The sequence below is a fragment of the Sesamum indicum genome, linkage group LG12 (assembly GCF_026168435.1).
Source record: "Sesamum indicum cultivar Baizhima isolate 11 linkage group LG12, ASM2616843v1, whole genome shotgun sequence".
In the NCBI taxonomy this organism is placed as follows: Eukaryota; Viridiplantae; Streptophyta; class Magnoliopsida; order Lamiales; family Pedaliaceae; genus Sesamum; species Sesamum indicum.
In genome coordinates, this window is record NC_142668.1 from 7067377 (window position 1) to 7139465 (window position 72089).

Below are 72089 nucleotides of genomic sequence, written 5' to 3' on the forward strand. Positions count from 1 at the left end.
AAATTAGTGACGATGTCTATTATCTCGTATGACATATATATATATATCATATTAATAAAAATAAAATAAAATTTATTTTACTGGTTAAATAGAAACTTCTCCTAAAGTAAATTGGAACTAAGAAAAATATATAATTAATGGTAATTAAATGTAGTGTCATAGTTACGCTACATTTCATATACATGTAGTTGATGATCTAATTAATTCGACATCATATTAAGTCTGAGTATAATTTCTGATGGACGATTACAATTTGATATTAGTACAAATTATATTGGAAAAATCCACAAACCTCCCCTGTAATAATGGAAATGTTCAAAAAATCCCTTGTGAAAATTAAATTATCAATTACCTCCCCTGTGATATAAAATAATGTTCAAAAAAACCCCTCCGCACAGAATTTGGACCACACGCGGTTTGACTGCGAGTGGGCTATTAAAGTACACCTATGGTCCCAAAGTTTTCCAGAATTTCAGTAGGATTTTGTCTCTTATTCATATCTACTTGCTTATCTCTAATAATCAACCCCTAATGCTCAAAAATTTGCCCAACATGATTCCGAAATAAATTAAGACCCCATAAATTTATACCTTGTTTTGACCGCCTTGCTTTCGGGTATTCCAAGTCCTCGGTTTTACAGACTTCTTCCAACCATACTACCGCAGCAGATGGTGCGCAGGTACTTGGCTCCTTCAGTAACAAAACAGCATAACCCTATTTCGTTTCCTATCTTAGAGCGTAAAAGGACTCCAATACAAGGACTTAATAAAATTTTGGACAAACAAGTTGAACAGAAGCCTTACTTTTATTGAAGAAATATAGAAATATTACATAGATATTATTCCTCCATTGGAGGAGACAACTGTTTAGCCTCTCATGGTGTAGAGGACTTGACTCGTTGGGGAAACCCCCATAAACTGAGAAATTAAAATACTACAGAAGATTGAAAAAGACTCAGAACTCAAATGCTTTGAAGAGTAGGAGAAGTTTTTCTAATATCCCCCTTCTACTTTATTGCCTCTTTATTTATAGGCATGTGCGGACTTGAAATTCGAACTCCAAACTTATTTTCTGATGACGTCATTGCGTTCGTCTTCACCTTGTGATTTCCAGCTGTCGGTCATAATGGTTTGTCAGTATGATTTCCAGCTGGCTGCTTTTGCTGACTGTTGGCTTTTGTCATTTTCTGCTGACAGTCTTATCCTCTAGATTTTTTACATCGTTTAATTTTTACTTCTTTGGGTAAAAATTTTTCTCTTTCCATTGTCTTGGTCCGGTTCGGGTTTGTTTTTTGTGACCCGAATCTTTGTTCCGAACAGGGGCTTTTCTTGTTTCTTGCAGCAAGGGTACAAATGATTATGCCATTACCCAACATGCAACATATTGCATGTCTTCATTCTCGTGGCTTTTCGTTCGCTGGCAGCATATTTTCCTAAATTAACATCCTCTTCTTCTCGAATAAGCTTTCTGCGAACTCAGTATTTTTTTCTATCATGGAATTTAACAGGAACGATCTATTCATTTTGTTTAAGAAGATTTTGAACGGATACTTGACTTTGTCCATCTCCGTGAGATAGATCCATAAACCCCAAGCTCTTCTGGTAGAGATACTATCTTCAGTAATGGTCGATACCAAGGGAGCTTCGCCTGAGGCAGCTTTGATTTTTTTGAATGCTACCATATCTGGCCTCTACAGTTTCATGAAATGGAATGCTGGATAAGACCCCTTTCCTGCAGTTTCTGGAGCTACTGAAATGAATTTTATCTCCAAAATGTCGCCCCTCTTTAAGTGGGCGTTGTTTTTCCATGAATCAAAGACCGCCCCACTAATCCACTCTAGAAATTTTGAGATTTTCGGAAAACTCGGTGACATAGTATGAACTGAAGCAAGAGCTCCAAAATCATACCATTCTCGGACATCTTCTAGTTTACACCCCTCTAATATCCAGACTCTGTTATATTTTTCGGACGTTTCGATGATGGTCTTGCCTAGGTTTACTCCTTTGCGGGAAATCAATTTTTCACACATACGCTGGTAGTTCTGCCAAGCAGAAGAAGATATTAACTCGTTAGTATTAACCTTAGAGGTGTCTGTCATAAGCCTAAGGCTAATCTCTCCCTCCTTAACCCCGGAGGTGCTGGGTTGACTTGAGTCAGCAGGAGTTTGCACTTCCGCAAACTCTTGTTGACTCAATTGTTGTCGTTTCACTAGAGTCTAGTGATGGCCTTATCCAATCGGTACTTGCATCCGACGATACAGGTTTAGAGCCCTGTACTCTAAAGGCATGTTTTGGTCATGCTCCCTCAACTCGTAAGTCATCTCCGAAGGTGACGCCTTCTGAATTGATTCTTGTAAGTCGTTCCATAGCAAGGTGGATGCTAATAAGGAACTTTTTATTGCGACCTGGACAGTGTTTAGATCGGCTTTTTGAATTTGTCCGGCAACTTTGGCATTAACCGCTAGTTGTCCGAACTTTATGTCAAGCTCCTCAAGGTTTTCCCGAAGGTGCCTGAGTCTCAACATTATGGAGTTTGCTTCAGATGCCTCCATCTCTTGTCACGAAATCTGCAAGAATGTTTTCATGAGATTTTATAACGATAATCTTATAACAATAATATTGGCATTCAGCTTGCCATTTGATAATACGAGCTTTCTCTATTTTTTATTCTAATTTATTCTTTAAGAAAGCTTTAACATTAGTATTATCAACTCTTAAAGTAAATTCTTTAGCAAGTAAAAATAAAAGCCATTTTAAAAGTCTTCCAAACCGCAAAGAATTCTTTCTCGTTGATGTGCCAAACTTTGGCTTATTGTTCTGAGAACAACCCTCCTGTATATATACAAGGTCCTTCCCCTGTAGTTGTCTTCTCCATGAGCACTGCTGCCCATCTGTAATCATTGGCGTCTGTATAGACTACCAATTCATCCTCGTCCTGTGGTATAGCAAGCTTTAGTAGGTTACTACAAATCTGTTTCAGCTCACGAACCCTTTTTGTATGGAGTTCTTCCCATTTCCACTTTGAACTCTCCGTTTCTTTCAAGAGTGGTCGGAAATCCTTTCTATATCTTGCAAGATCCTTAATGAAGATACCTGCAAAATTAACAACTCTCAAGAAGCTCTGCAGATGCTTCTTGTCTTTGAGCACGTCTGGGAAATTGCGGATTTTCTCCACAATATGCTCCTGTAACTCAATTCCTATTTCGTCAATAAGAATTCCTAGAAATTCAATTTTATTAACAACAATAGTAGCTTTCTTTTCAGAAAGTACTAAACCTTCTCTATGGCATGAATCAGAAAATATTTCAAGATGTTTAATATGTTCTTTCATAGTTTTGGATGCAATTAGTATGTCGTCAATATGGACAAACATGAACTCAAAATAATCTTTGAAAAGATTATCCATTTTTCTTTGAAATATCTATGGTGCATTAGCTAAACCCATTGGAAGCACATTCCAGATATACTGTCCCTATGGTGTGGAGAATGCAATGAATTTATTTGATTCATTCTTCATTTTAATCTGATAAAACCTAGATTTACAATCGATTTTAGAAAACACTTTTGCTCCTTTAATGCAATCGATTAAGTGTCCTCTACAGGAATGTAATAACCATCAATTTTTAATATCTTATTAATACCTTGATAGTTAATAACCAACTTGGGTTTACCTCTCTTAATCTCACCATGGTTTCTTGCTAGAAATCCAGGGCTACTGTAGGTAGAGACTCCGGGTTCGATGAGTCCAAGACTGATGTGCTCTTTGATTATCATTTGCATATCCTTCTTATCCTCAATGTTCATCTAGATAAGTTTGTATAGTATACTCGTATTTGCATTCATCTTTTACCTTCAGAATAGCTTCGATCTTGTTCATATCCCACCAAGCCAGAGGATTTTCACTGAAGTTCCTCTAGATAAGCCTCTTGACATTCTCAAGAGAAAGTCTGCTCTCTTCGCTAATGTCTAGCGATTTCATTTCCAGTAGTGCTTCTTTAAGGTTCAGGATTTCCTCCTCGAATTCCTTATAGAAGCTATCGCTGTCTATGAGTCCCTACAGCCTGAAAGACAAAAGGACCTTACCAAATTTTCTCCTATCCTGCATTTTTGGATGAGTCAATCTGCCATCAAAATCACCACGTTTTTGCAGGCAATCGGGAGATATATGTCCTTTTGCTCCGCAAGTCCAGCAATTGCAGTCTTTGAAACTCTCATTGGCTCGGGTATGGGCCCGTCTGAAAGTTCTTCTTGTAGGGGTTCTTCCGGTGGATCTTGCATTTGTTCGTCTGGATCCTTGGGATGAAACCATTGTTGATCCTATTCTCTGTCCAGATTTGTATGTTCTGGCTTTGGACTTGGACCACCATGATCTCCATCGGGAAAAGGTTCTTCTGGAACTCCTGGGGTAGGAGTCACTATTTTGTTTCCTCCTTTTCCTCCGCTCGCTTGATTCTCCTATAATAGTCGGAAAATCATTGCTATCACAACAGAGAGGGGTTCGTTTGATTTTACCTCTCAGTCTTTTCACATTCTTCTGGATGGATGCTTGATAACACCAATCCTTCAGCTTGTCTTTAAGGAAAGACATTCTTCGCGCCACTGAATCTAGCTGTCTTTTAGGTATTTTGTATGACTGGATCAACATTTTCCTCTATAGACTGCATATCTTTGCGAAGAACATTGGAGCTGCTACTTTCATTGCTACTCCACTATGGAAGAAATACTTGTGAAACCAATAGATGTATTCATCTACTGTGCAAATACTCCTAAGTTCAAGGCTGAAAAGAGCCTGTGCATATTCTCTAGCCTTTTCTGCTCTACTTCCTTCGAAGTATCCATCTCCGATGAAGTGTATCTTGATAAGCCTTCCTAGCCGGTCCGCTATCGCACCTTTTTGAATCTCCGGCAAAGATGCTGGCTTTGGTATCTTTTGGGGTATTATCCCATCCGATCTTCACCGATCCCTCCAAGCTCAACTCCACAAGCTTTATGAAGTTTTCTTTGTCGAGCTCTAGAGTAGTTGCTACTATCTTGATCGCTGCAACCCATTCGTCTATCAATTTCTCGGTATTTCGGAAATCGATAAAATCCAGGTTCAGTATAGCGCCATATGGATGTAAGGGCTGGAGCATGGTCCTTGCCCAAGGTGTACTTTCAGGCACTCTCTTTGAATTCCTTCCTGGATTTTCTTTTAGCCTGGTTCCCACAAACGTTGGAGTGGCATTAGTGTGGAAATCAGCACTTTCTCTCATCGGTTGATCCTGTGGAGGATCATTTGAACATATACTTCCCTCCGGCGGTGGTAGTGCTGGAGTGATTTCATTTGTCTGGATATTGACTAAATTCACAATTTCAAGTTGGGAAAAGGATTCTGCCAATTGTTGTAGATCTGATAGATCCGCTCTTGTTACCTCCATTATTTTATAGATCTGATAGATACGATAATCAAATCTTTTCTGGACTTCGACTTTGGAATCTCCGTGGCCTTCCCCTTCTGGTTTAGAAGAGGTATTGTTCCAAGGGCGTCCCTAATTCGCTCCTATCTAGATCTAGATGTCACAAGGCTCTCCCTTTGGTTTTTCTTCAGATATGTAATTTCTGTCTTCAGATCTGTAAGGCCCTTGTGTAGATCGGGAAGGATCTTAAAGACTTCGTCCAACTTTTGGCTCAAGGATTCTATTTTCATAGGTATATGGAGTAACCTATGTCCATAGTCTTGAACCGTCTTTTGTATCTCCCTCAAATCTTGGGAGATCTTTGATGTATCCGCTCGAGTTCTTTCCAATCAGTCATAATTTTGGAACTGAAATTATGCAGGAATTTACCCGTTCCGCTTCTCCTGGCTGGAATTCTACCATGGACTTCTGTCGAGTGTAGACGCCTCACTGCATTTCCTGGTAGTACTTGTCGAATCTCAAAATTTCTCAGCCATTTTTGCTCTTCTTCTGGCGTGAGAAGTTTTGGATCAATCCTCTTGGGACCATTGTAACACTTGTCAAGAATTTCCATTAGAAATTCTCTTTTTTGTATTTTCAAAATCTGAAAATATTTCCTGTTTTCATAATAACTCGAACTTTCGTTCGGTTCCATTTTCTCTTGGAGAGTCTCCTCCATTAGTGGATAAATAATATCAAAATGTAAAATAATCATATATTTCTTCAATAAACCTAGGCTCTGATACCATTTTTCAAGGCTTGGGTATTAGCACGCAATTAGAGATGAATAAAGACTAAAACAAGTACAAGCGATATGTATATTTCCCACTGTCACGTCCAAGTGGTAATAATTTATTTGGAGAGTGTAATTTAATTAATAATTAATAATTATTTATTATGATTATTCTTTTTAATTATAATAATTAACAACAATTAAATATTACATTTCTTTTAATGTCTTTTTCTCCATGAAAGAAACTTTATTGGGCATCCAGCAAACAATGTTAAAATTGACAGCAAATCCATGACATCACTCCTTGTCCTTTCTAGCTTTTCCAACACCGGTGGCCCTCTCCTTATCCAGGTATTAACCCCCGTAGAGCAAACTTCCGTTTCACAAAGCGAGCGAAAATGAGTGGAAAGACCAAAGCAGAGCTGGTGTTCATTCCTTCTCCCGGAAGAGGGCACCTACTAGCAACAGTGGAGATGGCCAAACTGCTAATCGACAGAGACGAACGCCTCTCCATAACTGTGCTCGTTATGAAGCCCTCTTTCGATCCTAATAGCGGCGCTCATTACTATTCCCCCGAATCAAATTCCAGGATTCGTTTCATAGACATTACAAACATCAACTCCCTGTCGATGTCGATGAGCTCCCCCGTGACCTCTGATGAACAATTCATCGAGAATCATAAGGATCCCGTCAGAAACTCGGTGACTAAAATAGTCCAAGATTTTGGTCCAAACTGTGGGCTAGCCGGATTTGTGATCGACATGATTTGCACTTCCATGATTGACGTGGCCAATGAATTTGACGTTCCGACCTACATGTTTTTCACGTCGGGGGCTTCAGTGCTGGGGCTTGTCTTCCATTTCCAGGGCCTGAGGGATTATCAAAATCAAGACGTGACTGTGTACGAGAACTCAGGCGAGGAGCTGTGCATTCCGTCGTACAAAATCCCTGTCCCTGCCAAGTTATTGCCTGCTATAATGTTTCTTAAGGATGGTGGCAGAATGGTCTTTCTCGATTGCGTCAAGAGATTCAGAGAAGTTAAGGGAATCGTTGTAAACACTTTCCTAGAGTTAGAATCCCAGGCGATGAAGTCCCTTTCGGAGGATGACAACATCCCACCAGTTTACTCGGTCGGACCAATACTTCATTCACACGATGAAAATGATCGCAACCCCAGGTATGAAGAGATCATGAAGTGGCTTGATGAGCAGCCTGATTCGTCAGTGGTCTTTCTCTGCTTCGGAAGCACGGGATGTTTCGATGACGAAAACCAGGTGAAGGAAATCGCGGTGGCGCTCGAAAATAGTGGACACCGATTTTTATGGTCACTGAGGAAGCCTGCCAATGAACACAAATTCCGGACTCCAGGCGAGTACGATAACCTTGAAGAAGTATTACCAGAAGGGTTCCTGGAACGTAATGCGGGCATCGGGAAGGTGATCGGGTGGGCGCCTCAAATTGCCGTTTTGTCCCACCGTGCTGTCGGAGGATTTGTATCACATTGCGGATGGAACTCAACACTGGAAAGCATGTGGTGCGGAGTGCCGATGGCGGTGTGGCCGTTGTCGGCTGAGCAGCAAATGAATGCTTTCCAGTTGGTGAAGGATTTGGGAGTGGCAGTGGAGATAAAGATAGACTATAAGAGGAACTTGATGGGTGGTAGCAATATGACTGTAACAGCTGAGGAGATAGAGAATGGAATCAGGCGCCTGATGCAGCCCCAGAGTGAGATTCGGGTCAATGTTGAAGCAATGAAGTTGAGAAGTAGGATGGCGTTGGTGGAAAATGGATCATCCTTCGACTTCGTTGGACGTTTCATAGAAAATGTAATGAACAATGTGGCATGACGACGTCATAGCAATTAATTTCTTGTGTGCGTTGCTTACCTTTTTCGTTGACTCCTTAGTTTTGAGAAGGGCGTGTCACACAATCATTTGTGTCGTGCACCATAAATAAAAATTTAAATTTGATCATTATTGTTTATTAAATATTTTAGTTGTATGATTTAAATATGAAAGAAAGTAGGAGACAAAAGTTATTAGCTTAGGAAGTTAAAAATTCACGAAAATGTATGGGTGACAAAGTTGGAGGTTAGGAAAAAAATATTAAATAGTAAAATATTTGGTTAATAGTATTACAAATTAAAAATTAAATATTGAAACATTTGGTTACATATTATAGTTTTGCTAATATAGTTACTAATAAAAATGTAATAGGTATACTAAAAATAGTTACTTATTAGGCCATTCAATAAGATATTAACATAGAAATAAGAATTATAGACTTGACACATATTAAAATTAAATCAATCAAAATTATTACTTTAATTTGATGTATAAAGCATGTATAAAAAAATTATTATAGGTTAATACAGTATTTATTTTCTTGTATAGAGATCCGATATAAAATTAAAACTCTGTACTAATTACTGTTACTCCTGAATAATTAATATCACATTGGGAGGTGATATAAAATTAATCCCAAAGTTGCATTAGATGAAAATGATCATTATACCCTTAAAATTTAACTGAATAATCATAGTAATAACAATAACAATAATAATAATAATAATAATAACAATAACAACAACAATAATGATAATAAAATAATAATAATAATAATAATAATAACAACAACAACAACAATAGTAATAATAATAATAATATTTTATTATCTATTAAATTTTGAATCGAGAGCTCAAAGGTAATTTTTCTACCAAACTCATGTGGATACATTAAAGTAAATATTTGATAAAATTTATCATATTAACTACTTATACAGAGCTTTTTTATCTGTCATTTAGTAAATGATAATCCAGTAATTCATTTAATACGATTATCAAAGTAAATAAAGCTTTTTTTTTTTTTTTATAAACTTTTATGAATTATTAATTTTTACTTCGAAAATTATACCGATAATTATATATATACTTTTTTTGCATCTGAGACACAGCTGAGTAGGTCGCCTGATCGGTCCAAACCTCCAGCAGAAACCCAACCCCGACGATAATGCACGGGACAATGCTGATGCTGTTGATGGAGAGCCTAATTTAGATTAGGGATCTTTTTTTTTTTCGTTTAAGTTGAATTAAAATACTATTTAAATTATTATTTATTCTATTTTAGTAATTGTGTCTTTAATATTTAGTTGTATTTTAATTTATTTAAATATTCTAAATTTCATAATTTTTAGAAAATTAATTTTATAAATTAAAATTAAATAAATTATTATAATAAGGAATATTAAAATTAAATTATTCAAAAGTAAAATTAAGAATTTAATTAATAAAAATTTTTAAAAAATATTTAAAACTAAAACAAACAATTTATTAATTAAAAAGAAATACTGAATTTGTAATAGGTTCTTGTAACGGGGATTAGAACTAAAACTTCTACAAAAGGCATAAAAAACCTAGATACGAAAGTCATTCCAGAAATCAATAACCGCGTCCCAAATCCTATTCAAAATCATATTAAATTATAAATATATATATATATATGTATTATAAAATTCGTTCCAAAATATATTACAAATTGCATTCAAATTCAATTTTGTAATATTTGTATATCAATCAATTGTTATAATGGGTTTCTCTTATTATTACGACGTTCCTTTTAAATTTCGAACGACTTTAACGAAGTCGTCACAAAGTTTTTCTAACTTCTCTCCTTTGAATAAGCACTGGACAATTACAAATGCCGTTCTAAAATTTAATAGAACCTTAAAAATAAATTGAATGTCATTACAATTTGTATTCCTTTTTTATCGTGCATGGTCTTCTTAAGGCCAAAATATTTGCCATACTTAGCCATCACCAAAATACTTGTCGTGCTTTCCAACTATAATTAATATTCTGACCTCACCTACTGAAACCAGGGTTAATAGTTTCTAGGTGCCTAATGATTATTTAATACGATTTTTCACTTTTCACTAAGTAATTAGTCATTGCAAGGTTTCATATTTCTTGTAGTGATGCTAACTAAATTTGTATAACGATTAGTGACATCATTGAATTATCTTTCATTTATCTTGAACTATGATATAAAAAATATATACTTCCCTTTTTATAAATTATAATTATATTATTTGCACATGCTGATAAGTAATAATATTCCTTTCAAAATAAGTCAATTTATTCATTTCAAGAGTAAAAATGAAGGCAATATTGCAATTTTTGGCCAATTTGATCCTCTAATTTTTGCGGAGGCAATTTTGATACTGTGTTTTTCAAATGTTCTCAATTTTGGTCCATCAACCCATTTATGACCATTTTGCCCTGATAGTTTTCAGCTAAAAGAAAAAGTTCGAGGACTAATTCATACTATTAAAATTGGGAATCTCAGTCATACAGACCAAGCTTTAAAAGGCTACGTTATGACGATTCCTGCGAGTCAGTTCAGTCGGTCGACTACCTTGCCAGCTAACCAACTAAAACTGAACAGACCACTTACGTCTCCTGCCGATGGAACACGATTGCAGTACTTAGTGCAAGTCTCTATAGGACCCTTAATACCCTGTTTCGAGGTCCTCGACTTGGAACGTTTCAAATCAACCCTTAGGAGTTGGTTTCAAGTTGTCAAACATATGCGCAGCCTAACTCTACAAGTTTCACCTTTTGGTCTGTGGGTATTTCGTTGTGACAGTGAATACCCATTCAATATAAGTGATAAGTACAACGAAACACACTACCAACTTGATGAATTCTTACCGTAACCATCAATTCAATATTATTTAATACAGATTGGCGAATGAAAAACAACCAATCCAATTGACTTTTGGTCACCCATTTCAACATCCCTAACAGATGGGGGCACTCTCCTATAAATACAGGTTTGGTCCTTCCAGACGGGGGACATTTCTCTTACTCTCCAAACTATCCCTTAAGCTCTTTTTAAGTATATTATCACATGTTTTTGCACTTTCACCAACTTTATTCACCATATATAGATTTTCATTCAAATTTACTTAATTTTCCGATTTATTTTATCTTGAATCTAATACTAACTTGGGCGTTGGAGTGCTAACGCCTTTTTGCAGGTCCCCCCTTCGACTCAAATTTTGAACAATAGTTCATATCCATTGGACCCCTGCGTGTTTTCCAAGCATCACTATTTATTTTAAATTTTACTCTGCTTAATAAATTAATATTTTTAATATTTAAAAATAATTTCTAACTCAATTAATCATGTAGAAATATTATTTATCTATTTCTTTTTTTAAGTTGGATATATTTACCATTAATGTCCAAGTAGTTTAGAGGCATTAGAATTTAGAACTCTTAAATAGTCTTATTTTGATAGAATTTTATCTTCTAAAGCTAATTTTGATTTATTGTTTACAATAATACCTAAGAAAATAAAAGTCTTTTCACAATGGGAACAAACACATAAAAAAATTATAGTTTGATATATGGTAAGATTATAAATGAGAATAAAATATATGAATCAAGAAATTATATTTAAACCAACTTAAAATATTATCAACACAATAAAAAATTGATGTGGTGGTGTTACAATGACGCGCAGTCACTTTTATAAAGAAACATAATCATGATTAGTTTTTAAAATTATCTGATCAAGGAAGGCCTCATTTGCAAGAGTTGGTAAAAAGACAAAATATGAACATCTAAAAAAGAAATGGGAGTTGTCAAAATTGATGAATAATTAATAATTGGGTGAAGTTGCAGTTGTAATGTTAGCTGATTTGGACACATAACAAATGCGTCCAAAGTTTAGACTCTACCTTTATTCACACTTGCTACATGTTAAACATTCTGACATCTATACATCATACCTAGCATTTGTTATGTCATAATGCGTCAATGGAATTTCAAATTAATATATATTTATTAGTTAATTACTAGATTTATTTTGTTTATATTTCTTGTTATATTTTTTCAAATTATTATTATTATTTAATTGGAAGAAATTTAATTTAAAAATTTTAATCATTTTTATATAAATATAATTTTATTTTTTAATATGTTATATATATCTATATGCATATATATATATATATATATATATATAATATAGTCTGATTCTATTGATTTTTTCAATTCGATTTAACTAATCGGACTAGTGACTAGTGACTCAATAATTTGATCGATTTGATTCCCGATCTGATTCTGAAAATATTGTTATGTCGTAATGCATCAATGGAATTCCAAAAGGGGCTCGCCGCCAGCCTGTGACTGCAATTATGAAAATTACTTTTGCTCGTTTTGTCTTTTAATTTAATGAGAGGATGGCGAAGAGCAGTGCAATATTAAACAACAACAAACTGCGGAACGATTATGCATATAAGTTATTAAAATATGATCCAAAAAATCTGTAGAACATGCAGTAACAAGATTCAATCAGTTTGAACAGTCCACCTTAGTGATTACATTATGAGATCATGGATAGGGGTGTAACTCCTTGTCAAAATTACCATATGAGAGTGTTCATGTGCCATATGAAGCTAATTTTAAATTCCTTGCTCTCACGTTCAAGAGGTATTTGCTACATATAAACCTAAAGTTGCATCAATAGTTAAGCAACATTATGATTTAATGCCTAAAAAATTTTAGAATTTATTAGTTATTAAAAATAATAAAATATTTTATATAATTATAATTATTAATGCTTTCAAAATTTAAAATTTAAATAAAATATTAATAATATTATAATTGTAAATAATTATTGTAATTGGAAATATTAAACTATAATTTATTATTAAAATGAATTACATATTAATTATAACAAAATAATGCTTAAATTATTAAAAAAAAAGGAAAATTGTTGGATTCATTAGTCGTTAGTTCATGCAATTTTTTTCTTAAGAAAAAAAACATAACCATGACTCGTTCAACTACCGACTTGAAATATATTTATATATATATATATATATATTTGTTTTTAATAATACTAACCGTCATGGCACGACATTCTTACGTTCATATAATAAATAATATTTTATATTTTAAAATATATTATTAATAAAAAATATATATAAATCAATAATCATATTTTTTAAAAATAAAAATAAAAATAAAGAAAGAAAAAAAAAAGATTTTTTTTTGCAACTTCCTGTTCAGTTGACTTGTATTATATAGACAACAATCTTATCATCGTGATTCTCGTGAACTAAACAAATATTATTTCCTGTCGTTGTTACATAATTGTTATATCTATTTTTTAAATATATTTTACTAAGTAATTTATTTAGTGTTTCAAAAAGTAAATATATTCATCCCAAAATATAGAAAATAAAAAATTAACAATTTTCTTAATTCATAAACGATTATTTTTTTTATCCAATTTGTTATGTCATAATGGATCAATAGAATTTCAAACGGGGCTCGTCGCCAGCTTGTGGCTGCAATTATGAAAATTACTTTTTCTCGTTTTGTCTTTTAATTTAATGAGAGGATGGTGTAGAGCAATGCAACGTCAAACAACAGTCAATCGGGGAACGATTATGCATATAAGTTATTCAAATATTTTGATCTAAAATATCTTCAGAGCATGCAGTAATAAGATTCAATCAGTTTGAAGAGTCCACCTTAATAATTACATAACAAGATCATGGATAGGGGTGTAACTCGCACGTTCACAAAACTAGCATGTGAGAGTGTTCATGTGCCAAATGAAGCTAATTAAATTCCTTGCTACAGCTTTCCCTGTGAACAATTTTAAATCTACAGCTAATTTTAATTTTAAATCTTGTCATCGTGATTCTCTTGAACTAAACAAATATTACTTCCTCTTACAGCTTTCCATGTCTAACTGCGTAAAACACTAAACAAATAGCCCGTCAACTTCACGTCTTTATATAGAACTTCGCAAGAACTGCATGTCCTTGTTGAAAGTGGTTCGGTCTCTGGAAAATTTACAATATAAGAAATTACAGAAACTTGTAAATATTACAGGCCTTTCTAATACAAATTACAAGAAGCCTATAGAACAAGAATAAGCATACAAGAAATAAACCGAGGAACAACAATATTCAAGAATGGGGTGACATTAACAGTTTCAGAATGATCGGCTCAGAGGCCTAAGACTCAGGGCCTAGCAAGGCTGAAGGCCACAACCCTGCTTATGGTTGCTCGGATTTCACGGAAGCCACAAAAGTTATACTCAAGAATCCACCAAGGATTTGCCACTAAGGCTTTTGAACAAGAAACCACAAAGGTTTTTCGCCACAGAGGCTTTTAGAAGTTTTTGGGAGGAAGAAGAAAACAATAGTGTTATCAGTTTGTTAACCATGAGCCAGCAAGAACTAGCCATTTAAAGAGGCTGGCTCTTAATGGCTCTTTAGCAGCCATTTCTGGAGAATGAAAGAACACAGAAGACGAAGAACAGGTGAAGGACGCAAAGGGTCGTTTGGAGAAGAGAAGAGAATGAAGACAGCGGATTTAGGGTTCAGAAATGAGGGAGAAGGATTAAATAAGTGAGCTGTCGGGTCAAACTTTTAAGTGGGCCCGGCAGAGCATGAAATCAGATTATGGGCAAGATCAGGGACATACCTAACATTCTTAAGGGTAATTTTTGAACCATTTTCAAAAGTAAGACATGTATCACCATAACCAAGCGCATCACATAATTTTTGGTTTGCCATTGACACAGAACCTAGCCTTTCAGTTTCAAAATTCATCAAAATCTCTTTGTAAGGTGTTATATGAAAAGTACATCCAGAGTCCACAAGCAATTCAAATTTATTTAAAGAATTTTCAACAAAATTTACATCAGATATCATATAAACTTCATCAGTAGTTTCTCTGAAACATTAGCAGATTCATTATTTTGTTGATTCTTTTTAGGTTTCTTACAATCCTTAATAAAGTGACCTCTTCCTCCACAGTTATAACACCTAAAATCCTTTTTGGTGTTTTTCTCTTCATCTCTTTTATTATTGTTATATCTATTTCTAGAGGGACTTCTTCCCCTACTTTTGCTGCGACTTTTACTGTATTTTCTGGACTTAGAATTATTATTATTATTCCTAGTTTTAGGTCTCCCTCTTACAAAATTTACTTCATTATTACTACTACTAGGAGTATTTGTTTTTAAATCCATTTCTTTTGATTTTAAACCACTAATAACAGTTTCTAGAGTCACATTATCACGACCATATTTGATTGTTGCCTTAACAATTTTTATCTCCAGTCAGTTTTATGTCTTGAATTAATTTAGTAAATTCATCAATATTTTCTTCAATATTTTTAGCAAGGTCCAGCTTATATCTAAAAAAAATTTCTAAAAGAAATAATTTACTAGGAAGAGATGTTTCTGTATATAGTTCCTCTAATTTATTCGAAAGTTCTTTAGCAGTGTTTTGTTTTCCTACTTTTCTAATTACAGTATCAGACAGGTTTAAAATAATAGAACTATAAGCATATTCATCATTTTCAAGCCGTTTTTCTTCAGAAACAATTTCAGAGTATTTTCCATCAATAGCTTTAAAGACCTTTTGTTTTATTAAAATGCCTTTCATTTTCTGTTGCCAAATGGTAAAATCAAATTTTTCATCAAATGGTTGAAGATTATATCTTGACATTTTTTTTTTCAGAAAAAAACAACAAGTCACTTATAGATCACAGAGCAATTTCCAGAAAATTCACAGAAAGCAGAGTACCAACAGAAAACGAGTAACAGTATAATATCATAGATTTATAACAGTAAATTGCAGGGGCCTTGACTACCTCTCCACTAGATACCCGACGGCTTCATGAGCCCTGCCAAGGGAGTTTAGCAGTAAGGGTTTGGGGATCTGGGACCGGAAGAATTAAAGGAGTTCAAGAGTTAGAAAGATGTTACTGTGAGTGGCTCCGACAAATTTACAATATAAGAAATTATAGAAACTTGTAAATATTACAGGCCTTTCTAATACAAATTACAAGAAGACTATAGAACAAGAATAAGCATACAAGAAATAAACCGGGGAACAACAATATTCAAGAATGGGGGGACATTAACAGTTTCAGAATGATCGGCTCAGAGGCCTAAGACCCAGGGCCTAGCAAGGCCGAAGGCCACAACCCTGCTTACGGTTGCTCGGATTTCACGGAAGCCACAAAGGCTTATAACCACAAAGGTTATACTCAAGAATCCACCAAGGATTTGCCACTAAGGCTTTTGAACAAGAAACCACAAAGGTCTTTCGCCACAGAGGCTTTTAGAAGTTTTTGGGAGGAAGAAGAAAACAATAGTGTTATCAGTTCGTTAACTATGAGCCAGCAAGAACCAGCCATTTAAAGAGGCTGGCTCTTAATGGCTCTTTAACAGTCATTTCTGGAGAATGAAAGAACACAGAAGACGAAGAACAGGTGAAGGACCCAAAGGGTTGTTTGGAGAAGAGAAGAGAATGAAGACGGCGGATTTAGGGTTCAGAAATGAGGGAGAAGGATTAAATAAGTGAGCTGTCGGGTCAAACTTTTAAGTGGGCCGGGTGGAAGGGTTAGTGAGGTTTGGGCTTTAGTGAATCCGGCCATCCAGTAAGCAGAGCCCAATCATATTGGTTTGCGCCATTTCATTTTATAGTCCTATTTGTTAAACTTCAATGAGTATTATTTTTAATCCAATGAGTATAACTTGTGATTAGTATTTTATTACTATTATATCTTTTTGAATTGATATATATATATATATATATATATATATAATTTTTTTTTCTGACGTCAGTATACTCCTTTCGACCTTAACAGAGAGAGTCAACTGTAGTTCCAAATTTTTTTAAAAGAAAATATAATTTTACTTTTTTTATTTTTTTGAACGGGTCTAAATTTAAATTAACACTATATTGTATATAATAATATGTTGTAGATCTTTGGAGATCTACGCAGCACTTGTATTTAATCACGAGAATCAGGAGGCTGTTCCTCAGTATACTTCCTCTCCAATTTTCGTTGGCTAGAGCACTAAAAGAGAAGAGCAGAATGGCCCCAATGGAAGGAGGGTCCTCACACTATTACTTGAAACGTTTCATTGAAGATGTCATCGATAACATTTTTTCAAATGCTACAGGTATTACTTTTCAAAATTAGAAGCACCCGTCGGTGGTTCTAGCTGTTTTGATCTTTTTTTTATAAATAATTCAATTTTCTTTTGAATTACTTTACCCTCATTATAATAATTTTAATTCGATTTTATCCTTTGAATTGCTATTCTAAAGTTGATGTTGGAATTTCAAATAATTTGAATAATTTATCATTAATAAAAAAATTTAATTTTATATATTTAATATTTTAAAATTTTTGTATTTTAGTTTCTATATTATTGGATATTATTCCTATATCATAGAGAAATATAAATTAAATTGCTATGCTTAATTAAAAAATATATTTTTTTACAATCATGCAAAGTTTATTTTGTGCATGAATGAAAAATTATATATATTACATAGTGAAAACATGTTTGAATTACATTCAGTTTTTCCATTAGTATTCAATGTTCTATAAATGACAAATGCTTATAAAATTAAATATGAGATATACTAATTAAAATAAAATATATTACTTTTTAAGAAAAAAATATTAGTATTATTATCAAAAGACAAGTGAAAATGTTTAGCAAAAATAGTATCTTCTTAGAACATGTGGACAAACATTATCTATTTTTAGTTTTGCTATAACTTTCAACTTGCCTTCTTCTTGCCAGGATCCATGGCTCCCTTCCTTAACCAACGTGATGGTTTTTGGAAGGTGACAAAGACCTTCCTTCTTCACTATTTCACTCGACCCTATAAATAAGAGATGCTATCTCTTTTTTTCGATACCAAAACAGAAATATTTGAAAAAGGGCTGTGTGCTTTTCCTTTCGTGAGAACAGTGAAGCTTGAAGGTCTTTGTGATTGAGAGATCGAGAAATCCGAGTGATTGGGGTTTGTGGTTGGGTTTTTGAGAGATTCCATGGCGTTACCGTGGGTCGGTTTCTCTTGGGTACGGGATTCTTGTGACCGGTTACCCCTTACTGTTGGATCTGGTTGATCTGAGCCTGTTATCTCTATCTGTTTTTGATTTGTTCTTTATTTCGTTAATTTCTGTTCTCACTGTTAATATTATTTCTGTAATATTCAGGTTGTAATTATTAAGGAGTTTCGTACTCCAATCTCTTGTAATAGTTGATTAGGATTGTCCGATATCCAATCTACAAGTTTATTACAATATTTTAAATTTAATTATAACTAAATTATAAGTTGAAATTTGAATATACTAAAATATGAACAAAGTAAATTGAAGTTTTATAAAATACTTGGGCTAAATTATATTAATTAAGAAATTAGATACATAATGAGAATTTTTTAAAAGAATTTAAATAAAACAAAAAAAATATAAGAAAAGATGAGAATTAGTGGGTGGACCATCACCCACCGCCTCACCTTTTCTCTTTAATACAACAATTGCACACCCAAAAGTAAGCACACGTACAGATAACAAGGAGAAAGACAGTTTTCTCTTGCATGAGAGTCTCTTCCCTCACATGAGCGATCCCCCTTCCCTCTTCTTAATTAGGATATTTTTTTTCTTTTTGCGGCGCCCATGCACCCTTCAGACGACAGGACGATTTTATCATTAGCTTTGCTATGTGTCGACGATCTATTCTTGCGTGCTCCCTCCATAATCCCCTTTATTGCTTTTCTTCTTTATTGATTTTGTTTTGTTTAGATTTATTTGTCACACTCCTATATTGCTTCTAGGCTCCCTTATTTCTGCTCTCGATCTATATTTTTGTCCTTTTCTTCCTACTTTCCTTTTCCTGTTACATTACTGCAGTTGTTTACTGCTTTACTAAAGCGTGTCCTGATTTACCTTGATCTTTCTATGGTGGTTGGTGCAATCCTCTGTTCTTGTCTCTCACGACCTGGGTTTTCTCATTTGGCGTTGTATATCATCTTATGCAGGCTGTGTTGAATCAATTAGGTAAAGATTTGGTTCTCACAAAGGAAGAGGAGTTGGGAGTGGTGATGCCATCAAAGGTATGGCACTCTGATCTGTGCAGTCGCGGGTTTCATGTGGTTGGGCGTATCCTTTCCCACAAACCCTACCATGTGAAAGCTTTAAAATCCATTCTTCAATCATCATAGAATCCAACAAAGGGCATGGAAATCACATTAATTGAGAATGATAATTTCCTATTGAAATTCTTTCACAACTTTGATCACGACGGGGTATTAGCGAGCGAGCCATGGGATTTCAAGAAGAATTTGATTGTGCTAGCTAAGGTGGTAGAGATTGAAAACCCTGCCAATATGGATCTTACTTGGTGTAACTTTCATGCTCGAATTCACAATCTACCTCTCAGAAAGATGACCAAGGACATCGCTAGATTCTTCGTTGATAAGATTGGATGCCTTAAAGATGTTGATCAGCAAAAGGGTCTGCAATCGTGGGGTTCGTTCATGAGGATTAGGGTTGCCTTTGATGTTCCGAAGCCTCTACCTCGAGCCATGGAAATCCATACGGTGTTGGGAGATGAACAACTTGTAACCTTCACATATGAAAGACTTCCCAACTTTTGCTATTTGTGTGGCTGAATCGGACATATTTCGAAGTGGTGTGAAGCTCTTATTCAGGCGGATTTTGTTGACCTGGAGAGAATGCACTCTTTGGTCCTTGGTTGCCAGTGGTGCACCCAGTGGCTATGAGAACTCACTTCCCCCAATAGAGAAGACACTCAGTCCCAAGTCCAGATATCTCGACCCCGTTTCAGCTCCCAGAACGATCCAGTCTCCACACCCGCTATTGAATTTAAGTGACGTGGACCCATATTGGGAACCTTCGTGAGCCTACTCATAAAATGCTCTCCCCTGTTCCTGATCTTAGAAATTACAACCTTGCCCCTGCCCAGCCTTCCTCAATCATATCCACCCCCGAGAACCCTTTTTCCTCTACCCTTTTTCTCCATGCCCCTGCCTAAAAACCCTGCTCATCTGGCATCCCTCCTTCCTCTATGTCAGGAGATACTCTAATTGATATCGTTACCCTAATTCTGTCTACCGTCATTTCTTCTGTCGTCTGAGATACTCCATATGAACTCTTGCAACTCCCTGTGCTAAACCCTATGCGTCCTTGCCCGTAACTAATATCCCTTCTCTTATCCACTGCCCTGTGTCAGCACTTACCCAAAAGCGTAAATATACGAAAAAATCACGTCCTAATTTTGTGTCAACCCCAACCTTGCTTCCAAAATGATGATGGATGAGATTGTGGAAGCTGCGGATCTCTCCCCTAAAAAACCTAGCATAACTGGTGGTGTGCTATCAGATATGTCCAATATCTCGGTAGAGGTTGCCTCATAGCCCCACCTAGCGTTATGAGCCTGTTAGTGTGGAACTGCCAAGGGTTGGGGAACCTTTGGATAATCAAAGGACTCTAGGATCTTTTCAGAGTCTATAAACCCCTTTTGGTCTTTTTCGAAGAGACCAAATGTTCAACTAGTCAAATTGAGGTTATGAAAAAACGGTTGAATCTATTTGGCATTTGTGTAGAGTTGGAAGGAAAAAGTGGTGCTTTGGCGTTGTTATGGCAAAAAATTGTGAAAGTGCACTTTCAGTAGTTCTTTCATTGGCATATTGATTCTGGAAGAGACCAGGGATTAGTGGCGGTTTTCAAGCGTTTATGGTGAACTCGATACGAATTAAAGGGTGGAATTTTCGAAACTTCTTTGATGGCTGCACTCTCAATTGGTGAGGCCTTGGTTATGTGTCGATGACTTCAACAAAATCCTCAAACATTCTAAAAAGGAGGGGGGTCCTTTGAGGGCAGAGTGGCAGATTCGAAACTTTCGTAATTGCCTGACGCATTGTGAGTTGCACCATTTGGGATTTTGAGGCCTCGCATTCACGTGGTGCAATAATCAACAGAAGCCAAACACAATTTGTGAGTGGCTTGACCAAGCCTCTCAAATGAGCTACGGTCACAAGCTTTTCATACTCAGATTAATAACGGATTGCATATTGAGCTTCGGTCGTCGGTATAGTGGTAGCTATTAGGATATCGAAAGTGTTTTAACTTCGAAGCGGTATGCCTCTAAGAACCCAGTTGTGAGGACATTGTTGCATGGTCTTGGACATCTCTAGCGGCAATTTTGGGTGCTAACAGATTAGGAAAAAGATTGCAGTAGTTGGATCTAAGTTGTCCTGTTAGGGACGTTTCATTGGTCTGGAAACAAGGGATAGAATTAAGGAATTGGAAGAGTCTTTAGTGACACTCAAGCTATTTGTAGCGTTTGAAGACTCAAAGGAAAGGGAGTTGAGGGACAGAGCTAGACTTACTAAGTTGATCACTTAAGAAGAGATCTTTTGGAAACAAGGGAGTAAATTGTTGCTGAAGGAGGGGTATCAAAATTCCAATTTTTTTCATGCTAAAGCAAGATATAGATATCAAACCAACTCAATCCGTAAATTGCAAAATTTGGATGGCTCACGAGCAGAAACAGCGGAAGGGGTGCAGTAGTGTGTAATCGACTATTTTGGGATAGTGTTTAGTTCAAGTAAGCCTCTTCCCAATGATATTCAACGTGGAACCAAGCATATCCCAGTCATGGTGGACTCATCGATGGCAAAGGATTTGGAACGACACTTTATGCAAGTTGAGGGAACAAATGCTCTCTTTAATATATCCCCGTTGAAATCCTTAGGCCCGAACGACATGCCTCCCCTTTTCTTCCAAAGGTTTTAGCATGTTATCAAAGCTGATGTCATCTCTTGTGTGCTAAATTTTCTCAATAATCGTATTTTTCCTGTTTGTTTCAATGATACGAACATCGTGCTCATTCCTAAGAGTAACTACGGTGATCTCTAACTTAATGCCGTCCCATAAATTTGTGTAATGTTGTGTATAAGTTTGTCTCTGAAATCATTACTAATCGACTGAAAACCTTAGCTTGAAAGTATCATTTCTCCCTCTCTAGCGGTGCTTGTTCCAGGTCGTCATATTATAGATAATGTCTTGCTTGCTTCTGAGATTAATCATTTTCTTAACACCCATGGAGGAAGCACTACATGAATCTTAAGCTTGACTTCAGCAAAGCACATGATCAAGTGGAATTGCCATTCCTCCAAAGAGTGATGGGTAAGTTTGGTTTTCCTTGTCTTTTTATTGACCTTATTATGCTTTGTGTGACGTCAATTTCTTACTCATTTGTATTGGGTGGTTCACAATTTGGTTCTATTATCCCCCAAAGGGAGCTCCATCAAGGGAACCCCCTATTCCCTTATTTGTTTATTCCTTGCACAGAGTCTCTTAGCTCATTATTTCATGTGGCGGTGGAGACGAGACTGCCTTAGGCGTGAATAATTGTGAAGGCGCCCCTTGTATATCTCACTTAGTATTTGCATATGATACTAGGTGTTTTGTTTACCAAATTTAACTACGGTGCAGCATGTTCGATATATTCTAGATACCTATAAACTTACTTCGGGACAAGAGATCAATCTCCAAAACTCTTCTGCTACTTTCAGTAGCAATACTCCCATGGAGACTCAACAACACTTGGCGGAGACTTTGGGGATTCACCTAGAGAACAAGCATGAAATTTACCTTAGATTTCCAGCGATGGCGTTCCAATCAAAGAGGGTCTGTTTGCTAAGTTAATGGATCGTATGTGGAGACAAATTTTGGGGTGGCATGAAAAGATGTTTTGTCATGCGGGTAAGGTTGTCCTCATTCTAGCCGTTGTACAGGAAATTCCGTCATATGCGATGTCGTGCTTTCGGTTACCACATACTCTACTTAAGGAGTTCCAGTCCTTAGCGGTTGATTTGGCATGACGGTGATCGGAGGAAAATTCATTGGCTTGCTTGGGACAAGATGTGCATGAGTAAGCTAGACGGTGGATTGGGTTGTCATAATCCAGAGGCTTACAACTTAGCTCTACTTGCCAAACAACCAGGCTTTTATCGAGGTCAAACAACTTAGTTCGTAGAGGTTTGAAAACCAAATATTTTCCTCGAACCCACCTCTTTGATGCTCAATGAGGGACCCATCGATCCTATGTGGCGAAGTATGTATGCGGTTATGAGTCTTTTACGTTCAGGTAGATGGCGTATTGGGATGGGCCATTTGTTGAACGCTTGCAAGACCCTTGAAGACCTCGTATACCTTCTTTTCGAGCGCTCTGTCTAGACCTCTCTGATGGGAACTAGTGGGGAGAGCTGGTTGAAGTCTGTGTGGCACACTATTTGGCAATCTCATATTCCAAATATGACGAAGGTGTTCATGTGGCGCGTGGTTCATGACATCCAACCGACGGTTAGCAATTTGCAGCGCAGGCTACCATCTGAAATGATTTGCTGCCCGTTTTGTGGATGGGAGGCTGAAACCCCCATCCACCCCTTTCTTCAATGTTCCTTTGCATGACAGGTATGGGCACTTTCGAACTTAGGATGGCATGATTTAGAGGGTAAGGCATTGTCTATGGAGGATAGGACCAAGGGTCTTCAACATTAATTGTCTCCCTCAGATTTTGAATTGGTTATGATGATTTATTGGACAATTTGGTGGTCTAGGAACATGAAACTTGCATAAAAAGCCTTCCTCTTTCCCCTATAGGTGGTCGACTTTGCGCGAGGCTACCTTTTCTTATTTAATTCTCAACGCAATGCGAGGAAGAATGTTAGATTGCTGCACCAATCTCATGGCACCCTCCGCCTAATAAGTGTATCAAGATCAATTTTGACGGGGCTACACTTCAAGGACAGACGGCCATGGGTCTTGGAGTAGTGGCACCGGACGTTGCGGGGATGTATTTTGATTGGTTGTCTTGGAGGATGGAAAGGGGAGGCTTGGCAGAGGTGGCGAAAGCTTATGCAGCTAGGGAAGTCATTTGACTTGCATGCCGGAAGCAATGGCTTAGGGTGATACTTGAAGGGGAATGTGTATCTCTTTCGAACAAGAAATCCTATGCACATTTGAGTCGTTAGTCTGTTGGTGTTAGACATTCATTTTTTTCTGTACAATTTGAGTCTGTTTCTTTCTCTTTTATTCGCCGATCAGGAAACTCAGTTACCAACTTCTTGTTGCGATGTCCTTGAATTTGGAAAGAGATTCTTCCCTTCTCCCCCCAAGACTGGACATTGTTCTACTTGCTAATTTAGCCAGTTAATTTGAGTGCATTTCCTCTAGAAAAAAAAGCACAGAAAAATAACCAAACACACAAACACAAACTCAGTATATTTACACACACACACACACACTCAGGCGCAATGAAAATAGGTATGAAAAAATTTTATTTTAATTTGTATTAACTTATATTATTATATTATTTAAATAGTCCATTTACTAAATGTAATTTATATTGACAAATGTACTATTTAATAGAAAAACTATATGAGTTTGATCACTTAAACTTGTATTGAATTAAATATCCCATTTGACATAAAAATATTATAGTTGGTTAATTAAATTATTAAATTTGTTAGATTTAATCATTACTATAGTTAATTTACTCAATTCCATAGGACCTATTAACCAAATGCATAATTATATGTATTGGTGTTTAATTGAATTCTAAAACAGCAAGAAATTGATAGAAAATTTATAGAAATATTCAAAAATTATATTTAAAAAATATTAAAAAATTATATTTGAGAAATTTACGATTATTAAAAAGAAAAATGAGATTATTATAATAGTCTAAGTCAGGGATGTTATAAAGAATGGTAGCTATAAAAATATGAGGAGTTTGATAAAATCAACTCTTATGAACAAATTGATAAAATAAATATATACCTAGGAAGTTTAGTTATTTAAAAGAAAATGGAACAAAAATTTAAAATTTGATATAAATGAAATATTAAAATATTGACGGAAATTTATGAATATTATTTAATATCTTATTTAGAATTTATAATATTTTTAATATGTTGACTATACATATAACGTGATAATAAAGTAGGGGGTTGATCAACTCTTTATGTTGACTCAATCATTGTGAGATTTGAAGTAAGTATAGCTAATTAGACTTATATATGTAATTGGATTTATATGTTTATTGTTTATATATTTGATTGTAAATATTGACTATTTGTTCGGATTGCGTTAGTATATGCGAAATTGTTATTATGTGTTTATCTGTGGTTGTGTTGTACGGATGTTAGATGAATGATTTTGTGATCGTATAGCTAATTGTGGAATGGAATCGAATGAGAAAGTTATTGAAGAGAGAGTAATTATTAATATAATTATATATATAAATAAAATTGAATGATGAAGAAAAATATAGATGTTGTGATTTAAAGTGAAAGGTGGCTTACCTTAATGGGAGGAGGCACGCTGCAATGGCTTCTGATGATATGATTAATGACGAGCAGCGTGTTGTGTGATATCGGATGAGATATTGGAATTGAGATGATGATGATAGTAGACAAAACTCATTTAGTAATACACTTCAGTTCGATTAAGTAGGGTCCTAAGAAGATAAACTATAACGTCAAATATTATGTCGTGGGCTGATATATGATTATGGCCATGTGTTATTACTTACATCTATTGTCATTATATGACGAGTGTTGTTTGAAATAATTGCATTATACATGACTTGCTACATATGCATATATATAGATTGGTTAGCTATACTAATTGAGTAGGAAGCTCAGTTCTTGTCACGTATTTTTCAGGACACTAACTAGCCGTATTGAATTTTGAGTCGTGCTATCACTCTTATCAGGTGGGTGAGCCGTGACATCTGAAGCCCAGACTTTTGGTTATTTTAACATTGAATATACTAATCTTTTGTCTGGTTTGCGTTTATAATTATGTACATCTGGCTATTGTGTTATTTTTCTTTAAGGTTGTGTATATGAGGACATATGAGGGAAGTAAGTATAAATTGTTGATGATGTTTATTATCTCATATGACATTTATATATTATATTGATAAAAAAAAATTAGAATTTATTTTTCTGGTTAAATGGAAACTTATTGTAACGTAAGTTGAAATTAGGAAAAGGGTATAATAATCTGTGGTAATTAAGTGTAGTGTCATAAAGGTTGCTAACTTGGGTGGTATTAGATCAAGTCTACGTTTCTAGGGTGATAGGTTGAATTTGAAATGTGTCTAATGATAGAATTGTTTAATGTAGAACTTCTCAAGGTGTACGTGCTGACCAAGTAGCCAGTAGGGAAGAGTCAGTGAAGTCTGCAGAGGGCTCAGTTACACTTGAGAGTGCAGGTGGGGTGGATATAGGTCGAGAGAGTGCTGGTGTTGATGCTCCAATTCCTCCTAGTGATGCTCCAGTAGCAGGGTTACCACCGGAGTATGCACAGATATTTTAAATAGCTTTCCAAGTCCAAGCACAGGTTCGAGAACAGTTACTTGCACAGACACAGACACACGCACTTACTCCAGCGCCAACACCAATAGTTCCCGTAATTGACTGTAATTATGAAAGAAGTAGGAAGATGGGAACTACAAAAATTCAGTGTACCTTAGACGTAGAGATTGCAGAGAGATGGTGGGAAAAATTGAAGACGTGATGAGCTTAGTGAATTGCACTCTAAAGAACTGACTTAAGTATGTTGTTTCTTTGTTCGTGAGGAATGCACTGATTTAGTGGAGGTCAGTAAAGAGGGTATATAAACCAAGAGAGATAACATAGGCTAAGTTTTAGAGAGTTCGATGATAAATACAGACCTAAGATGTTCCAAAATAAGAAGAGGATGGAGTTTCTAAACTTAGTCTAAGGAGATGATCAAACAACGACATAATATGAACTTTATTTTGCTGCATTAACCAAGTATGCACCAGAAGCGGTAGTGACACAGGAAGATCAATGTTACCGTTTCAAGTAGGGACTACGACCAGAGATTAAAAAGGGCCTTGCAGTTAGAATTACGAATTTTAAAAACTCTTGTTGAGTTAGTTGTACGGATGGAAGAAACAGTAACCGAAGATAAGAAGAAAGGGGAAGCGAAGAGAAAGTCAATGTATACAGTAGGGGATTTAAGTAGGTAGACCAAGAAGCGTACCGGTCGTTCGTCTTCAGCCGAAAGTGGAAACTTCTTGTGTGGTGGTCCTGCTTTTCGTGGAAGTAGCCAGCAAAGGTTTAGTGGACCAATGGGCTTCAATAGAGATACGATTGAGCACAATTCATCTACTATGCCTTATGTTGGACTAAGGCAGGTCGACAAGGTTATAGTAGAGGGGTAGCCTACATACCAAGTTGTTCTACTTGTGGGAGATGACATTTAGGACAATGTTGGGGACCACGTACTATATCCAAGAGACGATATTTGGGACAATGTTGGGGACCAAGTACTATACCCAGGATCTGTTATAGCTGTAGAGGTAGGGACATATGTCCAAGGATTGTACTAGTTAGACTGCCAGTTCAAGTGGAAGTGCATCCAGTGGGACCCAGTGTGACGGCTCGAAGATTATAATACATAACTGTGGGATTAATTGGTAAAATATTTACGAAATTTAGTTAATTAGTAAATAAATTATAGATTGAAATTTTGAATATATTAAAACTTGAAGGGAGTAAATTAGAGCTTTATAAAATATTTGGGGATAAATTATATATATTAAATCAATTTAGGGGTCAAATTATAAATTAACAAAAGTGATTAAAAATTATTAAAAAAAACAGAAAAATAAATATATTTATAAAGTGGCAGCACCACGTTGTCTGCCACTAATTTGATGGATGGCATTACCATTTAAATATTACAATACATGCATATATATATATAAATATATATATATATTTATAATAACAATATCCACTATACATATAAGAAACTGGAAAATGGATCATCCTTCGACTTCGTTGGACGTTTCATAGAAAATGTAATGAACAATGTGGCATGACGACGTGATAGCAATTAATTTCTTGTGTGCGTTGGTCATCTTTTTCGTTGACTCCTTAGTTTTGAGAAGGGCATGTCACGCCATCATTTGTGTCGTGCACCATAAATAAAAATTTAAATTTGATCATTATTAAATATTTTAATTGTATGATTTAAATATGAAAGAAAGGAGAGAAAAGTTATTAGCTTAGGAAGTTAAAATTCATGAAAATTGTATGGGTGAGAAAGTTGGAGGTTAGGAAAAAAATATAGTTTTATTAAATAATAGTATTACAAACTAAAAATTAAATATTAAAGCATTTGGTTACTTATTATAGTTTTATTAATATAGTTACTAAAGAGAATGTAATAGGTATACTAAAAGTAGTTACTTATTAGGCCATTCAATAAGATATTAACATAGATATAAGAATTATAGGCTTGACACATATTAAAACTAAATCAATCAAAATTATTACTTTAATTTGAGGTATAAAGTCTGTTTCAGCTCACGAACCCTTTTTGTGTGAATTTCTTCCTATTTCCACTTTGAACTTTTCGTTTCCTTTAAAAGTGGTCAGAAATCCTTCCTATATCATGAAAGATCCTTAATGAAGATGCCTACAAAATTAACAACTCTTAAAAGATTTTGCAAATGCTTCTTGTCTTTGAGTACGTTTGCAAAATTGCATATTTTCTCCATAAACTCAATTCCTGTTTTGTCAATAAGAACCTTTGAACGTTTTTTATGGCATGCATCAAAAAATATTTCAAAATGTTTAATATGATCTTTCATATTTTTAAATGCAATCAGTATGTCGTCAATGTTGACGAACATGAATTCAAAATATTCTTTAAAAAGATTATCCATTTTTCTTTGAAATATCTGGGGTGCATTAGCTAGACCCATTGAAAGCACATTCCAAATATATTGTCCCTGTGGTGTGGAGAATGCAGTAAATTTCTTTGATTCACTCTCTATCTTAATCTGATTAAAAACCAAATCTGCAATCAAATTTAGAAAACACTTTTGCTCCTTTAATGCAATTAAGTAAGTGTTCTCTATAAGGAATGTAATTACCAACCTGTGTTTATCTCTCTTTATCTCACCATGGTTTCTACCAGAAATCTAGGGGTACTGTATGTGGAGACTCCAGGTTCGATGAGTTCAAGATTGATATGCTCTTTAATAATCATCTGCATATCATTCTTATCCTCCATGTTTATTTGGATAGGTTTGTACTCGTACTTGCATTTTTCTTTGACTTTTAGAGTAGTCTCGATCTTGTTCCTATCACACCAGGCAAGAGGGTTTTCACTAAAGTTCCTTTGGATAAGTCTCTTGATGTTTTCAAGAAAAAGCTTGCTTTCCTCGCTAATTTCTAGCTATTTCATTTCCTGCAATTCTTCTTTAAGGTTCCTAATTTCTTAATCGGATTCCTTTTAGAAGCTATTGCTATTGATGAGTCCCTATTGCCTGAAAGACAAAAGAACCTTACCAAATTTCCTCTCATAATATAGTTTTGGATGAGTTAATCTACCATCGAAATCACCACGTTTGTCGCAAAAATTTATAGGCATTATCCTATTAAATGTCTTTTCTCTTCACAAAACCTGTATTTCACTACCACAATTAATAGTAAAGATTAGCAAATTCCTTTGATTATCAGCATATATCTTATAAATGTTTGAATGAAATTGTTACCAGGTAAGATATCGACACATGTATCATGAAAGTAAATTGGAGGTGTTTTTACCATAAACAAGGGTGATCCAAATGCTCCTCCGATCATGATCTTGGTATCAAGTATTCCCTTATTGAGTATTAGGATTTTCTATGAAAAATCCCTTCCTCCAACAATGGGTAAGGTTTCCCTTGCTTCTTTAAGAAAAATTCCATTTAAGGAAAACTCCAGGTTTTGCCATGCAAATCCCTGATCCTGAATCAATATAAGCTACAAAATACTTTGTCTTATACTAATCACACAACATACCAACGGATATGTATATAGAAAAGGGACTTATCATTCAATCCTTATGGTAACACCATCAAGACTGAATTCCATTCCATTACCTTTTCTTCCCCATGGTTTATGATCTTCGAGGACACTTATCCCCAAAGTCATATCCCATTTTCTCGTCTCGCAACACCTGCAACTAGAATTTCATGGTCAGCTATTTCTGACATGTTTTTATATCTACCAACAACTTGCTGCAAATGATATAAGTCATCACAAGGGAAACATTTTCTTTCTTATTGATGTCAAATATAATTTGTATTTCTTTCCATCCTTCAGAGTATCTAAGTTTTATGTTTTCTACCCTAATCTCTTGAGGAATTAAAATTTTTAATAACTCTTTCTCCTTTCCTTTATAGCCCGTAGTCCTATCCTCCGAAAATGACATCCTACTACTAAGCTCAATTATAGAGCTAAGTATTTTATCTAACACTGGTTGATCTTTTATGATGATATCAACACTACCTATTCTAGGTATCCTTATTGGAACCAGTGTCATTACCTTGGCAAATTTCTTGAAAATTTTAGAAATCTCAATACTCATTCCTATGAAATAAATCTGAATGATGCTTATTGGAAAAGGCATATTCAATTTTATAAGTTGTAGAACATGGTTTATTTCCTTCTTGCATTAGATCTTTTCTTTTAAAATCTTGATTGAGGGTTAAGACTCTACTGAAATCTTGGTATGGTAGGTTGTATACAATTCTAGGATGAATGTCAAATATCAATTTTTCTGCATACAGATTACCTATCATTGTTCACAGATAGCCATCTGTTAGGCTTTTTATTCTTCTACCCATTATAGATAAATGTATTTTTCAATCAATTCATTGCTTAAAAGTTGCTTTTATTACTACTTCAATAGTTTCTATGTGGATCCATTTCATAGTAACAACTACTTTTCTAAGCTTACTTAGTTTTCCAAGAATTTTTTTTTTAGAAATCAGTTGCATTTCCAACACATTACCAGTAAGTTCAATAGGTATAGCAAACTCACCTCAACTTACTTAATAGATTATGTGATGCTTCCTTTGGTTTGGTCCTATTTGGTTCAGGGCTTATAGACACTTTCGTCTAACAGAAGATCTTCGAATCGGTAAATGGGTACCAAATCGCGAGAGTAGACTGCGCCTAGAATGTCATTCGTGACTTCAAATTTTCTCAGTTCACCACGTTTCTATGGGAAGTGGGGAGAGATATATCCTCTTGATCCGTAAGTCCAGCAATTGCAGTCTTTGAAACTTTCATTAGCTGAAGTATGGACCCGTCTGAAAGTTCTCCTTGTAGGGTTCTTCCTGTGGATCTTGCATCTATTCGTCTAGATCCTTGGGATGAAGCCCTTGTTGGTCATGTTTTCTGTCCAGATTTATATGATCTGGCTTTTGACTTAGACCACCATGATCTTCGTTAGGAAAAGGTTCTTTCGGAACTCCTAGGGTATGGAAAATCATTGTTATCACAACAGAGAGGTGTTCATTTGATTTTACCTTGCAGTCTTTTCATATTTTTCTGGATGGATGCATGATAACACTAGTCTTTCAGTTTGTCTTTAAGAAAAGACATCCTCCTCGCCACTGAATCTGGTTTTCCTTCAGATACTTTGTATTACTGGATATATATTTTCCTCCATGGACTGTATATCTTTGCGAAAAATATTGGAGCTGCTACTTCTGTTGCTACTCCACTCTGGAAGAAATATATGCGAAACTAATAGATACATTCGTCTGTGCAAATATTTCTTAGTTCAAGGCTCAAGACAACTTGTACATATTCTTTAGCCTTTTCTGCTATGCTTCCTTCGAAATAACCATTTCTGATAAAGTGAATTTTAATAAGCCTTCCTAACCGATCTGCTATACCTCCTTTTGAGTCTTCGACAATAATGCTGGATTTGATGTCTTTTGGGGTATTATCCCATCCGATTCACAAATCCCTCCAAGCTCAACTCCGCAAGTTTTATGAAGTCTTCCTTGTCAAGTTCTAAGGTAGTTGTTGCTATCTTGATGGCTGCAACCCATTCATCTATTAATTTCTCAGTACTCCAAAAATCTATAACATCCAGGTTAAGTATAGCGCCATATAGATGCAAGAACTGGAGCATGGTTCTCGCCTAAGGTGTATTTTCAAGCACTCTTCATAGATTCCTTCTTGGATTTTCTTTTGGCCTGGTTTCCACGAACGTTGGTGTGGCGTTGGTGTGGAAATCTGCACTCTCTCTCATTGGATATCTCGTAGAGGATCATTAGAACATGTAATTTCCTCCACTGGTGGTAGTGCTGGAGTGATCTTGTTGGTTTGGATATTGACTAAATTCATAATCTCGAGTTGGGAAAAGGATTCGGTCAATTTTTGTAAATTTGATAGATCTGCTCTTGTCACTTTCATCACTTTATAGATCTAATGGATGCGATGATTAGATCTTCTCTCGTCTTTGACTTTGGAATCTCCATGGCGTTCCCCTTCTGATGTAGAAGAGGTACTGTCCCAAGAGCGTTCCTGATTCGCTCTTGTCTGGATTTAGATGTCTCAGGTCTCTTGCTTTGGTTTCTCTTCAGATCTGCAATTTCTGCCTTTAGATCTGTAAGGTCTTTGTGTAGATCGGGAATGATCTTAAGGATCTCGTGTACCTTCTAACTCAAGGTTTCTATTTCCACAGGTATAGAAATTAACCCATGTCCATAGCCTTGAACTATCTTTTGTATCTCCCTCAGATCTTGGAAGATCTTCGATGTATCCGGCTCGAATTCCTTCCAGTCAGTTCCTTTAATCATAATTTTTAGAATTATAATTATGCAGGAATTTACCCGTTTTGCTTCTCTTGGCTAGGATTCTACCATGTACTTCAGTGGAGTGTAAATGCCTCATTGCATTTCCTAGTAGTATTTGTCGAACTTCAAAATTCCTCAAGCATTCTTGTTTTTCTTCTGTCGTGAAAAGTTTTGGGTCAATCCTCTTGGGATCGTTGCAATATTTTTCAGGAATTTCAATAAGAAATTCGCTTCTTTGTATTTCCAGAATTTGAAAATTTTCCCTGTTTGCATTGTAACTCGAACTTTCATTCGATTCTATTTTCTCTCTAAGAGTCTCCTCCATTAGTGGATAAATAATATCTAAATATAATATAAATAAATATTTTTTCAATAAACCTAAAGTTCTGATACAATTCTAAGCGGGGCATGTGCAAAAGTATTAGAATGCAAAATAATTGAAAATGGACGAAACGGCTCGTTTTAAAGTAAGAAAAGGATAAAATTGTCAAAAAATTAGCCAGATTCGTGCGGAAGATTAAAATTGCGACCTTTTGAGACTTACGGGACTAAAATTGCCAATCCTAAAATTACAAGACCAGAAACGCCTCCCCCTTTAGTTACAGGACTAATTTTGCAATCACTCCAAAAATGAATATGGCCGAATTTGGCGATGATAAATTTGACCAATTAAAATAAATAAATAGGCAAACAATATTTAAATAAATTGTTAGAAGATATTTTTAAATAATTTAAGAAACAGTTTTACGAGGATATCTTGTCTGGCTTGATAATGATATCATTCATTCCATCTCTAGATCTTTTGCCTTACACGGTCCCTAATTGATGCAAAGACCTCTTTTTTCTTTTGCCAATCACCGAAGGTAGTCCAAGGTATTTCTCATGTTTGTTTTCCAAATTGTCTCCCATCTCTATTGCGATTTCTTGTATAAAAAAACCCGAGGTATTCGGGGCAAAACCGACATAATTTTTAAGAACATTTACCTTCTGACCTTGTTGCCTTATCATATGCATCCAATATTCAGGACATGCATCTCATAGAATTCGTTGTGGCGCTGCATCAAATCAATGTGTCATCTGCGAACAGGAGATGTCAAATTTTGGGTGCAGTTCTGCAGATAGCAATGCCTCTAAAGTCATCAGTCTCCTAGATTTTATATAGTAAGGAACTAAGACCTTCTGTGCAGAGCAGATATAAGTAGGGGGTGAGAGGATCTCCCCGCTGATGTCCTCTTTGGGGGATTAGGATGCCAACTTGTTTACCACGGAGAATAAATGAGCAAGTAACTGAAAATGCATAATGAGGTCCCTGAAGGTTGGTGGAAAACCAAGCTCTTCAAGAATCTTTCGAAGAAAACCCCACTCAATTTTGTCGTAAGCTTGAATGTCAAGTTTGAGAGCCATGCAGCCTATTTCTTCTTTCTGTTTGTTTTTAAGGAAATGATTAATTTTAAAGGCTAAGAGGACGTTATGAGTGATAAGCGTCCAGGAATGAAGGAGGATTGGTTTGACAAGATCATCTGGTTGACAATAGGCTTAAGGCAATTGGAAATTACTTTGTAGGCAATTTTGCAAATGACATTGCAAAGACTTATTAGCCGGAATTGAGATAAGAATATTGGGTGCTTACAATTAGGGATTAATATAACATGTGTATGATTGAACTTGAGAAGCAGAGAATGACCATGCAAAATATCTAGAACACAATGAACAATGTCACTCCTAACTACATGTCAATAGTTTTGGAAGATGAAGAAAGACATACCGTCTGGCCCGAGAGATTTGTAAGGAGCCATATGAAACAGTGCTTTAGTTATTTCGTCCTCCGTTTAAGGCTTGAGGAGCTCTTGTATCATGTCCGTATCAAGTCTGGAATTCAAGCCCGCGGTACACTCCTCTTAGCCAGATTCTGATAGGTGGCTAGACTTGAAGATGTCTCGAAAAAAGGATTCAATATCTTCTTGGATGTCCTGTTTGTCCTCTAACCAGTTCCCTTCCAAATTTTTATAGCTCTAGAGACTAGGTGAATGTTGGCATAAACATTTAGGCTCCGAGTTTATGAGTTTGGTCCTACTCTCAACAGTCTCCCAGCTTTAGTCTAGGACATAAACTTGGGTGTCAATTCCCATCCTTGACGAGGCACTATGCTTGAAACTCGAGATGCGATTACTCTATTGGTCATCGTAGGAAATCCCTTCCCACTCGATCAATAGTTATGGCCGTGGAGTTGAAGAGTCTAAACTATCTCATAGCGCATAGGAGAACTCTCTGTCATATCTGAAGAGGATGCATTCTATCATGGAATCCACCGTCCTCGCTCCATACTGCGACTGTAGTGGACAAAGCTTATGATGACCATGTCTTGCACCACAGTGACTGCTCGCCAGATTAACATGCAGTCTTATTATGCACGGGACAGTCATGATTCCTCAACTCCGAAGACTAATCACTAGCACCACGACCACCAAAACCACCACATACTTAACCTCACCGTCGCTGTGGCCGATACGCACCACCTCTTCGCCGTGGTACTGCCACCGGCCGAAAAATTTCCATTGCGTCTCAGATCACGTGCACCACCGTTCACCGCACCATCCAATGACCTCCTCAGCCACGCCGTGCATGGGCTGAAAAGCGACCAAACGTGCCCTCAATCAACCCGTCGTAATTACTATCTCTCGCCTTTAATACGCCGCCACGTTTTGTCTAACTTTTCGGCGACTCATTGGCCACCACTCCTACTAATCGACTCCATAGAAACACGACGATCATTTTTCCTCAAACAATTATCAGTTCCATTAACCATCGCCGAGTGGGCTCCAACTTTGCTCGTCGCAGCATTTCGCCGTCGTCGGAGTGAATCACGATCGCAGACCACCACCATTCAAATCACCTCCCTCTTTCAAGTCGAATGAGCCCTCTTCCAGCCATTTTCATCAACTACTCGCAGAGATATAAGAATTCTAAAGCCTCCTCATAACTTCCTTTTTCCGATGTCATTCGATTGGCCTACTGGCTGGCCTTACACCATTCGGACCTCCATCTCGTGGCTATCATTTCCATATATCTCAGCTTCATTTTTATCATCTCCTTCGCACACTCCCAAACCCCGATCACTGCTTGGTTTCTTCATCGATTTCGCGATTTCTTCACTACCGCCGCTTCTTTCGTTGGCGGAACACCTCCCCTAACCTTGCCTCCTCATTGCAGACCTCATTCCCCATTGAAACTCTCCGATCAGAGGCTTGACGAAAAATGACTCCCCAACCCCAAACTCGATTGAGTTTCCCCCACTCTACACCCAACTCCCAACTGACTCATCCACTCGTGGGTGGACTCAACCAGCTCCGAAACCACCAAATTCACCCCCTTATCAACCCACTCATCGAGTCTATTTACCCAATTTCACCCCTCAGCCACCACCTCCTGATAACCCCCCTAAAAAACATATATTCTCTAAAATTCTCCAAAAATCCTCTACAAATCAATTAAGGATTGATGATGATAGATCACCGAAAAAACTTCTTTGTTGAAGACGGCACGTGCCAAAAGATTTCAAGGTACAAAGGCAAACTAGGCATTCTTTTTTCTAAAGAAGAAACAGATGAGCTTGTAGCTCTCTTCAAATTTGCTTTGGTTGGAAAAATCTGTCATGGCACTCAGGGTTTGAAGGTTCTCCATGAAAAATTTGCGAAAATGGGTCTGAAGGGTTCCTGCTCTATTGGTGCAATCAATTACAAACATGTTTTGTTTCGGTTCATGTTGGAGGAAGACTTCACATGCATATGGTTTCGAGGAGATTGGAATTTTAGTGGGTTTCCCATGAGGGTCTTTAAGTGGACGCCTAACTTTGATGCAGGAGTGGAATCATCGAATGCTTCAATTTGGATCCACCTCCCCAAATTGTCGATTCATTTCTTAAAAAAAAGTAGTTTTTTGCAATTGCCAGCATGGTTGGGAAGCCACTAAGAGTTGATGAGCCTACAACAGATATCTCTAGACCTAGCCTTGCTCGAGTTTGCATGGAACTTGATCTGTTGAAACCAAAAGTCAATAAGGTGTATGTGGGGGTTGGTTAGATCACTATTCTGCAACAAATCAATGAGAATTGCCCTCACCACTGTTGCTTTTGTTGACACTTGGTTCATGAAGAAAAATACTGTATTGTTAAGAACAAAGGAGGAAAAATTGATGTGGGGATCTAAAATAGGAAAGAAACAACCCAAAAGAAACATAAGGAGCCTGCGTTGGGGAGTAATCCCGGAAAAAAAGTAAGTACTCCTCAATCAACTCTAGATGAAAAAATTGATAATTATGTAGATCCTGTTGTTTGTGAATTGCTTGGTAAAAGTTATATGGAATTTAGAGGTATACGTGATGCTAATATCTACTGCTTGTTTGAAGAGACACAAAAAGTGCATTCTTGTTGAGAATTACAATCAAATTAAGCAGTTTGGGATTGATAATGTTACTCAAGACCAAAATTTGATTCTCGGGATTGAGAAGGAAGAATATGGTTCTGTTGTGGGGGATAAAGTTGATGAGGAAGGTGGACCAAATCAGGAGGAAGAAGGCTTTGATATAGAAGCTATTTATATTCAAAAGGATACAGAAAAGAAGAATGCAAATGAAAATAATGAGGATAACTGCCCACTTGAGGAGGTAAATAGAAATGAAGAGGGTTTGAGTGTTGAAAATAGATTTGAGAACGCAGATCCTTTGGTTAATACGAAGGAAGAAGGCCCCTTGCATGAAGCATACTCCATTATGCATTCTCCTGTCGTTGTTGATGTAGTGGAGTAAACACATCTCCAAAAAACTCTTTCCGAAGATGCAACCGTTCAGGGAAAACACAAGAGAAACTCTTCCTTTATGATGATGATGCTGTGATTTCTCGTTTCAATAAGAGAGGGGGTTTACCAATAGATAAAATTCCACCTTTTGCAGAATGCAATATCGAAGTGCACTGAGGTCCCTGTCCAATCCCCCACTAAGATGATGATTATGATGAGTAGCATTTTGGTGGATCAAAAGTCCCTTTTGACCTTACAACAACAGTTTTTGGGTAAGTTTTGCGTAGTTCAGGCTGTTTTTCCAGGCCTTACGTAAGTCTTTAGAACTATTTTGTACTCCATGATAATGCAGGTTTTACCCAGGCTTGTGTGGGGTCCACCTTGATTTGTAATGTATTTTCTTCTTTTTACTATTAGCTGTGCTTAGGATTTAATATTTTGTAAAGGGAGTAGTACTCCCAATTTTCGAGTTTAGAAAATGTATTGTGCTTTTCCACCTTATGCTTATATATTGAGATGGGAGGGGATCTTGAAAAATCTCCTTACCCTTGCCCGGATAGATTTTGGCTAAAAGAAAAAACTCAAGGACTACCAGTCATACCGACCAAGCTTTAAAAGGCTTTCATATGACGATTCCTGTGAGTCAATTTAGTCGGTCGACTACCTTGCCAACTAACCAACTAAAACTGTACAGACCACTTACGTCTCCTGTCGATTATCTGATCAGGGGTATAATTGTTATACTTAAAAATTAGTGCAATGATGTTATTAACCGTCGTTAACCACTATTAGGGAGTATAGATGGCCTTTTCGTTTTATATTAGTATGGATATATATTAGTATAAATTATCTAATTAGGGTTATACTGCAGTCTCACTAACTACTATTTATGAATGTCGTGAGCTTTCCGTTTTTATATTAATGTAAATGTGCCCACTTATAATATGACATAAATTAATTTATATGAAGGTGTGGAGGTTTTTTTTAGTACCACAAATGAAAGAGTTGTAGTGTCTTAATCAAGTTCAAGACTACAAATATTGGTTGAATGTAATTATGTGAGGAAGGCCTCATTTGCAAGAGTTGGTAAAAAGCAAAAACATGAACATCTAATAAAGAAATGGGAGTTGTCAAAAATTGATGAATAATTAATAATTAGGTGAAGTTGCAGTTGTAATGTTAGCTGATTTGGAAACATAACAAATGCGTTCAAAGTTTATACTCTACCTTTATTCACACTTACTACATGTTAAACATTCTGACTTGTATAGATCATGCCTAGCATTTGTGCAGAGTGTATATATATGGGATTTAGTTGCTGATTCTTAGTATCACTAGAAAAAAAATATTATGAACTGGTTATAGGTAAAAAATAAATAATTATTATCAAATATAATTAAATAAAATCAATGTACAAAATAGCTTTTCTACGATGAAAAAATTATTTACCGCAACTAAGAGCTATGATAAAATATTTGTCATGGCTTTTAGACATGGCAAAAATAATAGCTACCCTCATAAAAACCGCGGCCAACAATTGTTTCATAATCCTGATCGATGACTATTTAATTTGATAGGACTATTTATTATGAAACATGACAATTAGTTATGGTTAAATGCTATATTTTTATAGTATATTTAATTGACTTTGTTTCTCTTGATACAATATGGTAACTAAAGGACGAGACGAAGGACACGGGCGCTAGTGAGAGCGAGGACAAGGTGCATGTTTGCACCTTCAACATGAGAACAAAGAGTCAGTGGGAGATCACACCACCAAGAGCTTAGGAGATTTCAATCCTAAGTCTATTGAAGAAGTGCGTGGATAAAATACACTAAAATCTTGGATTCAGCGAACTAGTATCTTGGACGTTATTTAGACTTGATTTGTATTGTTGTATATAGTAAAAGGGGTCAAATTGCATTTAACCCCCTGTGATATGTGAATGAGCAAATACCCTCCTATGAAAAAAAAATTAGCAAATTACCCCCTTGTGTTTCAAAAATGAAGCAAATTACCCACTATTTATGGTTTAGACAGGAGAGTAATTTGCTTTTTTTTTCAAAATACAGGGAATAATTTGCCTTTTACAAGCGGATTATCCAAAAAATGGAGGTGGATTATTAAAAATAAATTGTTATTTACAATAGATTTATTTACGGAAAATTTCTATTTTCGATAATAAAAAAATTGTAATATGAGATAATTATGTTCTTGTATTTCATTCCTTATACGACTATTTGAGTTGTCCGATTAATTTTTGCGATTTTAAAAAATATGGAATTAAAAGTACAAAATTTCCAATAGTGTAGTCAAAACTTTTTTTTTTTTTTTTTGGGTACAATTTGCTACTTTTTGTATTTATTTATAGTTATATTATTAAAAAAATTGCAAGTCTTCCGCATTTTTGAGTAGACTTAGAAAATAGTGTCAGCGGTTTGTTAAACCAACAAATCATTATTTTTTATTTTTTTTAAAAATAATAGTCGGAGTTGTTAGCTCGGTTAACGACTCCGGGTTGTTAAGTGAGCTAACGACCTGGAGTTCTTAACTTTGTTAACAACTCCACCAATTTTACTTATTTAATAATATAAGCATTATTTTATTAAAATTTATATCTAGTTAATGTCGATAATTATTTATTAATTTTATATTTTCTATTATAATAATTATTTTATAATTGATTATTACAAATTTGATATTATTAATATTTAACATTTTTAAATAACTAAATATTTTAATTAACTTTTAATAACTATTAAATTCAAAAATCTACATACAAGTTAAAAAGATGTAAGAGGGCTCTATGGGATGTGTCTTATTTCTGACCATCGTCCTGGTCTTATTGGAGCAATAGCAGTCGTTCCTGACTTTTTTCCTCCTCGTGGTGTACATCGTTATTGATTGAGGCGTGTATGTTCTAGTTTTAATTTATAATCATTATGACGTGCGGTTAAAGGATTTTTATTGGATAGCTCATTCTAAATATCGACTAAAAAAATTTAATTGTATTATGGGCGAGATAAAACGTAAAAAGCTAGAAGCCTTCATGTACGTAGACAAGATTAAAATAAGAAAATGAACAAATTCTCATGATTTGCGGATGGTGGTGCAATAATATGAAAACATGTCATCATAGTTGTTTAACCCTGACCGGACTGGCTGGTTCGATCGAGAATTAGACTTGAGGCCGGTCTGGGTATGTATATCAGAACCGCAGTGGTCAAACCTAGCATGACTTGATCAAAACCCGGCCAAATCGATCAAAATCAATTTATATTTAAAAAAAAAAAAAAGAAAGAAAAGAAAAAAGAAGATGGGATCGGACAACCGTTCAAACTAGTGGCCAGTGGCGGAGTTGCGGCATTGGAAATAGGAGGTGGAGGGTGGGTTGGAAAGATGGAAAGGGAGGTAGTGGAGGGGAGAAGAAGGAAAGGGGGTAGGTGGGGGTGGAGAAGAAAAGAGGGTTGGTGGGAGATATATATATATATATATACATAAATATATATTAGTTTATAGGGATATATTATATATATAAACTAATATATATTTTATTAGTTAATTATTAGATTGATTTTTTTATGTTTTTTGTTATTTTTTTTCGAATTATTATTATTATTGAATCGGAATACATTTAATTTAAAATTTTTAAATTTTTTTATATAAATATGTTTTATTTCTTAATATGTTATATATATCTACATGCATATATATAATATAGTCCGATTCTATTGATTTTTTCAATTCGATTTAACTAATCGGACTAGTGATTCAGTAATTTGAGCGGTTTGATCTTCGGTCTGATTCTGAAAATATTGTTATGTCATAATGCCTCAATGGAATTTCAAAAGGGGCTCGTCTGCTGTCTGTGACTGCATGTATGAAAATTACTTTTGCACGTTTTTTTCATTTAATAATGAAAGGATGGCGAAGAGGAGTGCAACATTAAACAACAACAAACCGCAGAACGATTATGCATACAAGTTATTCAAATATTGATCCAAAAAATCTGTGGAGCATGCAATAACAAGATCGAATTAGTTTGAACAGTCCATCTTAGTATTTACATAATGGGATCATGGATAGGGGCGTAATCGTCAAAATTACCATGTGAGAGTATTCATGTGCCAGATTAAGCTAATTTTAAATTCCTTGCTCTCACATTCAAGAGGTATTTGCTGCATAGAAACCTAACGTTGCATCAATAGTTAAGCAACATTATGATTTAATAGCTTACAAATTTTAGAATTTATTAGTTATTAAAAATAATAAAATATTTTATATAATTATAATTATTAATGCTTTCAAAATTTAAAATTTAAATAAAATATTAATAATATTATAATTGTAAATAATTATTGTAATTGGAAATATTAAATTATAATTTATTATTAAAATGAATTACATATTAATTATAACAAAATAATGCTTAAATTATTTAAAAAAAAAGGAAAATTGTTGGATTCATTAGTCGTTACTTCATGCAATTTTTTTCTTAAGAAAAAAATATAATCGAGACTCGTTCAACTATCGACTTGAAATATATTTATATAAATATATATATATTAATAATTCTAACTGTTATGACACGACATTCTTACGTGCTTATAATAAATAATATTTTATATTTTAAAATATATTATTAATAAAAAATATATATATAAACTAATACATCATATTTTAAAAAAAAAACAAAAAAGAAAGAAAGCAAAAAATAATAAAATAAAAAAGATTTTTTTTTGCAACTTCCTGTTCAGTTGACTTGTATAATAGACAACAATCTTATCATCGTGATTCTCGTGAACTAAACAAATATTACTTCCTCTCGTTAGTACAGCTTTCCATGTCTAAACAAATAGCCCCTCAACTTCGCATGTCTTTGTATAATACTATTTGTTCATCTTACAGAAATTAAATTTTATTGATAAAATATAAATAGACTAAAATATCTATAAATATATTTACTTTTTCTATAAATAACTATTTCTCTAATTAATTAGTTCTCTCAATAATTTTCTTCTCATTCACACTAAAAAAAAAATTACTATTGGCTACAACATTAGTAGCTATGGCTAAAAATCATGATAAACGGCTATAATTAACTATGGTTAAATAAAATCGATACAAGAAACAAACTTCTTTACCACGCCACCTTCGCAAAAACTACGACCACAAACCATTGCGTGGCCGTGATCAATAATTGTTTGTTACGACTATCTATTGTAAACTATAACAATTAACTATGATTAATATTATAATTCTTTTAGTGATATTTTAAAAATAATTAAATTAAATATTTCATTTTATATTTTTATAATTTAATTAAATAAATTAGGCATGATGTCTAGTTTGCTTTGAGCTAGTTACAATAATGTGTGGAGGAAAGTCAGAAGCCGTGGGAAAGAAGCTATTGACAGCAAAGCCACGACCCTGTCTTGGTTTATGTCACGTAGCCACGAATGCTTCCCTCTTGCAAATGTTATAAGTCAATTAATTGTAATATAAATGTTTTCTCCAATCATTGCCATTAAATAAAAAAATACGCGTGAGGATTGGAAAATATAATTACCTTTTCCTACTGATATTAACATCATTGTTATATCTATTTTTTAAATATATTTTACGCAAATAATTTATTTAGTGTTTCAAAAAGTAAATATAACAATGGTGTTCATTCATCCCAAAATATAGAAAATAAAAAATTGACAATTTTTCTAATTCATAAACGATTATTTTTTATCCAATAGCTATAACTTGTGAATAATATTTTATTATTATTATTATATATTTTTGAATTGATATATATATATATATTATATGTACCTCCGTAAAAATATAAAAATATTACTAGAGAAATACTGAATGAGAAATTACACACATATAGATGTATATATATAATTTTTTTTCTGACGTTAGTATACTCGGTTCGATCTTAATAAAAGAGAATCAATTGTAATTCCAAATTTTTTTGAAAGAAAATATAATCTTACTTCTGTTTTTTTTTTTTTGGAACGGGTCTAAATGTAAATTAACACTATATTGTATATAATAATATGTTGTAGATCTTTGGAGATCTACGCAGCACTTGTATATAATCACGAGAATCAGGAGGCTGTTCCTCAGTATACTTCCTCTCCAATTTTGCTTGGCTACCATAACCAAAAATGGCATACGAAGCCCAACAATTAGCCAGCCTAGTGTTCGTTCCTTTGCCTGTTATAAGTCACCTGGCATCAGCAGTACAGATGGCTAAGCTCCTCGTCGAACGAGACGAGCGCCTCTCGATCACGATCCTCATTATGAAGCTGCCAATGGACGCCAAGACGAGTTCCTACATCAAGAACCCGCCCCACTTCCGAGTAAACTTCGTGGAGCTGCCCCAAGCAGAGCCCGTCTCTACAGACAGTAGTAAATCTCCCGAAAATTTCGTGGCTCGATTCGTAGAGAGTCAGAAGGACCTTGTCAGGGACGCTGTGGCTGAGATAATAAAGAGTTCGAGTTCGAGTAAGATTGCTGGATTCGTAATCGACATGATGTGCCCATCCATTATTGACGTCGCCGACGGGTTTGGCATCCCGAGTTACTTTTTCGTCACTTTTGGTTCGGCAGTGCTGGGGCTGATGCTCCATCTCCAGAGTCTTAGAGATTACTATAATGTGGACGTGACGGAGTACCAGAATTTAGATGTTGAGATATCTGTACCAACATATCTTAAACACGTTCCTACTTCTGTATGGCCTTCTTCTGTCTTTGACAAGGATGGTGATCACCTTGATTTTGTCAAAAGGTACAGAGAGGCCAAAGGAATTATTGTGAACACATTTATTGAGTTCGAATCCCACCAGATTGGGTCACTCTCCAACGATGAGAAAGTCCCACCAATTTACCCTTTGGGACCAATGCTTCAACTCGGGGGAGGCCAAACTGATCGAGAGAAGCCAAACCACACGGAAATCTTCGAGTGGCTCGACAGACAACCTGATTCATCTGTTGTGTTTCTTTGCTTTGGTAGTCAAGGATGTCTCGATGAGGATCAGGTGAAGGAGATTGCTGTGGCCCTGGAAAACAGTGGACACCGATTTTTGTGGTCCCTGAGGAAGCCACCTCCGAAAGGTAAGATTGACTTTCCGAAGGAGTATGAGAATCCTGAAGAAGTATTACCAAAGGGGTTCCTAAAACGAACTTCAGATATAGGGAAAGTGATTGGGTGGGCACCTCAAATGGCAGTGTTATCTCACCCTGCCGTAGGAGGATTTGTGTCGCACTGTGGGTGGAACTCGATATTGGAAAGTGTGTGGTGCGGGGTACCGATGGCCACATGGCCGTTGACTGTAGATCAACAGGCCAATGCATTCCTGTTGGTGAAGGAGTTTGAAATGGCAGTTGAAATTAAGATGGACTATAGGAAGGAGAGTGGTGTCATTGTGGGTGCAGAGACAATAGAGAAAGCAATCAAGCTGCTGCTGGAACCAGAAAATGAGATACGAGTTAAGGTAAGAGCACTGAAAGAGAAGAGCAGAATGGCCCTAATGGAAGGAGGGTCCTCACAGAATTACTTCAAACGTTTCATTGAAGATGTCATGGATAACATTTCTTCAAATGCTACAGGTATTACCTTAAAAAATGGTTGTAAATGATTTGGATTAAGTCGAGGATATCATTATTTAAGTTGGTTTGAATTATTACCAAGTCTCAAAATTTAAGTTTAATTTGGTTTGATTGTCAATGTAATGGAGCTCAAACTAGCATTAATTGGATCAAACATGATTGACTGAGCTCAAGCAATTTGATATTTTTAAATATATTTTATTATTTTTGCATTAATTGTATCGAGTTCGAGCCAAACTCAAAAGCTTATCAAACAAAATTTTATGATTAAGTTTGATTGATTAGAGAAAATAACATTTTTAATTCCATAAGTTAGATCCATGTCACTTTTGGTCTATTCATTATGGGATTAGCACTTTTAGTCTCATAACTTGCAAAAATTAGCACTTTTAGTCCTAATGCACTTTTTCATCTACAATTTAAAAATATAGGTTACGTGCCTATCACGTTTTCGTTAAATATTTTTTGGTTGGAGGAAAATTTGTCTTTTTTCCAATACTATCATATGAGTGCTGGAGATGGCCTACTTGATTCACTTGTGGAAGACATGATTTTTTGTGTTACTTCTACTTGAGTTCAATTTAGAGAAATATGAGAACGATAGGATTCAATTTTTATGAGACGAGAAAAATCGCTATGTTTTTTCTCCTAATTTCCTTCAAGATTTATTTTTTTTCCCTCAAGTGTAGTTATATTTTTTTTGCCAAAAATGGTCCCAAGCTGGAAAATAAATCAATTTTTTCTCCAACCAAAAATACTTAAGGATCACATGCTAGGGACGTACACTACACCATTAAATTGTAGACAAAAAAATAAATGGGGACCAAAAGTATTAACTTTTATAAGTTACGGAACTGAATATGCTAATCCCATAATAAATAGGACCAAAAATGAAAAGTTTTAATATGATTTTAGACCAAGCTAGTTTTAATTACGATCTATATAGTACCATCATGCCTCTTTTCCTTCAATAGATTATTTAAGTTATTTTATATCAATTAGCATCCTACTCTCTTGGAATTATCACCACTCATAGGGTGGGTTAAGAATATCAGCACTCTCACGGCATTACCATCTCCGAGCAAATTGATTGCATCAATAGAAGAAAATATGACTTTTTGTTATGCACTATAACAAATTACGACAATAGCTACGACATATAGAAAGGAGATAAATTTGTTCGTGAAAAATAATAAATTGAAGAAGGAATATGAATTTTATATCAATTTGATGCCTATGAAAATAGAATTGATCTAACAAATTTAGATTTCGTTGCTAGACTTGGGCCAATAAAGAAAAGAACTTGAGGAATGAAATCTGCAAAATAAAATGTTAGCATTTTGATACTCAAGTTAATATCAAATTTGGGAGATAATATTCGTAAAAAATAAATTGTAATTAAGAATTGAGGTATGGTAATTGAATTTCGCAAGAGAAATTGTGTTCAAATTGCAAGGAGAGTGTAAAATGAGAGTTTGACAACAAGAAATCAGAGTCTGGAAGGTGTCCCCCGCCTAAGGACCAAACTTATATTTATTGGGGAGGGTCCCCCTTTGGTAGGATTCTATATGTTCTCCTTATCTTCAGGAATAATGTATAGAAGTTGTTCGAGTAAGCGGTAATTTGTTCTTATCTTTTCTTAAATCTGTTGACGCGACCTATTTCCACGTTGAGGGAGATTCTTCATCAAGAAGGATTCCTTAATCAGCAAGGAGTCCTTCTGTTTCAAGATTCCAGGATATTGAGGGAACCTCCCTAGATTCACTTCCTTCTACGTTGGCTGAAGGGCACACGTAGCAGGTAAGGTGGACACCATGTGTGGATGACTAGGAGTGGGCCTCAGTTTAGTCATCATTATTTGGCCACATACTTGGCTTGAATTTATAAATACTTGAGTCTTTCCCCTCATATGGATAGTTGGGTTGATGGAGGGGGCCTTGAGCATCTCTTTTCTTCTTCCAACGTCCTGGATCTTATTGGGCTGTTGGAGGTTCTTCCTTGAGCCGTGTTTCCTTGGGCTATATATATATCATTCAGTCCCCCTCACTCTAAGGAGAAGGGATACTGTAGGAATCCTTATTACGCTTAGGGGGATGGAGCTTCCTTACCTTCGCTTGCCTTGGGTCCAAAGCCCCCCCTCTTCTTATTGACCTACGTTCCTTTTCTTGCCTTTTACCTTTTTTTTCAAATCTGGGATTTTACGTCCTGTCATCTGACAATAGAGGAATGATGACTAGGTCTATGCCTAGCCATGATGATTAATGGTATCAAAAGGGGCGGCTAATAACCCCCCCCCCCCCCCCACCACGCACCTAAATCGTCAAGTAACCACCCAATCAATAGCGACTATGAGGAAGGTGTGGGCTTAGCTCCTCCTCCATGTTCTTAATCACGAAGCAACCTGTTTTGCCTTCATCTTCTTCCTTTCCATCTTTTCTTGAAGAACCAGGCTTCCACTTCAGAAATTTGTAAGTACCCCCTTCCTTTTTTTTGACTCTTTTGAAAATTTTCTTCTTGGCTCCCTCTTATGGCATCTTCAAATGAGTTTGTTCATTTTGGTAAAGAAACATTCCCAGGCGACGATCCCTCTGAAGCCACTTCAAGAAGAATAGGCGAGTGGCTTAAGGTGGAGTCTGCGACAGGAAACAACGGCTACTCGTCGTTCAATAGATGAGGACGTGGATAAAGAGGAGGTAAGGGGGACGAAGGGGAAGAAGAGACGGAGGTGCCCTAATCGCCAGTTGATTGGGGGTCCACCAGTCTAAAAACTTCCACCGTTGATCAATTAATAAGCAAATTTCATATTCCTCTTTTTTTCATTATTTATACTCCTCCTAATAATCTCCTCCATTCTCCCCCTCAAAATTGCTTGTGCTTCTTTTCCACTCAGCTTGGGTCACGTTTGTGTTTTCCCATTCCTTCTTTTTACTCTATTGTGGCTCTCCTCTTCCAAGTACCTTTCAATTAGTTGGTCTCTAATTCTTTTAGGGACTTTTGGCTGGTGTTTTATATGATTTTCCATTTTTATGGTGCTCCTGTCACCACTACTATTTTTGCCTAGTGTTTTCGATTAAAACATGCTGAAATGGATTTCTTTCACTTCATGCCTCGACGGGGGTATTCTTCTGGCCTGCACCTAATGCTCCAAAGGATTGGAAGAATAGTTTCTTTTTTGTTTTACTCCCTCAGCCATGGACTTTCTCAGATCGTTGGATACAAGAAACCCCTCTTTCTGTGAATGTTGGGACAAGGACTGTTGCCCTGTCTTCTTTGTTGTCCAGTTTGAATTAGGGCCCCTACGACTGTTGGTCTTTAATTGAGGAGAGGCTTCTGGGGTACTTTGACCTAAGTCCTTGCAAGGAACCCTTGCAGGACTCCTTGGGTATCTTATAATTCTCTTTTTATTCAATTATTTCCATTAATCATGATCAAAACTATGTTTCTTTCTTCTTGGCTGGAGATATAATGTTCAGCAAGTTGATGCGCAATCATGCTTCTCAAGATCGTGCTGGGGGGACCTTTCCTTCCCGATCTCCTAAGGGGACCCCCTCATCTAGCGATTCCAAAGTGAAATGCTCTGGTTCTTCTCCCGAAGTCACTCTTGGAGGTTCTTCTGAAAAATCTAGGATAAGCTCTTTGGGTACCCTCCCAATCAGTTCCTCAAGTCCTTCTCCTAGACCTCCCCCCTCCTTCCTTAAGAGACGAGAGGGGCGTCCTTCTCAAGTCTTCTCGTGTTTCCTCTAACTATTTGCATACTCGCCAGTCTTTAGAGCAGGAGAGAGGAAAAAGCTTCCCCTTAGTGGCCAAAATTATGAGGGGGACCTTAACCTCTAGGGACAGGAACCTCCTAACTCCCACACCTCGGGAGGAACTTGAGGAGATAGATTCATCATACTTAGTTAAGGTATATCTTCCCAATTTAGTCACTCCTCTCTTCTTTGTCATACATACTAATCTTTTTCCTTTTCGCAGGCAACCTCCATATGCGAGGAACTCTTTTCTCGATCCCAGGAGGCCGGGATGTCTCTAATTCAAAATTGAACATGAAACTTTGATTTCATTCAGCTCCTTTATGGAATATGAGTAAATTCCTAGATCTAATATGTGAACAAAATGAACAAAATTATACCCATAACACCTATGTCAGCTTTTTGTCTGAATACAAACAAAACGAATCGCTTTCTAGATGATCCTTCTAGAAGAAGGTGATTATAACAATCTTTCTAGTTACTTCATTCTCTATTTCTATTTGAGAGGATCCTGTGGCTTAGAGGCGGGTAAATTATATTTTTGGTCTCATAAGTGGACCTGTTTTCAATTTTAGTCCCACACACAGGCCAATTCGGACATTTAGTCCCATATGTGGATTTTTTTTTCAATTTCAGGACCAAAGGGGGGATTCTGTTAAAAACTTAACAAAACTTAACGGCAACGTTAATTTTTTAACGGAATCCCCCCTTTGGTCCTGAAATTGAAAAAAAAATCTACATATGAGACTAAATGTGTGAATTGGCCTGATGTGGGACTAAAGGTCCACTTATGGGACAAAAAATATAATTTATCCCATTGTCAAATGTCCTATCCATCGAGTATATGAATATTTTTAGATAACTACAAAAACATATTAGTATATAATTAAATATTGAAAGTTATGATTTATTTATTATGAATTTTTTTACAAAAGGAACTAGAAAGAAAAAATGAAGATAACTTGCTGAAGGCTAGATGGTGGTAGGTGAGCTGTAAAAATACTCGTCATTAGACGGACTTTACAATAGTCGTAGACCAACGTCGAGAGGTGATCAGACGGTAGAGAAAAAGGCAACAGAAGATCGAGGCGCTAGATAGAATTTTTTGAACAAAAAAAAATAGAGATGACTTGTCAATTTCTAGGAGATCGGCGGTGGGTGGAGTATTAAAATACTCGTTGTTAGATGGGATTTCCAATGGTGGTATGTTGGCGTCGAGAGGTGATCGAACAATGGAGATATGGGAGGAGAGGGAAACTAAATTTAGAAATATACATATGGATACAAATATATATATATTAAAATAATATATAATTTTTATATATTAAAATAATATATTTTTATTTTCTATAAACATGATTAGATCTGAGTCATACATTTAAATCAAATCAAATATATATGTTGATTTAAAAGTGGCATTTTTATCATTGTACCTCAAAACTCACATTCAATGCAACAGAGGCAGTGTACTCTTTTTAAAAAAACATAGAAGGTAAAATGATATTTTATTTTTTTACAAGGACTTATATGAATATTTTGAATAACATTAAAGGTAATTTGTAATTTACACCTATTTTACGCACTTTTTTTTGTTGATATTTCTAGTTCCTTTTTTTAAAAAAAAATTATAATAAATAAATCATAACTTTCAATATTTAATTATATACTAATATGTTTTTGCAGTTATCCAGAAATATTCATATACTCGACGGATAGGACATTTGACAATGGGATAAATTACATTTTTGGTCCCATCAGTAGACCTTTAGTCCCACACTCAGGCCAATTCGTACATTTAGTCCCATATGTGGAGTTTTTTTTTCAATTTCAGGACCAAAGGGAGATTCCGTTAAAAATTGAGGCTGGCTGCCATTAAGTTTTTAACGGAATCCCCCCTTTGGTCCTGAATCGAAAAAAATAATCCACATATGGGATTAAATGTGTGAATTGACTTGAGTGTGGGACTAAAATTAAAAACAGGTCCATTTATGGACCAAAAATGTAATTTACCCGCTTAGAGGCTGAAGCTAGAGGAAAGGGCCGAACATTTGGGCACATAGAATTCAAAACTAATGGAGGCAAAGAAGGTGGCCACCAACCATTTCTAGCAATTGGAGAAAGATATGAATAAGTTGTTGGCCATGAGGGTGTGATAAAAAAGGCGGTGGTGAAGGCTGTGTTGGAATTTCCTGACATTGAGGAAACTCAGTACTATCTGGAGGCTTACTGGGCGAACCGGCTTGACAAGATTAAGAAATTCGTGGAGCACAAGCAACAGGTGGTAAAGATAGTGGGCCCTACTTTGAGCATGGCTTTGTGGCTTGCAAAAAACAATTCCTAGCTCAAGGGTACCCCCAGTTGGGAAAGAGCCTTCTTTCCTTGTCTCGAGGCTGCCATGGATAATGCCCCTGATCTCTTTGTTGAAACTCCAGTTTTAGTAAGCGGAAACCTCCTCCCCTAATCAGGTTATTTCTTTTTCTCCCTTTAGTTAATTCTCGATTATTCTTTACATCGAGCTGACTTATTAGGGCGGCCTTGCAAAAGAAGATTTAGACCACATACTAGGAGAGGTCAAAGTTAAAGTGAGGAGTCCCTATCCCGAAGCAGCAATTGATTCTATAATGGGGAGCCTCCCAAGTAAAGGAACCCTAGAGCCGAAGGAAGGAGACGCCTCCCTAGCCACCAATGCAAGACCCCCTGATGCCTCTACAAATGCTCCCACCCAAGAGAACCAGACTGAGAAGGTAAAAGAAGACCCCACTTGTAGGGATGAAAAAACAAAGATGTAATTTGACCCCTCCTTGCTATCTCCAAAACAAGTTACTCATTAATTTTGCTCTTTATTCCCCAGTTAGAGATGGGGATGAAACAATTTACTTTTTTCTTTGGATGCTATTTTTTATTTGCCTCCGACCATGTTTTTGGCCGAAGACCGTAATGCGGTGATCCTCATTTCTTGCTTTACATCATATTTGGTGAAACTTGTGCTATGTTGCTTATCTATCTCTTCATCCTTGATGAATAGAGTGTCTAGGGCTTGTTTGAAAGGGCCTATAAATATTTTTCCTGCATCCTGTGCTCTTAGGGATAAATATAATTTTCATATTATATCACAAAACATATATATGTAAAAGATGAGTAAAAGGTGTCTGAGGACTTTGAAGTGGGATGTAGCGTTCCCTTGATAAAGGATGCCTGTATGTTTTTTAGCAGGGTTTACTCCTATACTATTTTGTGCCTCACCTCATTATGTATAACTGGGAAAGTCATACTTTTTATTGGGGATGCCCCTAACAACTTTGTGAGGAGGACTTTGTTTTTGGAAGAAGACGTCCCTCAGGAGAACTTATTCTTTAACAACGCGTTCTTTAGGATGACTTAACCTTTGAAAAAGACGCCCTTCAGGAGGACTTATTCTTTGAGGAAGACGTCCTTTAGGAGGACTCGTTCTTTAAAAAAGAAGTCCTTTAGGAGGACTTATTCTTTTAGGACATCCTTTAGGAGGACCTAGAAGAAGATATCCTTCATCAAGCATATTATTTCTTGAGACTGTGTATGTTCCAAGGACATGGTAGTGGGCGTCCCTCTAGATCTTCCAATTCATAAGCTCCTGGCCCGATTATTCTCGTGACCTTTTAAGGTCCTTCTCAAGTGGGTCTAATTTTCCCACTGGTTTTAGGGTATCCACCCTTCGTAACACTATATCACCGACATAGAAATTTCGTATTTCACACTTTTATTATAATCATTAATCGTGGTGTTCTTGTATCTCTGTATGCAAATGATAGCTCTTTCTCTCAATGAGATCAAAGTTTTCTTTCGAAAGCTCTATATTACGTTCTTCAGGAAAGTGCAGGACTCTGTGAGAGAGTATCCCTAACTCTGCGGGGATGATGGCCTCAATTCCATACAATTCAAAAAGCAATGGAACATTGTCACCTCTATAATAGGACCCTAATCATGACACATCACGAGCTCATTGTCCGTATAGTTCAATTCTGGATAATCCTACAGTTCATATAATGTTGAAATATAAAAAAGCAACATTATTTCATAGTTATAAATTAATTCAAGTCATCGACTTACATGACGTTTGATCCAATCTTTGAAATCAGTTGCTATAAGATGATGAATAATTGGGTCCTTGGGCTGGTGTGCTTGTACAACTCATTTAAGAATGACCTGTTTGCAAATCCCCTTGATTATGTATATAATTATATATATTAACAATCATGATGTACAAAAATATGCACATACTTATGGCGTGACTACTTCACAATGGCATAATACATACATCTCAATAATTTGGCGCACTGAACTACTGAGCTATCTCTCCTTTGAGGCCTCACTTGATTGGACAGGTGGTTGAAAATAGACTATTGAATTCTGTCATTGTTGCTTGTGGACATTGTTTCTACTAGTCCTGCTTCGCTTGCAAAGAAATTGTGGCTCAAATTAATGGAAAGTGAATTACCTGAGTTCTTTGACAATGTACGCCTCGATAATGGATGCCTCGATGTGTGCTTTGTTCTTCACTTTCTTTCTCAAATCATGGAGGAACCTGTTCAACTATTTACATAAAGGTGCTTCATTGAGTTGAAGAACGTTGGAGGAAATATTTTCTCGAGGTTGCACAGGATGACTGCAACACTACCTTCTACCTGTTGCAGCTTGGTAACATCTAGTGTGGACGAGCATAAGATTTGTAATAGAAGGCTCACATCCATCAATACACTCCATACATTCTCTGGAAGCATCTTACGAAAGGCAACTATGATCAATCTTTTCTTAAATATGTGACAATTATAGCTCTTTATGCCTTACATCCTTAACGTACCCAGTAACAATAGATGCATATCCATCGGGAAATCTCAAACAATGAATCCACTTACATGCTCTCCTCTTCTGCTTCTTTGTTAAGATATATGCCTCTTTAAGCATAACGTTTAGTCTCTATTCATCCACCTCAAGCTCCGGCCGATTACATATAATCTCAAGTCATTCTATGCATTCAGATTGTCCTTCATTTTTTCCTTTATGTCCTTCAGCATGTTGAACATATTGTCAAACACATTCTTCTAAATGTGCATTACTTCAAGATTGTGTCATATCAGATGTGTTGTCCAATATGAAAGATCCCAAAATATGCTTTTCTCCGTCCACTTGTGGTTGATACCATAGCTTTGTTGGGAGTGTCAACGGTTGTTCAACTGCAAGCACCAACTTTGCAACCTAATCTCGGATCTACTCTTCGGTCAGTCTCGTCAATGCCATGTTCTTTTCCACCCGATTATTAGTAAAGACATTTTTGTTCCTACAGTATGGATGATCCTGGGGTAGAAATTATCTATGGCAGTAAAGTAGCATGTCTTCTATTGTGTTGCAGATGGAATAACCGTGTGTCATCCAAACATACTGGACATCCCATAACACCAATGGTTCTCCATCTAGATGCCATTGCATAAGTGGATAGATCGTTCACTGTCCACATCAACGCCGCACACATCATGAATGCCTGGTGGCATTGTTGTGACTTCATACACCCACATACCATAATTACAGCAGCTCCTCTATCAATAACTTCAGGTAAACATTGATCAAACACTTCGGATATAGGTCAGTGATCACCAGCGTCAGGAACATATACTCAGACTTGATTAACATTCCAGGTGGAAGATTGTACAATATAAGCATAATAGGTCAAAATGAGTGTGTACGGCTATACTAACAATGAGGCACAAACTCATCTATGCACAACTACAATCTAATATTACAAGGCTCCAATGCAAAATTGGGATATGTTTGGTCGAAATGCCTATAAGCCTCTACGTCGAACGAATGACACAAGATACCTCCTTCATCTAATGAGTAGCATGCCACGTTATGTGCTCTGCAGTTGCTACAGAAACATACAACTTGTACAGTCGGGGAGTAAGCGACAGGTACCTAAGAATGGCATATGGGGGACTTCTTATGGCTGAGATTTCACAACTGGGTCGATTTGTATCTAGCATCTCCACAAAACTTATAGTACTCCAAATCAATGTCATCCGTCTAGTACAACATGATGCCATTTTTACAATAATCGATCTTCTCAATAAGTAAACCTAAATCTCTTTATCATCCTCTTCATACTGTAGTAATTAGTGGGTAGGTTGGAATCGGTATTACTGGCCCGCGGGGACACCTGATCATATTATCTCTAAAAAATATTATTCTTGACCTTGATGTTGACCAGTCCAGCAACATCATCAACTGAGATTGGATACACCGTTCCACAACTACTGGTCGGCCGTGTGCACTACACGAGAAAATGGTTTGCCAATCCTGACACAAAATCATAAGGGCCCCTACCGTATCACGAACTAGAATCGGTGTTAGTAGGGGATGACCTAGTAGCCTCACCAACCACACTCTCGTGGTAGGACAAAAAAACCTGGCCCAACTGCATCATAAACCATGCTCTATGCACAATTTATCTACTGGTCATCACCCTAGTGCGTAGTATCCTCCTGAATAGTGGAGTTTTGCTGCTCAGGCACTAGGGGTGCTATTACTTCATGAAAGTACTCCTGCACCCTCTCTTCGACATGGAATGTCCAATTATAGTATTCCAGTATAAATCCTCTCATGTATAAGTGAAATTTACCTTGACAGTGTTTTGAACCTTTCATTTTTGCATTTCCAACATGGGCACCTAATCTTCTGGCCATTCATATGTCCATGCTAACTCTTGGCCCATTCTATAAAAGTATTAACACCACCCTTAAACTCCGGTCTAAGTCTGCCTTTCCCTGCAAGTTCTTCTCATACATACAGCTCCCCAATTGTCTTAACATGATGATCACTGTACATACACGTTAAATTAATCAATATTAATTGGAACTAATAAGGCATATACTTAACATAACAATAAAAATAAAAAAACTATAATAAATTAAACTATATTTTAATTAAGAAAAAACGGTTCAAGTTGTTACCTGGCCAACCAACTAAAAAGATCAACGGGGCACGATAAAATAACATAATTCTAGTTGATCAATTGTACATATATGCTCGCAAATTGGATAGAGATTTAGAGTGTGTATGTGTGTATAGGTTAACAATATAAGAGACTGAGAAAGAACGAAAAAAAACAACATGCCACACATATATATAAGATTTTTTAGAGCTAACTTTGGAACGGGTTTCTGAACACACAAAAATAGCCGTTAAAATCTAGTCTATAAGCTCCAGAATGTCTTTTTTGGAACAACTTTTGCAACAAATAAAAATGAACAAAAAATTCGTTACAATTGCGTATATAATTTATAACGGAGCATATTTGTTCCAAATTTGTAACATTTTTTTATACCACTACTGGGACGAAAGTATTATATACAGCATTGTCGTTCCAACATGAAGCTGCCATTCCAGATGGTGTTCCATGTTTGATACAACCTCAATTTTGGAAAGTTTACGAACATTCACTTTATAAAAATTACTTGAGACGTTTCATTGAGAATGTGACCGATAACATTTCTTGAAATGCTATTTGTAAGAGCTTTAAATATGGCTCTAAATTATTTGAATCAAGTTGAGCATATTATTATTTAAATTTCCTTAAATTATTATCGAGCTAGAAATGTGAAGTAGGATTTAGTTTGATTACTAATCTTATTAAGGTCAAATGAGCATTAATCGGATCAAATATGAGGAGCTCGAGTTACTTGATATTTTTAATTATATTTTATTAATTTTCACTAATCGAATTGAGTTCGAGCCAAACTCAAAAGCTAATAGAATAAGAAATTTCATTAATTTAAGTATAGTAAGTTTAACAATTCGAATTCAAATAATTTTTTTATCGATCAATTTCAATCAAGTATCGATATGTATTTTAAACCTAGCTTGCTTAAATGGGCTCAAGCAGAATGCATCTATGTTATACAATCATGACTTTCCAATAGAGTATTTACGTTGTTTTATATCAATTTGGATCCAAATTTTCTTGGAATTATCATCACTCATAGGCCTTTTATTTTTTTGGCAGGAGGGGAATATGATATCCAGAAAACAATTACAAGAAATTTGATTGCTAGAGACCGTATTCCATTGCAACTGTTTGAGGAGAACAAGATGTTTAATAGGAAAATTAATCAAAAGTCACTTGATATTTTTTTAATTAAGTATACTCTATTATTTTTGCATTATTGTATCGAGTTCGAGCAAAACTCAAAAGCTTATATAACAAAATTTTTTGACTACATTTGGTTTGTTAAGTTTAACACATCTCGAACTTGAATGAGCTTTTATCAATCGATTTGAATTGAACATCGAGTAATTTGAAATATATATATATATATATATATAAGATACGGGTAAAATACAATTTGCCTCTCTTTGATATGATAAATGAGTAAAAAACATTCTATAAAAAAATTTGCAAGTTACCTCCCTGTGTTTTGAAAATTTAAGCAAATTACTTCCCTAACAAGTTACATAACGGTAATTACTTCATTTTTCGAAAAATTACTTCCCTAACAACGAGTTACATAGAGGTAATTTACTTCATTTTTCAAAACACAATGAATAATTTGCTAGTTTTTTTCATACAAGATTTTTCATATTACAAAGTAGTAAATTGCATTTAACCCTATAACAAATATGTGCTTGGGAACTATGAGGTGAGCTGGATTGAGTTTGCAATTCATCTTTCTCTTGCAGATTCAATATATATGGTTGTGAAATATGAGGAGAGCTGGAATTAGGGTTTGTACATCCCCCTGCACCTCAGGTCAGCAACTTGCTTCTCAGAATTTATGATGCAGCTATGTAAAGAACAGCGCAATAAAGCAGGTCGGTTTGCTGCTACATTGGGGAGGCCCGGCCGAGCACAATGCACATGGGTTCGAGACAGATGAGTGTCTGTTTGTCCTATTCCCAGCAGACAAATTAATGCTACGTTGCTGCATCCGGGCGGAAAAATAAAGTGAGAAATGTGCGGAATATGAATGGTGGTGCGGGAAAATTCTATGTCGGGTTTGGTTCGACGAAATTTGAATTAATTATATGTGTAATATATTTATTGTGTGATTGGTATATAATTAAAAGAAAATGATCAATCACATTTATGTGATTGATTTGATTCGACCAAACTTAATTCAAATTAGAATTGGTGGTGCGAATAATTAATCAAGATCCTCCTGTTCTTACATTCTTTATTTCTGAAAGGAGAAACTTCACCGAAGGCCTTCAATTGTGATGGTCCTGCACGAATCTGATTGCCGCTGCAACACACGAAAAGGCTGAGGTGAACCAAACAAGCTAGTTTCTATCAATTATTTCTTAAATTATTAAGTCAATGTGCACACAAATTCTATCGTGTCTAAAAATCAAAATATAAAAAATTATTATAAATAAAAGTATGTATTTGATTGGTAAAATACGTGCAATTTCTATCTAATCCTATTAGTCTTCTCTTCAAAAATTGAATATTTGGCATTATGCCGTTACGAGTCAAAAGTTATAATTTGATGTGTTTTTTACGAACGACTTCATCTCTACATTGAACACTTTAAATATTTCTGAACTTGTGAAACTTCGTAAAAAAATTAATCGCCTTTCTTTTCTGGCTTTCTTCAATCTCTATGTGTATTTTGAATGAGTTCCAGAGACCACTTTATATAGGTGTCAAATTTAAAGTTATGATTTACTTGAATAGTTTTTGTATTATCTCTTTATAATTAAATTATAAATAAATAAAGAGATAAATATATCAAATATTTGGCATGAGATGATTAGTCAATTTGATATTATCCCTTTAATATTTTTATTTTTTAAAAATCTAAATATTCAATTATTTTTCTTAATTGAAATGTGCATACAGTTGTTCCACGCGACGCCATTTGATTGGCTCCAATCTTTGACTACAAAATATGATTTTATTGACTGAAATACTTCAATTTTAATTAAATATTAAATCGAATAGTATACATATATTTAATAAATTCACTAATGAAATAACATAATTACAAAAATTAATAATAAATTTAATAATAAAATAAAGTCCTCAATCGATTGTGTGTTTGTGTGAATAGCGTGGAAGTATATATACATATATATTATATAGATATACTTATATATAAAAATGAGGCGGTGGTGAGGTGACAGGCACGTCCTACTTTCCTCTTTTTGTTTTAATCAGATTAATTTTATTTATTTTATACTTTTATTAAATATCTATTACATCCTCCATAGTTTTCTTAATTAATATAATTTACTTTTAAATAATTTGTAAAACTTCACTTTTTCATTCAATATGTTTGGTAATTCTCCTTTGAGAATAATCAAAAATGGAAAGTGTACAATTTATTTTAATATAACCAAAATTTGAATTTATAATTATTTATTTATTAATTAAATTTTTAAATAATTATTAATTAATCCCATAATTATGTATAAAACTTTATAAATGTTACAGATGATATATAATACATAATTTCTAGAAGGCTTTTATAACTTTTGTAAACAAATGACATACAATTTCTACACGGCCCTCGACGCGTTAAGTATTTTGGGATTATACTAACCTTTTTTTATTTTAATGGGACTACAATTCAAACTCAATTATTAGAGTTTTGTAGTAAGCTAAGAATTCTATCATAAAAGATGCAAGCAATTGTTATTATGCTTTGTAAAAAAAATAGCAACTTAACTCCCTATGTTTTTAAGATGCAGCAATTTAAAAAAAGGAAAAATTCAGAGACTCCCTCTGTGATAATAGAAATGTTCAGAAACCCCCCTGTGAAAATTAAAGTATCAAATACCCCCCTATTATATAAAATAAAGTTCAAAAAATCCTCTTTGTACAAAAATTGGGCCAGACGCGCTTTGACTGTGATTTTCCTATAAAAATACTTTTTTTTGTTATACTTTTACCCTACTCTCACATTTAATATATATGTATTTGATAATTAAATATTATTTTATATAATAATTATTTAATTAAAATATTATATATTTCTATTAATAACAAAATATTCTTTTATATAATAATTACTTAATTATTTATATAATAAAATATTATTTTAATTAAATTAAAATTAATTTTATATATAATTAAAAAAACAATAGTGGCGGCGTGGTGAAGAGGAGGGCCGGCGCCCTCCTCACCCTCGACGAAGGCCGTCGCTCAATGCAGGAAGGGCGACGTCCATTTTTGGGAGACGTCGGTCGCCCAGATCGAGCGGTCGGCGTCGCCCAAATGGGCGGCCGAGGGAGGGAAGGGGAGGGGGATGGAAGGGGGGGAGGGTTTGGAGGTGAAAAGGGGTGGGGGTGGGGGTTGGGGGGTGGGGTATAATTGTTATATTTGAATTTTTTTTATAAATTAGAATTATATGTATTATAAATATATGTTAATAATTATAAATTATATATATTATAAACTAAAATAATTGTATATTAATAAGGCTAGTTGACCGGTTGACTAGAAGGGGCATTTTAGTCATTATTTCTAAAAAAATAGACTCAAATTGATCATGAAGTGGTGTAATTATTTATTCGTAATATAGGGGTGACTTTTAACATTAAAAATTTTATAAGGGGGTTTTTGATATTTTGTTATATCACAGGGGGTCAAAATGGATTTAACCCATTTAAAAAATATATGGAGATAAATGAGGTAAGTTATAAAGAGGTAATTTAAAAAGTATATGCATTTTAAAAATCATAGAGAGGTAAATTGCTATTTTTTTTCATAGAGGGGTAATATGTTTATTTGCAATATCACAGGGGATTGATTGCATTTTTCCCGTTAGATTTAAAAGTTTGTCAAAATATTGAAGCTTTATGAGCAACTTATCAGATATAAAATATCAGAAAAAAATTTCTGAAAAAACTAAATAAAATATTAAGATCTTATAATATTTCGAAATTAAAAAATAATTAGTTAAAATGTATTTTTAAATCTTAACAGATTCGTTTATGTTAATTACAAAATTGTCATTAGAACTACTATTTTATAAGTTTCATTTTTTTATGTTAGTCAAATAATTTAGGAATATATGTTTTCAATAAAATTTGAGATCTTATAATTTCTAAATATTTATAAGATGTATGATTTTATAAACTTTTTATATCAGTTTAATCAAACACTTTTAAAATGAAACTCTTGTCATTACAACGTACGTTTTTTAAAATTCTATTATGCAAAAATAAAATTATCATTATATATATACATGCATATTTTATAAATAACTTTTAAAAAATTTGTATTACTAAAATTATTTTCTGTTACGATGCATGCTTTTCTGTAAATGGAATTTTCGTCCCGTAAAAAGTTTAATTGCTCAATGTATCGTAAAAAATTACAACAATATAGAAAATTATAGAAAATATAAATTAATTACGACAATTACCATTTATTCTGCAAGGGAAGTAAAACTTATGACAAATATTTGATTATAGATCAAACCATAATAATATTGATTGTCAATAGTCAAAATTTAAGTTTTTTCGTCGATTTTATCTGAAATAACTTTTAAATACTCAATTGGAGAAAAAGAGTCGTGATGGAACGACATAGATGCATTTCACTTGAGACCATTTAAATCTTAGGCTGAGAAATATATCAAATATTTGAATATTTAATTGAAAGTGATTGATAAAAGATGGTTTGAATTTAAATTGTTAAAATTTGGTTCTTTAATTTTAAGCATCCGACGTGTTCCTCGGTCCTATCGATTCTTTCGTAGTCGTATTTGGCTGTTTTGATCTTAGAACAAATTAGAGAGGAGGATACATAGCATGAATCATCAAGATTCTTTATAAGTTAAAGAGTAATGTATAGATTGTGGCACACTGCTTGGAGATAGAAACCATAGATTTAGTTAGAGCTAGAGAATTCTAGTTTGTATATTGCTTTATTATTTATTCAAACTTATCTTTCCTAAAAAAATTATATATATCAAATCAGTCGAGCCCAATTCTTCTTTGATCCAACTAATACTCGTATGAGCTCGATTGGATTAATGATCAAAAACTCTGAAACAAACTTATAACAATAATTTATTTGGCTTGATTCAAATAATTTACGAAAATTATTCATGACATTCTCTAAAAAATAGGAAAAAATATTTTTTTAGTCCGTTGAGTATGTCCAATTTTAGTTTTAATTCTATAAGTATGCCCGTTTTGTATTAACTCCAGTAACTTGCAAAATTGATTAGATTTAGTCCGTTTGAGGTTTTCTACTTTGTTTTTGGCCAAAATTTTAAATTTACTTGGAACTTGCCAACATGTAAATTAGCTGGTCCAATTTCCGGCCAATTAACCACGTGTTATGCCACATGGAGAGTACGTCGCTTGCATACGTGGCTTGTATGCTAACTGGGCAGACCCTTCACTACAAGAAAACAGGGCATCAGAGACCAAAATTTAGAGACGGAACAAAATCCGTCTTTATCAGAGACGGATTTAGAGACGGAACTCTTACATATGATAAATTATTAATAACTTTTATTTTAGAGACGGATTTAGAGACGGATTTATAATTTCGCGAAATTCCGTCTCTATTTCCGTCTCTGATACTGTTAAATTATTCCTTAAAAATCAAGATGGCTGCGAATTGGTTATTTCCGTCTCTGTTTCCGTAGCTAATTTTTTCTTTAATTTAGCCACGGAAATTTCCGTCTCTGATGGTCTAAATAGGAATTTTTTTATTTATTAAAATATTAAAACACAAAAATAAGAATTTTTATTTATGTAATAATAATTAAGTTGTAATTATATGAATTAATCTAAAAATAATAATAATAATAATAATAACAACAACAACAATAATAATGATGATGATGATAGTTGAATAATTATAATTATTATTTTATTTTATATATAATGAGATTAAAAAGTTTAATCAATAGTTACGATATCTTAAAATCCGGGCACCTGATTCATACGAAATTTAAATATATACAAGACTATGTCCATTAGATCATATCGGACGGTATGATTTAAAATCACATGGTCTGATTCAACGATACACCTTCTTGAATGATTACTCTTATGTTTCGAGTACGATATCTCGACATCCGTATATCCAATAAGTATAAAACTTTACCAAATGTATTTTTTTGTAAGTTTTATCATATCTAACGGTCTGATCAGAATTTTGATGGCCAGATTAACCCATGTTGTTCAACAATATATGATGATAGTTATATCAATGTTATACTAATATTTATAAATATATAAATTTTGCAGATTGTGAGCATATATTAATTTCAACTATATCTATGTAAAAATTTTATGATTTGATTATCATGATTTAAAATAATAATAATAATAATAATAATTATAACTATTATTATTATTATTATTATAGTAATACTAACAATAATAATAACAACAATAATAACAATAATACTAATAATAATAATAATAATAATAATAATTCTAATAATAATAACAGTAATAATAATAATAATAATAATACTAATAATAATAATAATAATAATAATTCTAATAATAATAACAGTAATAATAATAATAATAATACTAATAATAATAGTAATAATAATAAGAATAATAATAATATATTAATAATAATAATTATACAAAAAAGTTTAAACTAAAAAACTGATATCTTTCTCTCTCTTTCTTCCTCGTTCTTTCTTCCTCGTTCTTTCTTTGTTTTCCATTCCTTCTCCTCTCTCATTTCTTCCTTCAAACCCATCTCCATTTCTTCCCCAAACCCATGTCTTAGAACCCCAACTCCAAACTCACGGCAACAAGGACGCAAGGTCGGCAACGAGAACACAGATTTGTACGGCTTTCATCTTTCTCCTCTCATTTTTTCTACAAACCCATCTCTTAGAACCCTAGCCCTAAACTCACGGCAACAAGGACGGTAAATCGGCAACGAGGAAGGCGACGAGTACGGCTTCTCCAGGTAATTCTTATTTCTTTGTTGCATTTTACTTATTCTTCTTTTTTTTTTGGGTTTGGGTGTGTTTTTAGCATCTTATTTTTAGCAAAATTTCTGAAAAATTGAGCATCTAATGTTGTATGTAATGTTGTAATTTCTGGAATTTCTGTAAAATTTCTGCAATTTCTGGGAAATTCTAGTCAATTTCTGCAATTTCTTCAATTTCTGCAATTTCTGCCATTTCTTCAATTTCTGCAATTTCTGCAATTTCTGCAATTGTTGTTCTTGTGTAATTGTTGTTCTTTTGCTCAATATGTAAATGCCTGCATGTCTCTTATACTTTGCAAGTAATTATTTTATAAATATGAAAGGCTACAGAGTTTTCCTGATCCAAGTACTTAGGGCCTGTGGTAGTGGCATCAATACTCTGTAGATAGTACATTTTGTGTTTTTATGTAAATGCATGTCTTTTCACTGAGTCATGCTTTTAACCTTTGTTTCTGAATGTTTACATTTTGTTGGTATTTTCCTGGAAATTATGAAATTCTGACGAAAATTCTTGATTTACCAATCCGCGAGTTCTGGATTTTGTATGATATACATAATAAATATTGTCTACATTATGTTGTGTTCGATACTCATAAATGCATGAAATATCCAGGTGTGCGAAATACACACATTATTTGCTAATAAATTGGCCAGTTTTGGTTGCATTGTGGAGAGGAAAAATAAAGATACAAAAAATCTCACCATAATTGAACATTATTACATTGTATTTTCACATATTCACTTTTCAGTTTTCCCTCGTCTCAGGTGGGGACCACAAGTGGAGCAAGCAACTTACAAGAATCGCCAGCGTCTATACCTTTCTGAACAGGTAGAATTCAGATTGTTTACAATGATATTCAGGATTAATATCTATTATTGAGGCAGTTAAATATTCTTGACCTACCAAAAAGAGGGAAGAATCCTGTTATGAGCCTTTACTGCTATTGTGTATGTTGGACATGTATTACGCATGATAAGGAGTCATGTTTGGATTTTAGTTGTACAGAGAAAAGGACAAACACAAAGCTTCTAAAGGACAAAAGTGACATTGATGAACAATCGGTAAGTTCAAAGCTTCTAAAATTGAGCTTAATATAGTCATAAATAATTTTAGCTCTATTTCTTAATTTTATATATTTTTTAATTTATTCTGTCAAAATAGATTTATTGAAAATGGTGTTACACGAAACCTCACAAATGATATTAAAGGCATTTTCACTGAAGCATGGCCAAGATGGCACGCAGTGCCAAAAGCATCTAAAGATTTGTTGTGGGAGAACTTTAAGGTAATAAATACTATTTATATTTAATCCAATTTATTCATTGCTAATTATATAGACATATTTTGTAATTATTTAATGTGATTTACTGTTTTGACATGTGATAGTTGAGGTATTGGTGGGATAATCTAACCGACGAGGAAATGAGGAAGGTGTGGAATGAAAATGCGAGTGATCGATTCAAAGAAATGATGTACAAAGCTAAGCAAAAGGCACTGAATGATGCTCACAAACAGTTAGGTAGAGAACCAGAGATGAGTGATATGATTGATAGAGGTCCTTATTGGTTGAATAATCAATTATGGAATGATTTAGTTCAGAAGTATTGGGCCTCAGAAGATTATTTAGGAAAATGTCAAACTGCCCGAAAAAATCGTTTGATTGAAAAAGATGGTTCAATAACAAAACACACTGGTGGTTCTATTCCTGTTGGGGCACATAGGCAAAAAATGGTAAGTTTTAAGTATAAATTAAGTTTTTAGATATCTTTTATGCAATTTATTGACATGTGAATTAATATTGTTTTGTACACTATAGGAAAAAGAACTTGGTAGAGAAGTGACTGATATTGAGCTATTTCAAAGATGTCATAGAAAGAATAAAGGAATCGGGGAGTTCATCGACAACAAATCCAAAAGAATTAGTGTAAGTATAATTTGTCATTGGATTTAAATATTGATTAGTATATATGTTGAGAAATTTTGCTAGACTTTTATTACATATGTTCATTTGTATGGAATGTACTGTCACAGGAAGAATACCTTGAAAAAACGGGTTGTACTGATGTTTCTTCACAGGCTTCATTTGATGTCTCAACTTGGTATGATATCACTGGAGGTCCTTCTAAAGGACGCTTATATGGATTTGGTTGTAGCTCTTTATCTACAAGTTCAAGTTCAATCAGTTCTACTCTTAAAGCATCTGACCAGCAGATTAATGAGTTAACAAAGGTTGTGGAGGAATTTTCAAAACGAGAAGAAGAAAATAGAAAATTGCTTGAAATTGCTCTTGAAGAAGTTCGAAAGAGGGAGGAAGAGTCTCGAAAGAGGGATGAAGAGGCTCGAAAGAGGGACGAAGAGGCTCGGAAGAGGGAGGCAGACCTACAAGAACTTGTTCGAAAATTACTTCAAGATGTGGGATACACAAATCATCAATTTGCTGGTGGGTCGGGACAACAGGAGCAACAACATTCCAGGAAAGATAATTAGTTTATTTTTTCTGTTGGTTGTTTATCACTTAGTGTATGTTGATTTGGGTTGTACTTTGACATATGTTTGTTGACTTGGGAGTAGACATTGATATTATTTGGTAGTATTTGGATGATGACATCAATTATATTAGTGTTGTTGTATTTTGAGTATCTTTTTTGTTAATTTTTGTTGTTCTTGTTTGGGAAATTCAGATTTTGGTATTGATGGAATGTATATTTGATGGTATAATGAGCAGGATATTAATTTGGGTATAGAAATTAAAAATCTGCCCAAAAAAAACCAAAAAAAATTAGAGACGGATTAGAGACGGAAAATTTTGAAAACTTAGATACCGAATCAGAGACGGATTAGAGACGGAACATTTTGAAAATTTAGAGACAGAATCAGCGACGGATTAGAGACGGAAATTTGTAAGATTGTAGAGACGGATCAGAGACGGAATATTTTCTTCATTTCAGAGACGGAATTAGAGACGGAAATTATTTTACCTTTGTCGACGGAATTAGAGACGGATTACCTACGGAAATCAGAGACGGATTACAGTTAAATTTTCTTCTCTTTTGGCGACAGAATTAGCGACCGAATTTTCGGTCTCAGATTTAGCGACGGAATATTTCCGTCGCTAAATTATTAGAGACGCGGCCTTCTACAACGGAGTTCGGCGACGGATTTTTCCGTCTCTAATTTGTTTTAGAGACGGAAATCCTACTTTCAGAGACGGAAATTTCCGTCTCTGATGCCCTGTTTTCTTGTAGTGCTTCTCTCTACAAAACTAAATTCATTTAAAAATTTCAAAAAAAAATTGATTAGGGAAAAAAGTGAGCTTATTACCTTGTAATCGTGACAGGAATGGAACCTCCTTCTTTGATTTTGATTAGTCTAAGAAGTCTGGACCATTGTTTTCTTTCCGCAGTAATAAAAAAGTGGTCCTTCCATAGAAGAAGACATTGGAGCCGAGAGATAAAGGAGAGAAATGGGTTTGTCCAAGCATGAAGACAAGAAAATATATTTTGTTGGTTAGGAAAAGTGTTTTGGAGGAAAAAGTCACCTTTCTTCCCTCCAAAAGATGACTAACTTGTCTTCCACCTCATGATTTTAGCCACAAAGGATTATAAATCAACAAAAACGCAATCTAGGTGTCCAACCATATCACTTTTCCTGTGTAAATTATAAATTCAATCCATCGGAGGACTAAATGTAATCAATTTTGCAAATTACTGGAGTTAATAAAAAATGGGCATACTTGTAAGACTAAAACTAAAATTGAGCATAATTAACGGACTAAAAAAATATTTTTTACCCAAAAAATATTTGCAAGTAATTGCACGATGACCCTCCGTCCATCAAGGACACTTTACTCTTCTCTTTCAGTGCTTTGTATCTCATTTTCTGGGTCCATCAGCTGCTTGATCACCTTCGATCATCTTTGCACCCAGAATCACATTATTATCCATCTTTTAGTCCATCTTAATCTCAACTTTCATTTCAAACTCCTTCCATTAACAAGAATGCATTGGTCTCATGCTTCGCAGCTAACCACCATCAGTATTCGCCTCCACACACTTTCTAATGTCGAGTTCCATCCACAGTACAACACATATGCTCCTAACGCAGCGTCGGATAGCACTATCATTTGAGGCATCCACCCGAACACCTTCCAATCTCCACAGTCCATCCCCGGAATCCTTGTGGTAACACTTCTTTAGGATTTACATGGAACTCAATTTTTTCTTTGAGAGCTAGCTTCTTCTAGGACCACAAAACCCAATGTCTACTGTTTTTGGGATGACAAAGATCTTCTTCATCTGATCCCTATCAAACCATCCTAACTACCGAAGCAAAGAAACACAAGAGATGAATTGGATGTCTATCAAGCCACCCAAAGATTTCCCTGTGCTTTTGCTTTTCCTGATCAGTTTGGTCTCCCCTGAGCTGAAGTATTGGTCCTCAAAGGTAAATTGGGTGGGAGACTCTTGTCGTTGGAGAGAGACCTAATTTAGTGGGATTCAGTCTCAACTTCAGTCTCTCAGTGTCTTTGACAAAATCAAGGTCATTCTTTCCTTGTCAAAAACAAAAGAAGGCCATAGAGTAGGGGAACGGGTTTAATATCTCAGGTTATGATTTCTTGTACTCCATCAGGTCAAGATTATGGTCATCGCTAACTCTGGAGATGGAGCATCAGGAAAAATCCCAATTTAAAAAATCTCTAATTTAATCCACGTCAGCAATTTTCAATGAATTATAAAACTCCGATGACCGGAGTACTCTAATTGCTAACAGTTACTTAATTATCAGTTATAACTTGCCACCCTTGAAGCTAGAGTTCTTAAAATATCGCCACCCCCACAAACAAATAGGATAGTAAATGCAATTTAGCCAATATTCATGCATATCAGAGTCCAACAATACAACACGAATTGAAGGATTTTCTTAGGAGTTGCATGGAGGTGGTTGAGATGTCCCCCAAAATCTTGAGATGTCTATTTCTAGGGATGGTGTTTATCAACTATTGGAGTTACTCTCTAAGAGATATATGTCGGCAACAAGTGATCCTACCATATCATAGGAGAATATAGGGGTATTAGCTACCTGGATTGCCTATCAGCCAAATTCGGTTGTCTGTGGCATCCCTATTGCCACCTTTTAAGGTGATGTGGCTTGAAATATGTAGAATACCCGACGTGGTGGCTAAGATGGATGTTATTGATCCTATTGGCATAGATCCTATTTCTATGCATTGCCCCTTGAGTAAGGTGGCAGGCTTAATTAGGTTAATGGCCTATTATCATTATTGTTTGTCAAGTGTATTTGAGTTAGCAGAGCTGGGAACTATTTGGTTAAATAGATGAAAGCCTAACTTCTTGACTTAAATTTGAGAGTAATTTGGTTATTGAGCTTAAAACATATTTATTGTAAACATCATATAGAATAGATAATTTCTTCACGGCTTTGACTACTTTTGTAAACAAATGACATACAATCTCTAGAAGACACTAAACCCGTTAAGTCTTCATGGGTCCCAATATTTTGGTATTATACTAATTTTTTTTTTATTTTAATGGGACCTATACTTGAAACTCTATTATTAGATAGTGCTGTAGTTAGTCTAAGAATTCTATCCGTTTGTCCATCGAAATTCACACCTACTAAACCCACATATATAGGGTAAATAGCGATTTATCCTACTATGATATTGAAAATGAGCACATTATCCTCCTATAAAAAAAAATAGTAATTTACCTCCCTGTACTTTTTAAAATGAAGCAATTTATCTCCCTGTATAAGGAGGTAAATTGCTTCATTTTAAAAATCATAGGGGGTAAATTGTTGTATTTTAAAAAAAACAGGGAGGTAAATCGCTATTTATTTTTTCGTAAAGGGGTAATTTGCTCATTTACGATATCACAAATAAGTTGCTTGCATTTTTTCCCATTTATATAGGTATATGGTTCATATATATATTGAATCTTTGGTGACTAAGCGTGTTTGAGTTAGTTTTATAAGTTTGTCAAAATATTGGAGCTCGATGAGCAGGTTATCAGATACAACATATTTGCTAATTTATTTCTCGAAAAATATTTTTTTTAAAAGAATAATTAGTTTAATTACAAAATTCTCAGCATAAATAATATTTTATAAATTTTATTAGTTTTTTCATTTTATGCAAACACTAAAAAAGTTTATGTTTAAAATAAAATTTCATATCTTATAATTTTTAAATTTTTTATAAGATGTAAGAACTTTTAATTTTTTTTTATTATGTGAGATTAACCAAACACTTTTTGAATGAAATTCTTGTCACCAATACGGTTTTTAAGATTGTATGAAGGCAAAATAAAAATGATCATTTTATAAGTAGTTTTAAGATTTCTGTTTTATTACTACAATTATTTTTTGGAATAATTGCACTCCTCTCATGAAGTTTGGTGTAATTATATGTAAATTCTCAGTGGTTTGAAAAATTAAATTTAGCATCTCTAAGGTTTATTTTTGTCTAACAAACAAGTCCCTCCGATAGTTAAGATTCGTTAAATTTGTTGATCTTAATAGAAAATCGAATTGAAAGTTGATATTTACCCTCAACTGACTTATAACTAATTTATTGCAGGCCAAACAATTTGTTTCCAACTAAACTATATTTCTAATGGTTAATATACATCTCCTCACATGCATAAATACGTGAAGACATATGAGGATACTTAACTTGGTCATAAAAATAAATTATTTGACCTGCGATAAACAGTAATAAACCTATTAGGAGCAAATACATATTTTTTTTTATTTTTTTTATTAATATTAACAAATTTAATGCATTTTGACTAACGAAAGAACTTATTTATTGAACAAAAACAAGCCTTAAGAATGCTAAACGTAATTTTTCAAACCACAAAAAATTTACGTATTATTACACCAAATTTCAAGACAGGAGAGTGTAATCCTCCCTTATTTTTTACTACAATGCTTTTGGTAATTGGATTGTCGGCTCAGTAAAGATAGACTTGTATGTATTTGATTGCTCCACGTGTTATCAGTCATCATCAAACATGTTTATTGCATTAGGTATGATAGAGATTATTTATATGCGATTAAGTCCACTTCACTTATAAATTATTACCACTTGCACTAGTGCTTGCATTATTACCCCTCGAAATCTCAATCATGTTCGTTCACTTTTTCACTCACGACCCTACAAACCTAACAACTTTTTTTAAAAAAGTATATAAGTGATTCGACTTAATTAGGTCATCAACTACAGAAGAATTCATTTCTTCTTGCCTTATTTAATTTCTAACATTCTCAACACACTCTATGAGTGCTGATAATGCCAAAGGAGTAGCTTCCAAATTCATGTAAAGTTCGGCTTGAACCCATTTAAAACTAGCTACCCCTTAAAAACATATCAAACTACTCGATATTTAAATTAAATCGATTAATAAAAGCTCGTATTACTTCGAAGCGTTTAAATTTAATCAATCAAATTTTATTAAAAAAATTTATTCGATAAGCTTTTGAGTTTGGCTCACACTCGATACGATGAATGCGAAAATAATAAAATGTACTTAAATATATCAAACGATTCGAGCTCAATTGATGTTTGATCCAACGAATGCTCATTTGAGCTCGATTACATTGAAAAGCGAACCAAATTTAAATTCAAATTTTGAAACTCGATAATAATTTAAACACAGACTTAAAACTGATATGTTTGACTCGATTCGAATAATTTAGAACTATGTTCAAAGCTAATATTTGTAGCATTTTAAGAAATGTTATCCATGACATTCTCAATGAAACGTTTCATGTAATTGCTCGAGGACCCACCTTCCACTAGTGCCATTCTGCTCTTTTCTTTTAGTGCTCTCATCTTAACTCGGATCTCATTCTCCGGGTCCATCAGCTGCTTGATTGCCTTTTCTATCGTCTCTGCACCCACAATGACGTCACTCTCCTTCCTGTAGTCCATCTTAATTTCAACTGCCATTTCAAATTCCTTAACCAATAGGAACGCATTGGCTTGTTGCTCTGCACCTAGTGGCCACAAGGCCATCGGTATCCCATACCACACGCTTTCCAGCATTGAATTCCATCCACCATGTGACACAAATCCTCCCACCGCTGAGTGAGATAACACTGCCATTTGAGGCGCCCAGCCTATCACCTTCCCAATTCCTACCGTTCGGTCCAAGAATCCTTGTGGTAACACTTCTTCAGGATTTTCATACTCTCCTGGAAACTCAATCTTTTCTTTCGGCGGTGGCTTTCTCA

At 34.8% G+C, this 72089-nt stretch overlaps 3 protein-coding genes, 1 long non-coding RNA gene and 1 pseudogene across 4 annotated transcripts in view; 3 read left to right on the forward strand and 2 right to left on the reverse strand.

Annotated features, from left to right (window-relative positions):
* Positions 1–6487: 6487 nt before the first annotated feature.
* On the forward strand, positions 6488–8140 carry LOC105178638 (UDP-glycosyltransferase 71E1-like). Its single transcript, XM_011102149.3, has one exon. It carries the CDS (start codon positions 6566–6568, stop codon positions 8012–8014), a length of 1449 nt encoding a protein of 482 aa, XP_011100451.2. The 5' UTR covers positions 6488–6565; the 3' UTR covers positions 8015–8140.
* An 11474-nt stretch (positions 8141–19614) lies between these two features.
* Positions 19615–24066, forward strand: LOC148784816 (uncharacterized). The gene is made up of 2 exons (XR_016063010.1): positions 19615–23511; positions 23701–24066. It is a non-coding gene; the product is annotated as an uncharacterized LOC148784816 (long non-coding RNA).
* Positions 24067–43610: 19544 nt separating this feature from the next.
* LOC105178688 (anthocyanidin 3-O-glucosyltransferase 2) lies at positions 43611–45346 on the forward strand. The gene has a single exon (XM_011102219.3). The coding sequence runs from the start codon at positions 43687–43689 to the stop codon at positions 45157–45159; it is 1473 nt and encodes a 490-aa protein (XP_011100521.2). The 5' UTR covers positions 43611–43686; the 3' UTR covers positions 45160–45346.
* A 22006-nt stretch (positions 45347–67352) lies between these two features.
* On the reverse strand, positions 67353–69042 carry LOC148784817 (anthocyanidin 3-O-glucosyltransferase 6-like; annotated as a pseudogene).
* Positions 69043–71360: 2318 nt separating this feature from the next.
* Positions 71361–72089, reverse strand: part of LOC105178637 (anthocyanidin 3-O-glucosyltransferase 2) — a 1799-nt gene continuing 1070 nt past the window's right edge. Inside the window, exon 1 of the mRNA XM_011102148.3 lies at positions 71361–72089. This exon is cut by the window's right edge and continues 1070 nt beyond it. Within this exon, the coding sequence (XP_011100450.2) occupies positions 71584–72089 (506 nt within the window). The 3' untranslated portion in view covers positions 71361–71583.

Coding starts and splice junctions, on each gene's coding strand:
- LOC105178638 (XM_011102149.3), top strand. CDS start 6,566: ATGAGTGGAAAGACCAAAGCAGAGCTGGTGTTCATTCCTTCTCCCGGA.
- LOC105178688 (XM_011102219.3), top strand. CDS start 43,687: ATGGCATACGAAGCCCAACAATTAGCCAGCCTAGTGTTCGTTCCTTTG.